Source organism: Dipteris shenzhenensis, chromosome 26 (genome assembly GCF_047967505.1).
Source record: "Dipteris shenzhenensis isolate YYH24624 ecotype China chromosome 26, Dip_SZ_1.0, whole genome shotgun sequence".
NCBI lineage: Eukaryota > Viridiplantae > Streptophyta > Polypodiopsida > Gleicheniales > Dipteridaceae > Dipteris > Dipteris shenzhenensis.
In genome coordinates, this window is record NC_141621.1 from 35940360 (window position 1) to 36012448 (window position 72089).

Here is a 72089-nt window from a genome sequence, read left to right on the forward strand (position 1 = left end):
CAAATGGATGGATCAGAGACATTAGGGGTATTTTTGAATTGAATGCAAGCTCTCCTCCGATAGCTTAGTGATCTTGGAGCTAAGGTGGAGGACGAAGACAAGAAGGCAATCTTGTTGAGGAGTTTACCCACAGAGCAATATGGAGATATAATTCAAGTATTGTGTCTTGATGATGACTTGAATTTTCTCAATTGTGTGGCAATGCTTATGAGTAAAGAAAAGTGCAATTACGGTACATTGATCGACAATAGGGTGTATACTATAACTAACAAGAAGAGGAGTCCTGATACTCAAAAGTTCCATTATTGTGGCAAGGAGGGTCATGTCAAGAAGTTCTACTACACTAAGAGACATGATGAGATCACAAAGCTGGATAAAGGAAAAGAGAAGGCCATGATCATGGAAGGTGTGAAAGAGGCATCCATGTATGTAGAGGCTAAGATCCTAAAGGATTAGGAATAGGCTTTTTGATTTTGGAAAGGCGACTTATGTTCGGGCTCTTTGTGAGAGGAGTTTTGTTCTTGGTAAAGCATTTCTGGATATTGGGCTCTTTGCGAGCATATTGAAGCTCTTTGTGAGCTTGCTATATTGGTTAGTTGTTATTCATGCATGTCGACGTCTCCCCATTTTGGTTGGGGGGGGTTATGTTGGCTTGGATCCTGATATCTCATCCTCATGGGGAGGCCTCTATGGTTCTAAAGTCCTTGGAGCATCACATGATTGGCTGGGTGGCAAAAATGCATCAATAGGATTGGCCCATGTAATCAAGCTTGCTTGATTTGTCATCTTTTCATGCAACAGTACGTGATGACTTATACTACACGTGGTCATGACCTTTGAAGACTCTCATGGGTTCTAGCTTCTACAATCATGCACCTCTTGCCTCCTCGTTGCCGCAGCCATTCGACCGACCTGCTGATAATCTAGTGTAGTATGAGAGTCAGTTAGTGAGATAGATATAGTATAGATAGGATAGATGCTTTGTAGTATGAGTGTGAGCTCCTACGAGGAGAATATAGTACAGTTGTTGTGGAGAGAATCCGAATGTGTGTCCTAATCATCTATCAATCCTTTGTGGCTATATGTTTTGGCTTGTAAACCACAACAAACCCGGTAGGGCTGCGCAGTCTTTTTGGTGAAGATTTTATATTGCATGCAATCTTTTCGTTACATGAAATCTCTTGATATCTTGGCTTGTATCTTTCGTTATCATCAAAGAGAGGGGCAAAGAGAGGAAAAAAGAGCAAGAAAAGAGAGGAAAAGAGAGAAGGAAAGAGAGGAAAAGAGAGGAGGAAAAGAGAGGAGGAAAGAGAGGAAAAGAGAGGGGAAAAGAGAGAAGAGGAGAAGAGAGGAAAAGAGAGGGGGAAAGAGAGGAAAAGAGAGAAGAAAAGAGAGGGGGAAAGAGAGGAAAAAAGTGAAGGAAAAGAGAGGAAAAGAGAAGAAAAGAGAGAAGGAAACAAAGAGAAAGAGAGGAAGAGAGAGAAATAAAGAGATGGGAAAAGAGAGGAAAAAAGAGGAAAAGAGAGAAGGAAAGAGAGGAAGGCAAAGAGAGGAGGAAAAGAGAGGAAAAGAGAGAAGGAAAGAGAGGAAAATAGAGGAAAATAGAGGGGAAAAGAGAGAAGAGGAGATAGGAGAGGGGAGAGGAGGAAAGAAAAAATAGAGAAGAAAAATAGGAAAAGAGAGGAGATGAGGAGAAAAGAGAGGAAAACAAAGAACAAGAGAGGGGGAAAATAGAGAAGAAAAGAGGGGAAAAGAGAGGAAAAAAGAGAAGGAAAAGAGAGGAAAAAGAGAGGAAAAGAGAGAAGGAAAGAGAGGAAAAGAGAATAAAAGAGGATAAAAGAGAGAATTAAAGAGAATAAAAGAGAGAATAAAAGAGAGGATAAGAGTTCCTATGCCCATCACTGTAGTTGTTGCAGGCCAATGCAATCACGAAAACAAAAATAGGAAAAGAGAGGAAGCACATTCTTACTTGAAAATGACATGTCCTCGCACCGGATATCCCGCTCGAAAGAGAAGGTGTTTCATGTACTAGACCTATAAAAGAGAGGAGAGATACAATTTTAAGAAAACTAATTAGTGAAAGGAGGAGTTTGGAGAAGCAACATTCCAAAGGGATTCGATTGAGGAGACAAAGAGAAGACTACAAACAAGGAGAAAGCATGAAAACAATAGGTAGAGCTTTCATACTTTTCTCTTTCATGATTGATTTTGTGAATTTTTCTTCCTTTAGAGAAAGAAAAGGAAAGGAAAGGAGGAGAGAAACTTTAGAGAAAGGAAGGGAAAGTGAAAGAAGAGGAAGGGAAACAAGAGAAGAGGTAGGAAGAAAGACAAATAAACCAAACAAACTTGAAATAGAAGGGGGAAAGATGAATTCTTACCTTGAGATGGAGAGGGAGCTTCATCGAGTCTTGTAGGTGTGGAGGGACAATGTAGGAGAGGTGGGAGGGGGAGGGAGGAGGCAGGAGTGAGGAGGCAAGGGCCTGGGGTTCCAACTCAATATGTAATATGTTACTACCCTCGTCCACAATCCAAGGTCCATTGGGGGGACAAGGTCCACATATAATATGCATGGATTTCCATTTAAAAATTCAAATATACAACAAAAAATATGAAAATTTCATGTCCCCCCTCCCACAGAATACAAGGTATGTATCTTGAAAAGTATGCAAGTTTTTAAATTTTGTACATATTTTTCATAATATGTGAGGCCCAAGGGTCTTTTGGATGAGGGGGGGTAGAACAAAAATAACACTAAAATATGAAAACCCATTTCCTTTCAAATTAATGTGACTTTTTCATGTGTTACCCATATTTCAAGGTGTAAAGACATATTTAAAGTGCTTTTAGTGTAGAACACAAGCATAATACTTTGAATAATTTCTACTCATGGCATATTGTTAGATTCATCTTATACTCAAGATTTTGATAGGTTTTCTTACTAAAGGGAGTTGGCGCCCCAGGGGCAAGGGTTGTGGGTGATTGTAGAACTGAAAGCAAAAGTGAGAGAGTAGAATGCACCAAAAAACAAATGGAGTCAAGGGATGAATAGTGCACGATTTTAGTTCCCAGAAACCATTGGTACGAGCATCGGTATTAGTGTGGGTATATAAAGCAGATCATCGGTATGGGTGTTGGTATGGGCGTCAGTATATATACCAATGCCGATACCGATGAAACAAGGGTTTTTTGGGGATTTAGGATTTAGGGTTTGAGGAATTTGGGTGTTTGGGTCTTTGACTTGTCTTGGGGGGATTGTTGTGGATGTGTTCAGGTGGAGAGGATGAGTAGTGACAGCTCATTGGATAGGGGGCCACTTCTTGGGAGTTTGGAGTGGTTCGTGAGAGATTGCCTTGTCCTTGCACGCATTGCATGTAAGGGGTTCATCATTAGCGCCGTATTGTCATGCGCCACTTGCGGATGTATGGAGAGGTGCCACCAGAAGAGGATGTACATCGACATGCTAGTGCATCATCGGTAAACCAATGATATTTGAATGAATGATTCATGGATATTTATATTGCTTGTTGTTGTTGCATGCATGCACTAACCTTGCATCATTATATTATATAGGATGAGGAGAGCAGCGATCAAAACCACAGTTCGATCAACATGATCTTAAGGATGATCCTCTAGAGGAGGACGAGGGTATGGCAAACATGATGGATTCTTTTTTTGGAGGCACCACGGGATATGGGGGTGAGATGTTTGAGCATGAGACGATGGCGTGAGATTTGGCATCAACACTATTGTATGATGGTGCGAGGATGTCAAAACTATGAGCTTGCCTCTCGATCTTGAATTTGCAAGCAAAGTATGGATGGTTAGACACAAGTGTCTCAGCCTTTATGAGGTTTGGAGCCTTGATCTTAATATCTCTTTCCTATAAATTGTTTTAATTAGTTAGTATCTCATTCACAAGTTTTTTGGATATGCGAATTGTAATAGGTTGTTGGGGAAGATGTTGCCTGTCCCAAATACCATGCCCAATTCTAGAGACAAAGCAAAGAAGATTTTGATGACGATGGTTGGGAGGGATTATGACAACATCCATGCTTGCCCTAATGATTGCATTTTGTTTTGTCGCAAGAATGGCGATTTGCTTTATTGCCTGGAGTGTGGAGCATAGCACTATAGATAGGAATTGCTGGGGCAGTGAAGATCTTGAGACATTTTTCCATCATCCCCAACATATGACACATGTTCAGATGTAACTCCATTGTGCAACTGATGACATAGCATGATAAACACCAGTAGTCCATGGATGACATTTTGAGTATCCTAGAAGATTGTGCTACTTTGAAGCATGTAGACAACATGTAGCTGGACTTTTTGAGGGAGCCATGCAATTTACATCTCGGGCTCACAATGGTGGTGTGAACCCATTCGGGTTATGCTCCACATCTTGGTTGACATGGCCCATAGTCTTGGTGAACTACAATGGTGAACTACAATATCCCACCATGGCTAACAATAAAGAAGGGACAACTCATACTTGCCCTACTTGTGTCGGGGAAGTACAACGCAAAAAATATGGATGTCTACATGGCAGCCTTGATCGAGGAGCATACATGTTTTTGACATTTCTAGAGCCCCAAGGCGAGAGCCGCAGACATGCGCATCACAATCAAGGGAATTTTGATGTGGACCATGCTTGACTATCCAAGATTCACTACTACACACGAATCCTATTGCGACATTTAAGTACCGATGTTTAGCACGTGCAGGGCGCTAATCGTCGGTATGGGAAGCACGTCCCATAAAGCGTCGCTACATAGCGACTTTAGGCAAACGTCGCTATATAGCGATGATTATAAAAGTTGATATATAGTGACTTTTAAGTGTCGCTATATAGCGACACTGAGATACTATTTTATAGCGACATTTTCCAGAGAGGTTTTTTACTCATATAGGCCTTAAAAGTTAGTTTTTTCCAATGACAAAATTTTTTTAATTTTCATACATGTTTGATCTTTTGAGATAATAAAAGTATGAGAGCATGTACATCAAGCCTTTGAAGCTCATATATTCATGTCCAAGTTTGAGATGAAAAAAATCAATGAAGAGCATTTACATCAATTGTTTCCATCTCGAGCCAAGTCTAAGGCACCAAACAAGTCTATCTCCAACTCTATACCGAGTTGATCTCACAACAACACAAAGCAACTATAGATGCACTTGGTAGATGCACAAAATAGCGGGCGCGTCTATAGGCGTTGCTTGAGTAGAGGAATTACGAGCACGTCTAATAATGCGTCTAACAACTCGTCTATTTGCGCGTGTATTAACATGTCTATTTGCACGTTTAAACTGAGAAAATATGGACCCGTCTAAAATTGCATTTATCAGTGCGTCTATTTGCACATGTATTAACACGTCTATTTGCACGTCTAAACTGAGAAAATACTGGCCCATCTAACATTGCGTTTATCAGCACGTCTATTTGCACGTGTATTAGCACGTTTGCACTGGGAATTAGATGCATATTTAGACGCGTATTTAGATGCAAACTAGAGAATACAGAAAGTGAGATTTTGGTGTACATCATTGCTTTCCAAACATTGCCCATGATTACCAAAGCACATAATTTTAACAAAAACATCAATGCTTTTTTGCAAGCCCACATATACAAGAATTAAGTGAGGTGGGGAGAATGAGACAATATGTAAAATAGTTTTGCCAATATCAATGATGGGCTACGGTTCAATCTCATCCTCAATGAGATCAACCCTTGCCAAACTATCTACTTCAAAATCCAAACAAGTGTTTAGATCTACAAATACATTCAACCCACTACTACTTGTGCTACTCATGTGCTCATCGAAATCAGCATCACCAATGGTAGGCTCGTCCTCACGGGTAATGGCCTCAATATCTGTATCTCCTATCTCATGATCATCCTCCTCTCTCATATCACGGTCATCATCACGTCCATGGCCATGATCATCCTCCATACGCTCCATATTAGTAAATGTACTATACATCACTTTGGAACGTGGCATAATAGGTATGACATGCCACCATCTATTATTATCCACCATTGGTTGATAGACAACCTAATTCAAATACAAATACAATCATGTTATTTTTCTTGCATCAAATAACTCCTATGCAGTCGAGACTCGATTCTTCAGCTACGAGTAGTCAATGTAGTCCCGTGTAGTCTCCAGCTACGAGTGGCCAGTGTACTAGCTCGACACGACACGGTAGCAGGCGTAGTAGCAAGGAGAGCGGTGGGGGATGCATGGCACAGTGCTTTGGGAGGGGTGGCGGTGGGGATGATGATGATTTAGATGATTTAGATGTGCCTCTGGGTGATGGTACGATATTCTATGACATCACTCAGACAGGAGGCATCTTGATGGATGTGCGGGGGAAGGACATCATGGCATTCATGTGCTTTGTAATTGCAAACAATTACAGAGATTGCTTTATCCACTTCAAAGACCAGCCAAAGAGGTTGGCTGATGAGACCCTCGCTGCTGTTCGCTCTAGGTATCCTAACCCCCCCAATCGCCAGTTCACAGATAAATGGGCCAAGTCAAAGATTGTTACGATACTTGGCAATAAAAGATCTTCGCTTAAGAGGTAGGCACTAGCGGAGCTTGCCAGGTATCCTAACCCCCCCAATCGCCAGTTCACAGATAAATGGGCCAAGTCAAAGATTGTTACGATACTTGGTAATAAAAGATCTTCGCTTAAGAGGCAGGCACTAGCGAAGCTTGCCAAGCTCGAGGGAGGTCAACCACCAAGGGGCCCGCCCCACACCGCTCACAAGCGTGAGTGGAAGAAAGCAATGAAGTCAGGGAGGGAGTACCCCAGTCTGCAGCATGTGGAGGCACGAAGGATCCAGATGGAGCAATATGGAAGCGTGCATTTTGGAGCAGGGGGTGTTGAATCATGGGAGGCCCAATTTGTAAGTATCGATCTCAAATTATATTGCTTATGTAGTTTATTAAGAGGTTGTTTCTTTGTACTAATCCCTCCACAAATTGTGTCGTCTTGCAGCTTGAGATCGTGGGCAGATACCCTACTCCTATCGAGACAGCCTACCACTGCCACCATCGCAGAGGAGATACATGGAGGCACTTCTATCATGACGGGTTGATTACTGAGGAGCAGTATATGCGGGCTACTGGAGCGGCCCCCGAGGTATTTGAAAGTAATTAAATAATGTCAATATTATAAGTAAAGTTTTGATTTTTCATACATTGATATATGTTATCCCTTGTTTACAAGCCCATGCACAAGAAGACGAGGAAGAAGACGAGGAAGGAGGCGCAGAAGGGAGCACAGAAGGGAGCACAGAAGGGAGCGTGGAAGGGAGCGAGGACGTGGAGAACATAGATTAGTCGTAGAAGTAGTGCTAGCTACTCTTTTTTGTACTTAAAGCCACTCGCTTGGCTTCGTGTCCCTTGTATATACACTCCTCTTATTTTTTATACTTGAAGCCACATGACGTGGCTTAGTTTCCTTATTTTTTGTACTTGAAGCCACATGACGTGGCTTAGTTTCCTTATTTTTTGTACTTGAAGCCACATGACGTGGCTTAGCTTCGTGCTATATGTACATACAAGCACTTTTTGAGCTTTCAATTTTATTGTGTTTTGGAGTTGTAATGTTTTATTTGGAATTGTAATTAAAATGCGGTTGGCTGTAAGAATTGAATTACACAATGTGGAAATGGGATTCTTGTAACTATATAGCATACACAACATTTTGTAAATTTAAAAAAAAATATTATAAAGTGCGTCTATCAGTGCATCTATAAATGCATCTATATACGCGTCTATCTGTTCAAAAAGCATCTATTTGCGCGACTATAAACGTGTTTATAAGACTATTTAAAAATGTGTCTATACACACGTTTAACGATGCGTCTGTCTATTTTTTAAATTTTTAAGCAGAGCGTCTAAATGCGCGTCTATACATGCGTGTGTCTGCTATATAGACGCGCTGTTAGATGCGGGTCTCCAGATGTAGAAATCGATGCGCAAATAGACACGCCCATAAGTTTTTTATTTAGTTCAGTAAACGCATCTATGTGTGCGTCTATGGGTGCTTTGTCTTGTTGTGTCTCTTATATCGTCATCGTACTCTAGCATCGTACGTTCACCTAAAAGTACTTGATCATCTTCTTCAATAAAGTGTGGTGATTCTTGATGATTGTTGTCTTCTTTCTCTATCGTGATCTCCATCTTCCTCCCGTGCAATGTCATTATGCGCATCTTCCTCTTGGCTCATATTGTGATCTTCATCTTCTTCGCTAGATTCATCAGGATCAATTGGATCCGGCATTGGCAGTGGCATCTCCATATCCACATCTCTATCTTCAAAAATTTTCTTACTTTGTGGTGCAACTTGGATCACTTACCACCATCTTGGATCAGAACGATCCGGATGAAAAACGACCTATATTGAAGATGGGTGCCAAATGTCATCAATTATATATATGAAATTATGCTCAAGTACATGTATCAATGGATCTTTAAAAACGAAAGCTTCCATTAATTAAATCATTAGTATGCACCTGCTCACACTGCTCGGGAAGAACAAAAGTATCACTTTCATCGGTCCAATGTTTGGTGGAGTCTATTGCAAAGAAACTGCTACTATCTTTTCTCATTGTCGCATGGGGACCGTTGTAAATAGTTCTAAACCATTTTACATCAAGAATGAAAATACTAAATCGTTTGAAATCAACTTCATAGATTTCGCATATGATTCCACAAGAATCCAACTGTGAGGAGAGAAGATTGGTATCCGAAGCACTTACTCGGCTATCTTGTGTGAAGTTAGCCATGACTCCACAATCATACGTGACTCTCTTTGAATCGATGCATTCCACGTGAAAATATCGTCCATATGACCATAATGCACTCTACTTTTTGTACTGTAAAAGAGCATCATTAAAACAATGAAGATGCATCTATTTTATAGTGTATATTGCCACAAATAATTACTTAATTATGTCAAGAGGTAAGAAACTTACATGCATCATACATCCAGATGATAACTCTCGCTTGCGCTCGTTTATTATCTCTCCATCGTGTTCGGCTTTACATAGAGCCAGTTGTAGCCACAATCAAGTGACATGTGAGTGGGAAGAAGAGCCAGATCCCGTGGATATGGTTGCGATTGCCTGTATATTACTCTGAATCTCGTCCTTGCATTTATTTTTTTTGCTTTGGCCACTTCATATCTCTCAATCCACTTTTGCATCTCAGGGCTATTGAGGATACAAAACTTACTAAATTTCTCCATTTTCTCTTCGCTCATCTTTCTTTCAATCCCTTTTCCTTGGGGAACCTCGCCAATGATGCGATCATCATCCTTGTTATGCCAAGCTTGTGGCATATCGGGATCTGTATATGCAAGAAACTCCGTGATATATACTAATGACTCTTGCACAAGCCATCCCTCTGCCATGCTTGCTTTTGGTCTTGCTCTTTGTCATACAAATCCCTTCAAAGTTTTCATAAACCGCTCGAGAAAAAACATCCATTGACTATGAATGGTACCTGCAATAAGCACCTCATCAACTATGTGCACAAGCAAGTGGACTTGAGTTGTCATAATGCTCGAGGGAAAGTGCTTCTCAAGCAAGCATACGGCTTCGATGGATTCCACCCTAGTATTCCTGTTGCTCGATATGGAGATCTCTTTTTGAGATATCCACCTATTTCACATATCCACGTAAGATATTTTCATAATCAGTCTACAGATTAATTAGCTTAAATTGAAGAAAATGCAATCAATGTGATTTGATAGTAAGCATGCCTCACAATACCACTGATCTTGAATATAGCATTTCTAACATCTTCTTGTAAGCACCCTTTTATTGAGCTTTTATTGTAATTGGGAGGATGAACTATCAAAGCAACAACGAAGTCATGTCAACAATATAACATAATCATAATTATGCTAACGCATCACGATTATTGGTACACTAATTCTATAGCTTAGAATACCTGTAAGACCTTGTACCAATCATGGGACTTGAGCCCACTAAGCTTATTGTTCTTTGAAAATGCTCCTTTCAAGCAACGCATGTACCCTGTCGGTGTTTGAAAAGAGGCAATGTCCACCTTTGACCGCTGCCTCCTCCCTCGTAGAGAGGATCCATGTTGCCTTCGGGAGGACAACTTTTCCCGAAGCATGCACTTGGGGCCACAAACGAGACATCCTATTCATAGCACGCAAGTCTTCTCGCACTCCTCTCGAGTCTTTGGAACCAACCAAGTGTGCCCAAATAGTAGTCCCCACATTCTTGAAGATATGCATGGGATCTAAGAGATGATTGATTTGTAACTGACCCTAATAAGGAAGCTCGTGAAAGATCGATAGCCTCTTCATACTAGGAGGACGTTCCTCTCCATTCTCCCTCCAAGCTTGAATCCAGTCACTTGCCTTCAAATATGATGGTGGTGGATCAAGTTGACCTCCTCATGCGAGATGGTCCAGCGGAAGGTATCGAGCATGACCTTCATAAACATTTTTCCTCATATGTTTCGAGTATCGTGCAAGCAATTTCAAACCTGGTCCACAAACAGGACAAGCATGGTACCCACTTGTAACAAGTCCTGCACGCATGCATGAATGTGTTAGTATAAGACATGTGTGCGAAAGAGAGTCATAAAAGCATAATCCTATATTATACTTGTAGAGACACAACCACATACCTGTGCACTCTCCATATCCTGGATAGTCATGCATGGTCCACATCAAGATACCCCTGACAAAATATCATTGGTATGTCTAAGAGCTCTGGAAATATCAAAGACCTGCACTCCTCTCCATAATATCTGTAACTCCTCTATCAAAGGTGCCATGTACATGTCCATATTTTTTTCCTTGTACTTCCCTGGCACAAGTAGTGCAAGCATGAGGTGTCCCTTTTTTATTGTTAGCCATGGTGGGATATTGTAATTCACCACAACAATGGGCCATGTTGACCAAGATGTCGAGCGTAATCTGAAAAGCGTAATCTGAAAGGATTCATGCCGTCCATGGCGAGCCCAAGATGTAAGTTTCGTGGCTCCCTCGCAAAGTCCGACCACTGATTGTCTATGTGCTTCCAAGCTACACAAGCTATGGGAATCCTCAATGTGTCATTAGTGGACCAATGAGATGCATGCCATGTCATCAACTCCGCTATGGATTTGCATCGGAACATGTGATGTATTCTTGCAATGATGGGAAAGTGTCTCAAGACCTTTACCGGTATCTGCTCACCTGCAAGTCATCTCTATATCATTGTTCCCCACACTTCGGACAACTAGCCAAATCTCCATGCTCACGACGAAAGAGAATACAATCATTACAGCAAGCATGGATGGTATCATAATCCATACCCACCGTTGTTAGCATCTTTTTCACTTCATCTCTTGATGCGGGCATGGTATTTGGTGCAGGCAACATCTTCTGGAGCAACCTATCACAATTCAAACATACATAGGCTTCGAACAATGATGATTCGGTACACTAATCCATACATGATGATTCTCAAAACAAACAATATCCAAATAATGAGTCAAATTAATGCAAGAGCTAACCTCATTAAGGCCGAGACACTTGTATCCGACCACCCATACTTGACTTGCAGATTCAAGATTGAGAGACAAGCACGTAGTTTAGACATCTTAGCACCCTTGTACAATTGTGTTGATTGCAACTCTCGCATTTTGACCTCAGACTCTGGCATCACATGTACATGGGATGTAGTGCCCCTAAAAATAGAATCCATCATGTCGACCATACCCTCGTCATCATCCGGGAGACTATAGTCTTGCTCAAAGTGTGAAGGTATATGCGTACCCTCGTCAGCCTCCTCACCCTGTTTTAAGATTTCATGTAAATATAAGATGTTGTCTCAAGGTTTCGTACCATAATGGTATCCAACATTAACCGCGAACTTAAATAGCTTTGACTTATCGATAATCCATTGACATGTGCAACACCAATGGTGGATACTGGTTCGGGCTCCTCCCCATACATCCACAAGTGGCGCATGATAATATGACGTTGATGTCGTACTTCTCGTTTGCAATGAGTGCAATGATAATATAACCTCTCCATAAGCCACTTTGTGCTCCAGGGCGTTGGCGCATCATCGGACGAGCTTCCACTCGTCCCTTCCATCTACACTTATAAAATCACAACATAAGTTGCAAGGAAATATATTAACAATTATAAAATAGCATCTATGAGCTTCTTTTTTTAACTTTAAACATAAAGTGTTCTGAAGCGTCGCTATATAGCGATGTTTTGGCTTGTTCCGTCACTATATAGCGACAATTTGCTCTATTCCATCGCTATATAGCGACTGACCAGTGTCGCTATATAGCGACGCTATGGGTTAAAACCCGAACCTCGCGACGCATGGCGCTTTCTTTAGTAATCTCTAATCTCTATTGTAAGCAAAGCAATCTCTCCTCCCACCTATTTCCGATGACCTCCCACTCTATTCTCCACTCCTCACCACTACTCACCCCTCTCCTAACACTTGTGCTCCCTCTCCATCCTTCTCCCTCTTTGGTTTCTTGAAAGGAAGTTTTTCAAGAAGGTGAGTTTCTTTGAACAATGTAGGTTCATTTTTTGTGAGATTTCGTTTTGTGAGTATTGAAGCATGTTTCTCCTTGTATTGCTAAAGCTGTGTACTAGTTTTCATGCTTGATTTCAAAGGATTGAAGACAAAAACTTGCTTCTGTAATCTCCTCCTTCCTCTAACTAGTTATTTGAAAAATGGTATGTTTCCTCTCTTTGTAGGGCCAGTCCACAAAACATCGATCAGGACGTACTATTCCAGGTAAGTGCTTCCTCTTTTTTCCATTTGTTATTTTTGTTATTTGCATTGGCCTGTAGCTAGCACCTTAGGAACCCTCTCTTCCCCTCTCTTCCCTCTTCTTTCCCTCTTCTCTCCTCTTCTATCTCTTCTTTTTCCCTCTTTCAATCTCTTTTCCCCTCTTCTTTTTCCCCCTCTTTCAATCTCTTTTTCCCTCTTTCTCTTCTCTTCTTTTATTCATCTTTCAATCTCTTTTCCCCCCTCTTTCCCCTTGCTTATGTCTCCTTCTCTTATTCTCATGCATAAGGACAAGCATAAGCATGAGCATATGTCTCCTTCTCTTATGGTTATGCTTATGCTTATGCATGAGCATAAGAGAAAGAGACATATGCTCATGCTTATGCTTATGCTTATGCATGAGCATATGTCTCTTTTTCTCTCTTTCCTTTCCCTCTTCTTCTCTCTTTCCCCTCTTCCAATCTCTTTTCCTTTCCCTCTTCTTCCTCTTTTCCTCCCTCTTTTTCCCCCTTTCATGCTCATGCTCTTATGCTCATGCATAAGCATAAGCATAAGCATAAGCATAAGCATGAGCATATGTCTCTTTCTCTTATGCTCATGCATATGTCTCCTTCTCTTATGCTTATGCTTATGCTTATGCATAAGAGGAGACATATGCATGGGCATAAGCATAAGCATAAGCATAAGAGAAGGAGACATATGCTCATGCTTATGCTTATGCTTATGCATGAGCATATGTCTCTTTTTCTCTCTTTCCTTTCCCTTCTCTTTTCCTCTTCTTCCTCTTTTCCCTCTTCTTTCCCTCTTCTTCTCTCTTCTTTCCCTCTTTCCTTTCCCTCTTCTTCTCTCTTTCCCCTCTTCCAATCTCTTTTCCTTTCCCTCTTCTTCCTCTTTTCCTCCCTCTTTTCCCCCCTCTTTCCCCTCTTTCATGCTCTTGCTCTTATGCTCATGCATAAGCATAAGCATAAGCATGAGCATATGTCTCTTTCTCTTATGCTCATGCATAAGCATAAGCATCAGCATGTCTCCTTCTCTTATGCTTATGCATAAGAGGAGACATAAGCATAAGCATAAGCATAAGCATAAGAGAAGGAGACATATGCTCATGCTTATGCTTATGCTTATGCATGAGCATATGTCTCTTTTTCCCTCTTTCCTTTCCCTCTTCTTCTCTCTTTCCCCTCTTCTAATCTCTTTTCCTTTCCCTCTTCTTCCTCTTTTCCTTTTCTTTCTCTTTTCCCTCTTCTTCCTCTTCTTTCCCTCTTCTTCTCTCTTCTTTCCCTCTTTCCTTTCCCTCTTCTTCTCTCTTTCCCCTCTTCCAATCTCTTTTCCTTTCCTTCTCTCTTCCAATCTCTTTTCCTTTCCCTCTTCTTCCTCTTTTCCTCTTCTTCCTCTTTCCTTTCCTCTTCTTCTCTCTTTCCCCTCTTCTAATCTCTTTTCCTTTCCCTCTTCTTCCTCTTTTCCTCTTCCTCCTCTTTTCCCTCTTCTTCCTCTTCTTTCCCTCTTCTTTCCCTCTTCTTCTCTCTTCTTTCCCTCTTTCCTTTCTCTCTTCTTCTCTCTTTCCCCTCTTCCAATCTCTTTTCCTTTCCCTCTTCTTCCTCTTTTCCTCTTCTTCCTCTCCTTTCCCTCTTCTTTCCCTCTTCTTCCTCTTCTTTCCCTCTTCTTCTCTCTTTCCCCTCTTCCAATCTCTTTTCCTTTCCCTCTTCTTCCTCTTTTCCTCTTCTTCTCTCTTTCCCCTCTTCCAATCTCTTTTCCTTTCCCTCTTCTTCCTCTTTTTATCTTCTTCCTCTTTCCTTTTCCTCTTCTTCTCTCTTTCCCCTCTTCCAATCTCTTTTCCTTTCCCTCTTCTTCCTCTTTTCCTCTTCTTCCTCTTTCCTTTCCCTCTTCTTCTCTCTTTCCCCTCTTCCAATCTCTTTTCCTTTCCCTCTTCTTCCTCTTTTCCTCTTCTTCCTCTTTCCTCTTCCTCTTCTTCTCTCTTTCTTGTCTTCCAATCTCTTTTCCTTTCCCTCTTCTTCCCTTTTCCTCTTCTTCCTCTTTCCTTTCCCTCTTCTTCTCTCTTTCCCCTCTTCCAATCTCTTTTCCTTTCCCTCTTTTTCCTCTTTTCCTTTGCCTATGCCTATGCCTATGCCTATGTTTATGTTTGTTTTTTGTTTTTTGTTTTCATGTTTGTGTCTATGTTAGACATGGGATCACGTCGCACGTCCGATGACTATAGACAGCCTCGCAGGAGGAGACATCATGATCTCTATGCTCCAAAGGACTTTGATTCCTCTTAGGCGACACCTGAGGGGACTACTCCTGACTCCTCTTGGATGTAGCACTGCGACTACCCCTCTCGGACCTAGCACTACGACTACCCCTGGTCCAACTCCTCTTGGACGTAGCATTGCGACTACCCCTCAGGGAACTCCTTTGCTAGCAGCACATGGCTTTGTCGGGAGTCCCGATGAGTTTGTAGTGCAGCTGACCGATGAGGAGGCAGCGAGATTCTTCTCTATGCTATCTCAAAGGACCTCAGCAATTCCCTCCCCTACACCGATGGTTGGACCTACTGCCCAGCTGTCCCCTCGTGCCCCTTCGATCGAGGGGTCATCACCTACGTGTGCCTCTCATAAGGGAAGGAAGAGTAGGAGGGGCTGCTTATGTTGTGCTGACTCGGGAGATGTAGACGAGTCAGCACACTCACATCCCTATAGGTCTCCATTTGGTCCGGAGACACAATATCAGTCAGGTCCCTTGCCCTCTCCTACTCCCACTGCTACTCCTCACTCTAAAAGCGCTTGCACAACTTCAACTCCTTCTGACTCTGCCACTACCATTAGTCCTCCTTACTCAGTCGAGGACCTTTCCTATCAAATCACGGCTGCCATCACGACTGCCAGAGAGATAATAGAAGATAGAAAGGGCAAAGCAATGATGGCCACCATGAGGCGGTTAATGAGCCATCACTTCAAGAGCGGCATTGCTACCGATTGGTGGTATCAAGATGACCAAAAGAAGCAGGCTGTCATCGATGAATTAAAACAAAAATACCCTAACCTACCAAATTGGGAGTTTAATGAGAATTATATGCGAGAGCGCATGGGTTTGGTCTTGAAGCATTGTAGATCAACCTTGCGTACTTCCATCGTAAAGGGAATGGCTAAACCCAGCTGGGCAGACAAAGCTGATTGGAAGTTCTTCAAGAAGTAGAATAGGGACCATCCCGAAATGTTCGAGGGTCAGAGGAGGGCTGCGAAGAGACGGTTGGACATCATAGGTACTTTGCACTTTGGTGCAAGCAGACGATTGGCATTCGAGGCAATCGTTGTAATTCTACTTCTTCTCATTTAATGTATTGTTCTATTTGTTTTACTACATATTACATGCACTTTATCTAACTCTAACTCTCATAAATAGGATCCACAACAAGCTACGATGGGTCATCTTCCTTCGAATGCAGAGACGCGATGCGCGTTTTGCATAGGAACAAAGCCGTGGTTTTTGAGCAAGAGGTAATGGGAGCAACGGTCGATTGGGCTGAGGTGGCTGCTCACATGGTATAAGTCTACTCCTACTTATAATCTCACTTTCTAAATTGTTTTATTCTTTAAGTTCCAATCTAATTTGGTTCACTCTTAGGGTCAAAGCTCGAGCGTCCCATCACCAGAGGCGAGCGATCACTAGAGCCAGGGATCAGACGCATGTGACGAGGATCAGGGAGAAGGCGTAGCTCACGAGGACTAAGGATCAGGCCAATAAGACGAGGACAAGAACGAGGATGATGAGGACGATTCGAATGAGTAGTAGTAGTAGTAGTAGTAGTAGTAGTAGTAGTAGCAGTTTGCATATACTTTGCCATGTATGTCATTTTGTATATCCGCTCGTTTGAGCGATTTTGTATCACCCTTTTCGATAGGGTAATTTTGTAACAAACAATGTTGTATATGTTCGACATGTATATGCTTTTGTTGCTTGATCATTTCATTTAAGTGATTTTGTATCACCCTTTTCGCAAGGGAAATTTTATAATAAAAACTTTTTTTGTAATTACCAAAAAAAAAACATTAGTGGGGCAAAACAGGACTTGCTATGGCCCTATTTAGCCCCACTAATGCTTCTTTTTCAGTTTTGTTAATCGTCGCTATATAGCGACGTTTACCGGTGTCACTATCTAGTGACGATTATCAGTGTCGCTATATAGCAATGTTTATCAGCATCGCTTTATAGCGACCATTCTTTTCCGACGCTTTTAACGAATTTAATAACGACGTTTGCGCTCGTTTTATAAACAAAATTAATGTAAAAAGTGTCGGTATTTTCATCGGAAAAGGGCCTATGCCTTGTAGTGATTTGGGGAGTGCGCACTTATGTGCTTTTGCATGCCTATTGATACCTTTATATTTTTACTATGGTGTGATCTATGCATGTCTAATGACCAGGGATGTTTTTATCGAAGGTATAGAAATATAGTATTATAATATACTGGCGAAATTTTTCATAAATTATTTTTAAAAGTTTCAAAGAATTGGCGAATTATATCTTTTGTTATAATTTTTGTTTCAAAACTTGGCTAAATATTCTAAGGCATTTAAAAAACTTTCAATTTTCACAAATATACTAAAAACTAGTTATATTGAAAACTCTGTCTTTTCCGTTTTACATAATTTCAAAATACATGAAATAGCTAGCATTTAGGATACTGTAGAGTATGCAAAACATAAAATTGTTTAAGGATAATGAATTTCCTTCAAATCCAATGGGAAAAGAAATTTCTCAAAGTCTAGTTTAAGTAGTCCAGAAAAGCTAATTATAGCCTTTTCTTTTACAGCTTGACTTCTAGAGTGCTAATGCTCTATCATACGGAAAGCTACTAACATCATAAGAACAAGAGTATAATCTCAAGCTAAGATCTAAGTTATCATCTAGCTTATTACGAAGCTTATTCTTCAAATAACCGAGAGTACTAAAACGCCTTTCATCCTCAACTGATGAGCCAAGAATAAAGGTTTGACATAAATTTGCAAGCTTGAAGTACTCAAAAATGTTATCTTGTAGAAATGTACTGCGAGAGAGCTCGTTCCAAAGCCGAACCATCGAACCTTGCATTTGAATATTTTTCATTAAATTACTTTGCTGGTGCATGACTTCTCCAAAAAGGGAAGACTGTGAATAAAGCTTTCCAAAATCCAACAAATCATTGTACTTTATATTGTCCATGTCAATGTCCCGTCCAAAGTGTTTTTTGAGCGCATCTAAATGATTCTTCAGACCTGCTTTGATACTTTCAAAAGATCCATTAACCCAAAAATGTGAAAATATGATGATAAATGCTTCCATTAGGTCATTTCGTGAAAACCTACTTCTAATCTCATCTACCACTGCACTTGCAACTTCACTAAGAGCATTTTTCACTATTTGTACTTTCTTTAAAAAAGCCTCTTTTTTAATGTATTGTAGTCTTTTGTGTCGTTTGTTTTCTCTCGTCATCCTGAAAACCTGATTGTTTGCACGAAGGCAAACATATCCTTCCTGGTCACATGTTAAAAGTGAGGAATCCCCATCTAGGTCTATTAAACTTTTTCAATCTTTAAACAATTTCTCTAGGTCTATTAAACTTTTTCAATCTTTAAATAATTTCTCGTCTTTAAAACTGGAGCTTGACTTCTTATCGTATGCTATTGTTATACTCAAATTAGTGAGTTTTATTGCCTTGATATATTCATTGATATAAATATCCTTCAATTGCGACATTTTACTCAACATATTCATTTTTTCTAAAAGTAAAATAATTCCACACAATCCCAATATCAGATCTATGTTAATCAGTTTATGATACAAAATATTTACATTTTCAACCTCTTCTTCTGTCTCCATGTGCATTAAATAGACCAAAGTCTTGTATTCATCCCATAATCTTTTCACTGACTGAACCAAAAATATCCATCTAGTATCCACATTCTTCAAAATCTTCCTCCCTTTTGTACCCAATGCTTCTGCAATAACTCTAAATTGATTGTATCTTTTTGGACTCTTGCAAAAGTAAGAGTATCTTTTTTTAACCAACGTCTCGATTCGTTATACTGATGGAAATGTGGACACAACTTTGAAAGCTAGATTTATGCGATGAGCCATACAATATATCCCAACACAGTAAGGAGCATATTTTGTTTCTATTTATACAAAGACCATTCTGACAACCTTACAAGACTGAAGCACCATCACATGCAAAACAAACAAGTTTCTTGACCATCTCAGACCCTATCACGCCTCCATACTCTTTTAAAGCTTGAATCAAAACTTGCACTAAGTTATTAGCATTGGATTCTGAATTAAGTTTGTGTACATGTACAAAATATGATTCTCTTATTGTTTTCTACCACGTTCAAATGCATTCCCAACCACGATGTAGTATCCACAGCTGTGTCCTCATTAATATCATTTGCATATGTTGGGTTCCTTGCGCATGCTTCATTAAATCGAGCCAAGACATTCCCAATGTTACTCTCTACCCATAGCATAACATCACTGTCCCATTTTGTGATCCCTACAAGGTGTTTCTTGTTAGAATCCAATTCTACTTGACGCCTTGTATTCAAAACATCTTTGCTATTTAGAGTATGCAATCTAAAAGTGCTTTCTATGGTCATCCCCATCTCCTTTGTACTCATGTTATTTATCTCTACAAGCTCATTTCGAAGGACTTAATACATACTTCCGTTGTCCTTTAGATAACTCAAAATCAATAGCCTTACGCTTAGATCCTTCCATCCCTAAGCCATATGTAGGATCAAAACAAAAATAGTTCTAAATGTTCACACTTTGATAGCCATATGGACTAGCATGCAGAGTCCTTCACGGGCAACCTCTTCTAGGAGGACTATTTTACTTTGAGTTTGAAGGGTTTCTCCCTTTTTCTCAGAGGTTTCTATCGGTTGAGATGGCACTATCAGCCTCAATCCTTTCTTTTTGGCTCTTGAGCTTTTCGTGCATTGCATGATGTATCCCGTATGGAGCTTGCGCTAACGGTTTTTCTTTAATACTTAATAGAAGTCTCTTTTTACCAAAAAAAAAAAAAAAAGTTCTAAATCTAAGAAATGGAACAACTTTATCATAGCCCAACATACATGAAATTGATATCAACTTATTAAAAAAAGAAGGATCACATCACATCATGCATACCAAACAATAATGCATATGTATATTCACAACATAAACTTTAAGAAAATAAATAAGCATATATTTCTGCAAGTTGTCAGCTAGAACTAAGGAACTTGGTCCTAAGTCGTGGTGCCTCTTAGCCCCCTGCCTTGTGAGCGCAGGAACCAAACACCACTTCCTGAACCAAGCCCTTCTTTCATGTTTGAAATCATAATGCTACACTACATAAAGCATGCCAAGCCAATTTTAACTTACTCTATACAATGCACCAATAAATACAATAAAAAAGAAAGAGCACATCACAGACAATGATGCATATGCATATTCACAACAGGAACTTTTAAAAAATAAATAAGCATACATTTCTTCAGCTTGTCAACTAGATCTAAGAAACTTGATCCTAGGTCGTGGTGCCTCTTAGCCCCCTGCCTTGTGAGCGCAGGAACCAGACACCACTTCCTGAACCAAGCCCTTCTTTCATGTTTGAAATCATAATGCTACACTACATAAAGCATCCCAAACCAATTTTAACTTACTCTATACAATGCACCAATAAATACATTAAAAAAGAAAGAGCACATCACAGACAATGATGCATATGCATATTCACAACAGAAACTTTTAAAAAATAAATAAGCATACATTTCTTCAGCTTGTCAACTAGATCTAAGAAACTTGATCCTAGGTCGTGGTGCCTCTTAGCCCCCTGCCTTGTGAGCGCAGGAACCAGACACCACTTCCTGAACCAAGTCCTTATTTCATGTTTGAAATCATAATACTACACTACATAAAGCATGCCAAACCAATTTCAGCTTACTCTATACAATGCACCAATAAATACATTAAAAAAGAAAGAGCACATCACAAACAATGATGCATATGCATATTCACAACAAAAACTTTTAAAAAATAAATAAGCATGCATTTCTTTAGCTTGTCAACTAGATCTAAGAAACTTGATCCTAGGTCGTGGTGCCTCTTAGTCAACCTGTCTTGTGAGCGCAGGAACCAGACACCATTTTCTGAACCAAGCCCTTATTTCATGTTTGAAATCATAATACTACACTACATAAAGCATGCCAAACCAATTTCAACTTACTCTATAGAATGCACCAATAAATACATTAAAAAAGACTTGCTACCCATGTGACAGTAGATCTACTGCCTACATGTCAGCCTTAATTCTTTCCCTACTGTAGTCAATCCTCTACAGCTACTGGCTATGGTGTATGAAAGACCACATAGAGATTACACATACCAGTTTTTAGCAGCACCCAAGCTTTAAGGCATCTCCTTCTGGAACCATGGATGTTGGTGACGGACAAATTCCGCTACTTGTGCCGATGGTTGTGGAATTAGTTCACCTTGCTTCCCTATTCCTTGGCTAGATTGAGAATGTTATGGTTATGTGTTGTGTTTGCCTCCATGGTACCTCTTGCAGACATGAGAAACTAGGTCCACACAAAGGCCTAAGATTAATCCTTATACATGCAAGGGAGATAACCCTTGAGGGGGGGTATGTTAGGAGCTTGGGGAATCACGTTAGGAGCTTGGAGATTCAGTGCTACGGACGAATCTGCAAGGTCGGTGGAAGCTTAGGATAGATGGCAATGCAGCAACCTCCATCTCGAAGCACGAGCACTCGCACACATAAACACACACCATTATGCACGCACGCACGCGCACATGTACACAGACATGCACGTGTGCATGCACTCTCGCAGGTGTACATGCACACTGGCACATTAAAGATGCATTCAGTTTTCTTCAATTGACTTGCATACAAAGAAAACTTGAATGTGCATCCGCAGTGCTGCTCTGAATAATTCACAATTATGCCATGCCAAATCGTTTTTAATCCCCAAGCATGACCAAATGAACAAGATTAAAGAAAAGCATACATTTTTATCAATGAAAAGTCAAACATAGAAAGTAGAAAAAAGAAGTTAGTGCGTGTACCTCTTTACAGTCTTCGTTTTGCTTTTGATCATACAAAAGAGGAAGAACGAGAAGAAATGTTCATGGCAACAATCAATGGCTTAACACATGCACACACATGCACACACATACACACACATACCTTACATGTATATTCATAGTTCTTATATATGCAGAGATGCTAATGAAGAAACAATTCCATACCCTGCAGCACCCTTGCCCACTCTCGTTTTGTGGCACTCCATTCTTCTAGACATCCAAAGCAAGATTGAGTGTGCCATCAATTAAAGTACATTTTGATTGCAAAGACTTTGTCTCTAGATTAACTGTTTGAGCACCATCTTCTACAATCTCTCGCATTGTTGCCAAAAACCCAGACATCTGTTGCGTAGGGATTTCTGGCCAAGTTGAGGAAAGGTTTTTCCAATCTTGGTTGTGACCAAATGAGGATTTCTGGTCTATTCCCATTGACACAGAAGCAGGAAAACATGTGACCATTTGAGCAGAATCCAAGAATTGCTCACATTACTGGAAAGATAATATGGAACATGACGACAAAGCAAGTGAATTTCACATTTTTCTGGCAATTGAGATGTTTAACCTGAGATAATCATACCAGTCCCTTGTTTCACTTCCTCTGTAGAATTGGCTGGCTGCCGACAAATCCTCACCATCCCAGCTTGGATAGATGTGAAATCTCACATCCCCTTTGCAAGCTTGCTCATTGGTTTCTGTATCAGAAAAAAAATGTGGCAATTTGGTCAGAATCCAATGATTGCTCATGATTGCCTTAGATGCTCAACTAATTAGTGATTGAACTTTTGATTTTATCATGCGGTGTACTGATACCTGTGCTTTGGCGTCTGATTGATTTAAATCCGTCTCCAGAATTTTCTGCTAATAGATTCTGACCAGTTAAGCTTGGATATTCCCGACATCCCATGTTTTCTTTGGAAGGTTGGTTGTCAACTGCTGTGTCTGACTGCAACAAGTGGTTATGAATATTATCTCCACTCTCCTGCGACTCATTTGAACTTGAGTCAGCTGCACACACTAAACGTGGAAGAAGCTTCTGTGTGGCCAACAGACGCGATGAAGGCTTTTTGGAGACACCCATTTCAGGATCTGATAAATGCTCCAAATCCATGTTTCCTCATTTTGAAACCTAGTAATCTGTGCCCATTGATAGCCTTTACATATCAAAGATTAAATTGTTTCTTTGTTATATGTAAAAGGATCCACTGTGGTCACAGCGGGCACTGGTACAAGGAGAGTGAAAAAGAGATTATGAAGAGTAGACTGTGTGCAGGGTCACTAAATGCAGAGCGCAAGAGGATGTATTGAACTGCAAAATGATAAAGTGGCGCTGGTACAATTGGGTATTACCCAAAAACCTAGCCAGTTCTAATGTCCTTACCCGAAAAAATCATGTCCTCAAATTCTGACTGTCAGACTAGCAAGAGCTCCAGTAACAGAGAATGAAAACCCCCATGTATTACATAGCTTGAATCTGAGCCTGCACAAGGCCGGATTAAGTTTTTTTAATATAGGTAGAACAATCCTAAGTGATCTTCTCGTTTGGAAGGATTCTTATCATCTGGTAAGCCCTTGCATTTGAAAATGTCATCATGTCTAGTCAATGGAGAGTTGAATCTGGGCATGCTGACAAAAGATTGTTGAGCATATGCTGTCTTTCAATTAAATCTATGCTGTCTTTCAATTAAATCCACTCTCAAACCATGCTCTATATCAGTGCCTGCAAAATCACTATCAGCAAAGCCTTGGGATTAATAAAATTATGGGAGCTGCTGCTGTCCACCAGTATATGATCAAAGTCTTGCTTTAATATGTCTCTGCTTTGAATATAAGCAGTACAATCTCAACAGAGAACGAAGTAGTATGTGCCATCATATCAGTTGTGACTATAGGAAATTACCTGCCTAACTGTCACATCCAAATGACCACCTGCACATAGAAGTCATTATGTACAGCATCCAAGAATCTTATTGTAAATGTGCATACTTGTTTTCCTTTGTAGGATCTCAAGAAGGCACTTCTATTCAAATCAAATAACAATACCTGTCCATCCCACTATCCAGAAAGAGCCCACTTTTGAATACTAAAAAAAGAGGTTATAAAGCATGTTGCGAAACTTAGCTCAAAGTTGCAGTTTGAATCAATTCCGGTACTAGTATGCATTTAAAGAGAAAAAGGAACACAAGAAGAGCAATACACTCACTTGAAATATAAAGAATTATCGCAATACCAACATGCACGCTTGGCAAGAGCATACAGTAATATTTCAACACATTCAAATGGCTTGCGTTGCCTACACCAAAAGGTTCTTTGTCGCAAGAGGTGTGAAAGACTTACCCCTGAAGATTGCCTGTAGGGCCAATTGATGTTGCAACATAAGATTGAAGGGATAAGGGTCGGTTAAGGGTTTCTTCGTGCCAGGAGCAGTGATGCTGGATTGTTTTAGCTTTGCACCCAGTTGTTCTGCATCCAACTCGTCAAGAACTGCAAGCACATGCTTCAACTCCTCCCGCTTCTCTGGTGGCATCAATAAATCTTTCTCCAGATTTTCCTTACAATATTTTTCGAGAAGATGGTCTGCTCTATAGAACTGACCCCTCTCATCCTTCACCATTAAATCGGTAAATTTATCCACGTGCCCAGAAGCCTTAAGAACCACATAGGGAGTGACGCAAGGGCAATCCACTTCCAGCATACCCTCCTCCAAAATGAAATGCTGCAGACAATCCATTTGCAAAACTCGATTTCATCACGGCACATTCATAGCATTAAGGGTGCAGAAATGGGCAAAACACGAGTCGCTCACACAAAGAAGACGGAGGAAAGACCTGGCGCCAGAAGGCCAGCACATTTGCTTTGACCGCGCAGCCCGGAGGACCGTAATCGTACAACCCCGTGACACCCCCATAAATCCCAAAAAAAGGGGGGATGAAAAGGCGTCTCTCCAATGTGTCGTTTACATCCTTGCGAAACGATTCCGCGCTGCCAACTCCATTCCCCACGCCCACCTTGGCGGAATACTCCTTGGAAGCATCCTGAAGCTGTAGCTTCAAGTCCTGGAGGAGCTTCACGGCCTCCTCAATGTCAGCAGGGTCAGCCTTAGAAGGCTTGAGAGATCGCACAAGGCCCCCCTGCTTCTCGATAGCTGCCTGCTGAGCAACCAAAGAGAGACGCAAAGTCTCGAGCTGGTCCGCCGGAGCACCCATGCGAACGGGTGGGATTAATCCAGCTGCAAGCCAAAAGAATCAACTCCTGCAAATCGAATCAGCGACGCAGAGTTACAAAGGGATGCCAGGAGCAAGCAATGAAGCCGAGAGGGGACTCAAACAGAAACTTTGACGATCTCTTACGCGAATTGGGGCCAAATCGCTACGATAATGAGCTCCCAGGAGCAAAATAGCTCCGATAAGCAGCTCGAAAGGGGACCGTGGCAATCTGTAGGGGGATGAGGGGAACTTGAAATGATTCTTGCCGGGTAAATTGCTGCAGGAAGATCGATTTGAATGCAAAACTAGCGAGGCGATGCGATGCGATTAGTGCCTCCCTTCCCACAATAGCTCCACCTCCCCTTTGCCGTTGGATCTCACCCTTCAGATCTCGCCGCGTGGACGCTCGAGATAATAGGGTTTCCTCCTTTTTTTTCCCAGGATTATCCTCACTCCACATGTGGAAGCTTTATCCTTTTGTTTACGCTCGAGAGGTGGCTAGTGCTGCCCGTCTTCATCACCCACTTGCTCACTCTCATCACCCACACAAGGGTCCATTGGTTTGAAAAATCAATCCTCATCTTGTGCACAATAGCAATGATAATAGAAGCTGGAAAGCTATTGGTTGACCTCACTGGACTAAATTTTATGCTCTTATGGATTATTACATGTATTTCCCTAATCATGCGACCAATCATGTCTTAACATCATAAAATGCTCAATTACATCATTGAAGAAATTAACCAACAATAGACCATGAGTGAACGGGATTATTTTTATACTAAGTAAATGAATACCAAACAATACCACTTTTCCTTAACTACAATCTTTGAAAACACACTATTTTAGATTCTTGAGTAAATCACAATAATATGAAACTTGGTGTTGCCCTCTACCACTTTCAGTCTCCATTCAGGTTCTCATTATAAAGCACGTGCACTAGAAATGCATGGTATGCTATGAATTTGGCACTTACCAATATTAAACATAATATTTTTTGAAAAGAATTCAAAATTTTATTGATTAGTAGAAAAGGAGAGAAGGGGGCAGGGGGAGGGGGAGGACACCCCATCCCTCTTATTTATGAGGGTCAAAATTTTAAAGCTCAATTTATTCACAACATCTTAGCCCATTGTGCATCAATGTTGTCAATGTAACCTACTACAAAAGCTATTGAACAAAAACGATGTGCATTGGCGCATTAGCAAAGGCTTCCTCGCCCATCAGCAAAAACGATGTGCATTGGTGCATTAGCAATGACTGATGATCCAAAGGGTGGCATTTCCATGAAGATTATGGACATAGAGATCAAGAGAGAAAGGCTAATAAAAAGCTAGAGCACACGTCTTGATAGGACAAAATGATGCCCACACGGGGCTGGATGGCTAATGTGGGTATGGGATTTGGTTGGGAACGTGGGTGGGCTAATATAGACATGGTAGAAGAGGGGGTTTCTTGATTCTTCCTTTCTTCCACTGTCACCCTTTGCTCATTCATCAATGTGCATCCCTAAAGCGAGCTGGGAGAGAGGGGATTACAACATGTTATGTATCCCCACAGACATTGGATTATATTAGGACAATCTCTAGGGACATATCTTACCTTCCTTAGCACTCCATGAGGACATCTAGAGGTGCAAGTAGCTAGGAAAGGTCTTGCTCATATGGGACTTCAATGCCAAGACCAACAACATGTGTGTGTATGTGTAAAAATAGAAAGAGAGGATGTCCCCCTATACATTGATACATACATTTAAGTATTTGCATGTGGCATTTTAGTTTAGTTCATTTCTTCTTATTTGTTGTCATAAATCTATAGAATCTTCCACTATAGAAGATTGTGAGACTGGATAGATGGCTTAAGTGCTTGAGGGGTAGATTTATATTTAAAGCCTCTATTGACTGGCAAGTTCTTTGCATTGTGATAAATTTCTAAATATATAAATGTATAGAAGTACATGATGAAATTAAAGTTAGATTTTCACACACACAACTAAATATGTGACTTACTGCGTATTCACTACTCTAGCTCTATTCATTAATTTAGTTTAATTTTTACCTACTTTTCGCGATCATAAACTGAGACTAAAGAAATACTTAAAATATCTAACAAAACACCTTCTACCAGGCCATTATAGAAAATTTCATTCTTTAATTTTGTGTCATTTTAATCATTTGAATCTTCTTGCTAAGAATCTACTTGTTGTTTCTGTTTACCTATGTATGTAGTGTCCTTTCATGTTCTTGTTGAAGATAGAAGCATGAAGAGATATATCCCTACTATATGACTTGATGAGGGGTAGACATACTGCTAATGATGGGCCTACCATAGGCTTAAGTTAGCCAAATGTGCATTGGATATAAGGGCACAAGTCTTCTTTTGGTGCTTAATTGTATAGATCTAGCCAAAATTTTAAATTGTATATATAATATGTTGGCGAAAGTTTCCAAATATATTTATTTATTATATAAAACTTTGGCGAATTTTCATGGACTTTATTTATAATTTTATAATCTTAAAGGCTAAACCTAGCTCTTTTTTGAATTTTAGTTTCAAATTGTGGCGAATATACTAAGCTTTTATTTTTATAAAAGCATATAAACTTTCACAAGGCATATAAAACTTTCGCTTATTAACGAAACTAACGCGAAAAAATCATCCCTGCTAATGACCTATGTGCCCATGCATATATGTAGGACTTAAAACATAAGGGTACCACGCTTGTCCTATTTGTGGACCTAGTTTGAATGCGCAATACTTTAGACATATGAGAAAGATGGTTTATGAGGGTCATGCTCATTATCTTCTGCTTGATCATCTTGCACATGAAAGTCAACTTGATCCACCACCCCCAATCCGTAGGAAGGAAAGTGACTAGATTCGGGCTTGGATAGCTAATAGTGAGAAGCCTCCTCCAGGTATGGACCGGTTGTCTATCTTTCACGAGCTTCCATATTGGGGTGAGTTACAAATCAATCACCTCTTGGATCCCATGCATATCTTCAAGAATGTGGGGGCTTCTATTTGGGCACACTTGGTTGGTGGACAAAGGCACAAGGGGAGTGCAAGAAGACTTGCACAAGATGGGTAGGATGCCTCACTTGTGGCCCCAAGAGCATGTGTGTAGAACTAAAGAGCATGGTTCTACAACTCAAGAGGGTGGTTCAGGAACCCAAGGATGTCCTCCACAAATTGTTCTCCCAAAGGCACCATGGATCCTTTCCAAAGGAGAGGAGGCAAGGGTCAAGGTGGATATTGCATCTTTTCAGACACCCACAAGAGACATGCATTGTCTGAGGGGAGCATTTACAAGGGACAATAAGATTAGTGGCCTCAAGTCCCATGATTGGCACAAGGTCTTACAAATATTCTATAGGTTAGCCTGAAAGAAGAGTATATGGAACTAAATTTTTGATGCTTTCATGTAATTAACTTATATGATTGTGTCACATTGTTATAATTAAATTCTTTGTTGCTTGGGTAGTTTATCCTCTCAATTACAATGAGAGAATGCTTATCAAAAGATGTTAGAACCACTATATACAAGATTAGTAACATTGTCAGGTATGCTTACTATCATATCAGCTTCATTATATTTCATACAATTTTAAATGATGGGTGTAAAATATTGAATCTTACAAGTGTGTGTGAAATAGGTGGATCTCACAAAAAGAGATCTTTGTATCGAGCATCAAGAGGGATAAGGTGGATTCCATTGAAGCAATGTGCTTTCTTGAGAAACACTTTCCCTCAAGCATTATGATGACTCAGGTGCACTTGCTTGTACACCCATTGCGGGAACCATTCATTGTCGTTGGATGTTTTTCCTTGAACGGTTTATGAAAACCTTGAAGGGATTTGTAAGGCAAAGTGCTAGATCCAAAGCAAGCATGGAAGAGGGATGGCTTGTGCAGGAGTCATTAGTATACATCACAGAGTTTCTTACATCCATGGATCCCAATATGCCAAATGCTTGGAACAGTAAGGACGATGATCGTGTGTTGCAGAGGTTCCCCAGGGTAAAGGGGTTGAAAGAAAGATGAGCAAAGAGCAAAGAGAGAAATTCAATAAGTTTTGTGTTCTCAATAGTCCCGAGATGCAAAGATGGTTGGAGAGATATGAAGAGGCCAAAGCAAAAAGAATAAATGAGAGGGCGAGATTTAGAGTCATGCATAGGCAGAGGATGCCATATCCACCAGACCTTGCTCTTCTTCTCAGACACATGTCTTGTGATTGGCTACAAGAAGCTCTTCTTGAAGCCAAATGTGATGGAGAGGATGTAACCAATCGAGAGCAAGAGCTTGCAGTCGGATGTATGCCAGATGTAAGTTTTTAACCTTTCTACTTAATGATCACAATTGCTACAAAATGCATCCTCATTATTTTAATCATGATATTTTGTAGTACAAAAAGTACAGTGCATTGTGTTCACATGGGTGGCATTTTTGTGTGGAACGCATCGATTCAAGGAGAGTCACATATGATTGTGGAGTCATGGCCAACTTTGTACAAGATAGCTGAGCAAGTGCTTCTAATACCAATCTTCTCTCTCTCTCTCTATTGTGGGACCATACAGGACATCTATGAAGTTGATTTTAGAAGATTTAGTATTTGCATTCTTGATGTCAAATGGTTTAGAATTATCTACAATGCTCCCAATGCTATAGCCAGGAGAGACAAATGTGGTTTTCTTGCCATTGACTCCACCAGACCCTAGACTAATGAAAGTGATACCTTTGGTCTTCTACATCATTGTGAACAAGTACACATTAACGAATTAATTAAAATCTAATATCTTCATATTCAAACAAATGTTGGTAGATTCTTTTTTTTTAAATACTTGAGCATAAATGAATATAATTACACAAAGCTAATTTGTACTCTTCAACGTAGGTGGTCTTTCATTCGGATCATTTGGATCCAAGATGGTGGTACATGATCCAAGTTGCTCCTCGGAGCAAACATATTTTTGAAGATAGGGATGTGGATACGGAGATGCCGGTAGAAGATCCAAATAATGATGCCATGTAAAGAATGAGGGAGAGAGATAGGAGACTCAAGTGCAGCTTTCTTCACAACACACAAAAGAGAGAGGACACAAGGTTGGAGGGTGAAGCCTTTCTTCACTTTTGCACACAACAACCATACAATAGAAGAGGGAAATACCCTATATGTCAAAACCTAGAATACGTGGTTCATATGTGAACCCAAACCAAAAACATACGTGGTAGTCTAACTACACCACGAGTACAACTAACATAGGCGGTGACATAAATGATAGTCATCCAGGAGATATATCGGGGGTAGAGCTTGATATCTCAACACTCCCCCTCAAGCTCAAATCCATCTCACGTACACCAAGCAAGCTCCTAAATCTGCGAAGCTTCTCGGTACCCAATGCCTTCGTAAAAATATCAGCCACCTGCTCCTCAGTGCTGACATAGACAAGATCAATCTCACCAGCTAGAACCTTCTCTCTCACAAAGTGATAATGCACCTCAATATGCTTCGTTCTAGCATGATAAACTGGGTTATTAGCAAGCATGATGCTGCTAATGTTGTCACAATGAATGACAACTGCTGCATGAATTGACTGTCCCATATCTGCAAGTAGCTTCCGTAACCAAGCTACCTCACATGCAGCCATTGCTGCACCCCTGTACTCAGCCTCTGTGCTCGACAAGGCAACTGTTGGCTGCTTCTTGCTGCTCCAACTGATGGCACCACTCCCAAGGGAAAACATAAAACCACTAGTAGATCTCCTGTCTGAGACACTACCAGCCCAATCAGCATCTGTGTATCCGTGTACCTGTAATGCACACCCAGCTTCATAAAACAGTCCATAATGCAATGTGGACTTCACATACCGCAGTATGCGCCTAGCCGCATCCAAATGTGGCTTCCTCGGTGCCTGCATAAACTGACTCACCAGCCCCACAGCATAGCTCAAATCTGGTCTGGTTATAGTCATGTAAATCAAGCTACCTACTATGCGCCTGTACATAGTAATATCTTCAAGAAGCTCACCTGTTTCTGCATTGAGCTTCACATTCTGCTCCAATGGAACAGAGATAGGCTTACAGCCTGTCATCCCATATTTGGACAGCATGTCCAAACCGTATTGCCTTTGCAACAGCCATATCCCACTCAGGGATCTAATAACCTCAATGCCCAAGAAGTAACGCAGCTCTCCCAAATCCTTCATCTCAAATTTCTGCTTCAACAGCAGCTTCACTTCATTAATGTCTGCATCACTATCACCTGTAATAATCAAGTCATCAACATAGATGACTATAAGCACAATCCCTCTGTTTGTCCTTTTCACATAAAGTGAAAAATCTGAATTGGAAATCTGAAATCCAATAGTGACAAGATATTGCCCTATCTTGTCTGACCATGCCCTCGGCGCCTGTTTTAAGCCATACAAGGCTTTGCGCAACCTGCATACAAAATCGGGATGTGACTTATCCTCATAACCTTCCGGCTACATCATATAAACCTCTTCCTGCAAATCACCATGCAAGAAGGCATTTTTCACATCCATCTGATGCAAAGACCATCCCTTTGCAGCAGCCAAAGCAATTACTACTCTCACGGTTGCCATCCTTGCAACTGGGCTGAAAGTTTCCTCATAGTCAATTCCATACGTCTGCGCAAAACCTTTGGCAACCAATCTTGCCTTGTACCTGCTAACAGACCCATCAGCATTGTGCTTTACTTTGTAAACCCACTTGCAGCCAATAGCCTTCTTATCATGAGGCAAAGGCATCAAATCCCAAGTGTGGTTTGCATCCAAGGCAGCCATCTCTTCATCCATAGCTGCTTCCCAATTTTTATGCCCTGCTGCATCCTCAAAACATGTGGGCTCTGGCTCCTCTAGAACCTTGACCATATAAGCATAGTGATGTGCTGTATACCCATCATATCTCAGCCTGTCAACTGGATACTTAATACGAGTGGACCTCCGTACAGCTGGATCAGTTGCAGGAGTCTTTAAATCATGCCTGCTTTTCCTTGCACCAGGTGTAACAACAGAAGGAATCCCAAGTTCCTCATCAAGGCTCATTTCAGAGCCACTTGACTCTCCATCAACATGAGAGCTACCAGCAGACACATCAAACACTGGAACATGGTCCACTTTTTCTTTTCCCTTATGTGATACCTGCACAACACTATCAGGACTGCCATGTGACGATTCACTAGATCTCAATCTCCCTGTCCATGCATTAGATCCACTAGTAGAGGACTCTCTGGGTCCACTCAAGGCTTGAGATTGCTGCTCTGCATTTATTGCAGCATTCCCATTTCCTGCATCTGCATCTCCTACCATAACAGTTGGTGCATACCAGCTGCTCATTTCATCAAAAACAACATCTCTGCTCACTTGCATTTTGCGGGTGGAAGGGTTATAACAACGATACCCTTTCTGGTGCAGAGCATATCCAATAAAGATGCATTTTTCTACCTTTGGATCCAGCTTTGTTCTCTTCTCATCGGGAACATGAACATAAGCTATGCAACCAAATACCTTCAAGTGAGAAATATCTGGTTTTTGGCCTGTATACATTTCTTCAGGCGTCATGCCATGGACAGCTGCAGTGGGGGTTCTGTTCATAATATAAACAGCAGTTGCTACTGCTTCAGCCCAAAAATAATCAGGCATGTTTTTCTCATTTAGGATCGCCCGTCCTACTTCTGCAATATGCCTGTTCTTCCTTTCTGCAACCCCATTCTGGGGTAGATCTGCATGAGTACTTTCTTTGAATTCCCTGTTCTTTCAGATATTCACAAAATTCTTCTGAAAAATACTCTCCCCCTCCATCAGATCTTAGCACTTTAATATGCACACCTTTCTCTTTTTCAACCATGGCCTTAAAAGCCTTGAAATGGCTGAACACTTCACTTTTGTGCTTCATAAAATAAATCCACACCTTCCTAGTGTAGTCATCAATAAACGTCACATAATAATGGCATCCACCAATAGAAGTAGCTTTGGTTGTCCAAACATCTGAATGGATCACCTCCAAAGGTCTTCTGCTCACCTTAGCATTTTTGGGAAATGCATGTCTGGCCTGCTTACCCATTTGGCATGCTTCACATACCTTTTGCATTCCCTCAACTCTGAATTTAGGCAAACCTGCAACAATGTTTTTCGTTTGCATAGATTTCAGCCTTTGTATATTCACGTGCCCAATGCGCTTGTGCCATATCTCAATATCTGCAATGACACCTCTCCCATGTGCAAACATAGCAGCTTTCACCTCAGGCATATCAACATCCAAGGTGAACATTATGCCATTTTTGTTGCCTTTTGCAATCAAGCGGCACTTATTTTTCAAGTCCTCAACAAAGCATCCATCAGGATTAAATCTAACCTGCAGACCTTGCTCAACCATCTGGCCAACTGAAACCAGGTTCTTAGTGATTTTTGGAACATGAAGTACATCTGCCAAGTACTTCGTTTTGCCATCCTGCATAGCCAATGGCACTTTACCAACCTACGTAATTGGGTGCGCAGTATCATCACCTGTTTCAACATAACCTGGCTTATCCAAATTTCTAACATCATGAAACCACTTACCATGACTGGTCATGTGGTTAGAGGCACCTGAATCAACATACCAAACATCATTGCAAGCTGCAGCATCTCCTGACACGGAGTTAACCATATGCTGCATCACAAAGAGGTGCTCATTTCTGTCGTCACCATGCCCACTTGATGATGCATAGTTGCTTTGCTGCAACTTCCCACTTTTGATGTCATTCTGCTTTTTATAGCATGTATTCTCCTTGTGTCCAGGCTTTCCACAATAATAGCATTCTGTGCTGCTATTTACTTGCTGGTTCCTTTGCCATGAACCACGGCCTCTTTGGCTCCCCCTGCCTCTAGAACTACCACGTCCTCCTCCATAGGACTGGTTTTCCTGTTGTTGCTGTTGGTTCTGATTTCCTGCACGGCCACCAAAACGGCCTCTTCCTCTACCCCTGCCTCTACCTGTATTCGAGTAGAAAGCAGTCTCTTGAGAAGTTGAGGTGGCTGAACCACCATTCCTTTGCTCTTCACTCAGCAAGAGAGCAATAAGTTCCTGAAAATCAGGAAATGTTTCACGGACTCCAATGGATGTCCGAAACTGTGCATAATCTTTCCCAAGACCATTCAAGGTCACGAACACTAAGTCCTCATCATCAACAGGTGCTCCAATGGAGGCAAGAGAATCTGCAAGGCCTTTCACCTTCAAGGAATACTCATTTATATTCAGATTTTTCCTTTGCACATTGTGCAACTCTTGCTTTAGCTGCATCTTTCGTGCCTTGGTATTTGTGCTATATACAGCTTCACCAATGTATCCCATGCCTCCTTAGGCGTCTCTACATCCTGTATATGCACAATCATAGAATCTGAAATGCTAACAGACAGCCAATACAAGCATTTTCTGGCTTTTTCATGCCATTCTTTATAGGCCTTCAATTCAGCAGGAGTGGGAGTAGCACCCAAAACTGGTTCTGCAGTTTCACCACTGATGTACTCCCAAACTCCCTTTCCCATGAGGAAGTTTGTCATCCTGAACTTCCATGCTTGGAAGTTGTTCTTGTCAAGCTTCTCACTGACAATGGTAGACAGATTCTCAGACATTTTACAAATCACGAATTGCAACAGCAACCTGTAAACACAGCAAATGCCTCACAAGGGCAGATAGCAAAACTTCTGCAAAAAGCCTCACAGGGGCAGATCTGCAACACTGACGAAAGTGGTATTTCACCACACAGTCACTTCCTAGTGACGATTTTGCATCAACAGGCAACAGGCATGAGTCTGCAACTCCCAATATCTCTGCACACAGGCATACGATGCAATTTCTGTGGCACCTTTCCACCGACTAGCCGCGCAGTGGTCGCACAGTGAAAAACAGGGCCTTTTTCTGAGTGCCTGCGAAGAACTTCCGCCTTCAAAACGGGCCCCGAAACGGCCTCAAAACGGGCCCCGAAACGGCCCCGAAGCATATACTGCGCTCTCGCCACACTGCGAAGGGCCTCTCAATCTGAAACAGTGCACTCCTGCACTTCTGGCTGTGCTACCTGCAGAGATTTGCTCCCAAACTCGAAATAGGAAAGCAACACTGGTCCTCTTACCAGGACACCACAAACTTGGCTTGCTTTCTTGAGCTCCTTACCATGAACAAGGCTCTGATACCATGTAAAGAATGAGGGAGAGAGATAGGAGACTCAAGTGCAGCTTTCTTCACAACACACAAAAGAGAGAGGACACAAGGTTGGAGGGTGAACCCTTTCTTCACTTTTGCACACAATAACCATACAATAGAAGAGGGAAATACCCTATATGTCAAAACCTAGAATACGTGGTTCATATGTGAACCCAAACCAAAAACATACGTGGTAGTCTAACTACACCACGAGTACAACTAACATAGGTGGTGACATAAATGATAGTCATCCAGGAGATATATCGGGGGTAGAGCTTGATATCTCAATATGCCAATGGATCTAGGGAAGAGGATGAAGATGACAATATGGGCCACAAAGAAGGTGACAATAATGGCACTGTAATGGAGGAAGGTGGAGATCACGAATTCGGGGAAGAAGAGGGAGAACTAGAGGCCCGTGAACTAGAGGATCAAGTCTTAGGTAGACATACAATAGGGGATGATGATGTAGGTGATTAATTGTATGTAAACCTTGAGATAGACATATTTGGCATGCAAGACTTGGCTCAAGATGAAGCTGTCGATGTAAATCCTACTAATTCATAGTTTTGACATCGACGAGACTTCTTATGTATAATTTGGCCCTCACATTTTTATACTAACATTTTGTACAGTAATTTTGTATGTTAATTAAGTTCACTATCAATATATGAGTGTTTTGATTTCAAATTTGGTATACATACTGTTATATTTTTTATCTTTCAAATGTCCAAAACTACTTTAGGACCTTTGCAAATGACATTCTGTAAAAATGTCAATATGGAAAAATGTACCCAAGCAGCAATGAAAGTGTCACTAAAAGCATTAGTACAAGAGTGGTGTCAATTGTCGGTATGGTAGTCAATATATGTGTGGGTATAAGTGTTGGTATATACCAATGCCCATACCCACACATATACCTTTCCTACCCACCAACTAGTAGCGATGATCTTCATGCCTGCGCCCGTGAAGCATCAGAAGACGTTGAAAAGAGGCCCGTGTCTTGTAGTGAAGGTTCCATGAAAACTACATCTCAGGAACCCGCCAAAACACCCTGAGTATGTGGTCTTTTATAATATCCATGTAGCTTTCCTTACATAAATCAATCTCATCCAATTCAATTTTTTTTATCAATGAGTGTAGCCTTATGCTCAAAGAAAATAACCTATTTGATAGAGTGCTCTTTTGGTGCACTAAGTCCTTCAAACCCAACAAAAATCTTGATTTCAAATTGATTGATGCTCAAATACTATTTTAGGGGGAGGGAGTCATCAAATGGCCTTGTAGTTGGCCAAATGATTTTTCATTTCACTTGGGAATTGGAGGGAAGCACAAAGGAAGATGCAAGATAAACTTTCCATTGCTCCTTTGAGATTGCATATGCCTAATGGAAATTCCCCACGAGTAGATTGCAGCTTCCTTAGAGAGGCAAGTCCATGGGTGTCAATATTGTGTCCCTTTCTAATAGCCCATGTACAAAGAAAAAATAATGTTAACTTGCACTATCAAATTCTCAAAGCCTTGTCCTTGAGATGCTCAAACCTAGAAGCGTGGGTAAGACTATGCATGCTTCATAGGCACAAGCAAAAAAAATGGATCCACTCCAAGCGAAGGCACTTGCTGAAAGCATTGTTCAACATTTAGAGACTTGTGATTGACTTCTTTTTTGCATCTATAAAGGGATTATAGGGGGTTTTAGCACTACAACCATTTGCACCATTAGCAATAGCTATTTTGATGGAAACAACATAGGATTTTTTTTTTAATAGACAAAAAGTGTCTACAGAACTATGGATATAAGCATTGATAAGAAAGTGTCTACATAATTGTGGATATAAGCATTGATAAGAAAGTGCCACAATAACTATGGATATAAGCATTGATAAGAAAGTGCCGCAATGATCATCTTTATAAACTGTCTATATAAATGCCAATATGATAATATATCAATGTTCATATAGATGATTATTTTGACTCTATTTACTAGTAAAAACCCCAAACTATTGTTAATGATTATATCGATGCTTCCACAAATTCCTAGAAAAATAATAGGGTAGATTGGGGAAAATTATCCCCGATCTACCCTAAATTATGTATCGAAGGAGTTCCATTGACCTACATCCATCCAAAAAAAGAAATTGTAAGAATAAAAGTCCTTAAAAATGTGGGACTATAGGCTTTGTTGTAGAACTCCACCTGTTATCAATGTCACAACAACAAAATAGATCATAATGTCTTTACAACACCTTAGCTGGTGGTGCTTCATGAGGGATTTTTGTATGGGATTCATATGGTTCCAAATGCATATCTCATACTAGTTTTTTGTAACCACTCCTCTGGTAATCATAGTACAATATCTCTATATGAGTGAAAGTTGTGTCAATCTGGACATGATAAACACATGTTGCTTATGCCATTTAGCCTCCCCAAAAAATATTCCTACCACTCCCATTTGAGGGACTACTCTGAGCAATGAGCAAAATAGAGACCCTTGCAAATCAAAGCATGTGTTTTCTACCAAGCGGGAATGCAAGCCATCCATATATGTGTGTTTATATGGGGCCTTCTTTACAATATTTAATATGTAAAGTCTTTTTTACTCACATCCATGTATACCATGGCTCCCAAATATCTTGCATTAACTGCTTTTAGAAGCACCATATATCCATCGTTTTTGTTGTATAGAAAGGAGGTATACTATTGATGCTTATCTGAATAGTCAAGCAAAAGAACTATTCCAGCTATACATGGTTTCTATATAGAAAAAAAGCTAGAATTTTTTACAGATCTTCAGACAATGTGGCCACCCATTGAAAGCATTGGGCTATGTTCATATAATATTTTCTTACCTGTGTTTGTCAATCAGGTTGCTAGAATCATGCTATAACTCCACACCCCATCAATGAGCTTTAACCAATTGTACTTTTGAAAAAATAAAGACCATTTTTACTCTTGATGTGTGCAAATATTATGACCATTTGTGAATGATGATTTCATTATAACTCATCAATATGTTGATTCGATAGTCCCACCATAGTTAGAACACTTTCAAATTCCATCACTTGGATAAGAAGTTGAAAAAGGAAAGCATATAAGGAAAAAATGTTTGAGAGATCTAAGTTTAAAAATGCAACTAGCTTTTGTAAAAAATTCGATCAAATTAAGAATTTTTAATAATATTGAGTTTGACAAACATAATATTGAAAAAAAATGTCGAATCCTCAAGCAGTCTAGGTTCCGAGGTCAGGGTCCACTTACCTACCACCATCCAAACAAACTAGGTGTTAGAACATCATAGTTACGTTTGGGTAGACAGGTTTAATGCCTATTTTCCCTGGCTTGTTATCACTTTACCTAGGAATATAGACAACCATATGATTCTTAGATAATTTAAAAAAATCAATTTAGCCACAAGTGAAGTTTAAGTCACAAGTGGAGTAAGGAGCGAATGAGTGCATGGGTTAATAAGGGATTAGAGGAGGTATGGGACAATTAGTGGGCTTGGTATGTGGGGTGGTTAAAAAGAAAGTTAAAGGGAAGATTTTCAAGGGGGTACATAAAAGAATAATTCATAGTTAGGGAAGTATTCATGTGTGTGTGTGTGCGCATGCATGCGCACATGCCTGTGCATGTGTTTACAAAGATTAAGCACAAATTTGGTTACAAAGATTGAGCACAAACTTGGTAAAAGAAAATGTTGAACTTGCTAGGTAGTGCAGCCTCTGAGGTCAAGGTCCACTTACATGTCACGATCCAAACTAACCAATTGTTAGAATAATGAAGTTGAACTTGGTTAGACATTTTGCCTCTATTCCTTTGCTTGTTATTGCTTTACCTAAGAACATGAACTATCATGTCAAATTCTAGAAGATACTAAATGAACTCATAAGATCAACGAATTTTTGAGAGGATTAAAGAAACAAAAGAAAATGGGTTTTGTAAGGGCCATAGAGAGAGGGAGAATCATGTAAAAGACTTTATACTTTGTAAATATTAAATGGTTACAAGAAAAAAAAAAGAATCAAATTTATGGTCTGGCCACATTAAAGATGTCATTTTAAAACTTTGGAGTTCGTTAAACGTTTCTCCTTTTCTAAAATCCTACTCTTATGTCTACCAAAGACACCTACTGGTGAGGGGCACTTGCCAGTATCAAAAGCTGACATAGGGAAGAAGCTTGTCAAGGAATAGTTATGCATAATGCTAATATGAAAATTTTGTTCAACCCTTTTAGCTTCTGCTTTGATAGCCTTTGCTGAGTCCACCAACTTCATGAAAAAAATCAAAGTATCAAGAGCAAATGACACTAAAAGATTCATATCATGAAGTTCCCAAGTCTTGTTATCATATGTCGCCATGAGTTCTGCTTTCAATACTCAAGGTGGGAAGAAGGGACTTGTATAATTTTGAGTAGAACTTTTCTTTGGTGTGACTATTGCAATCTTTAACCGATCTAAAACTATTGCTTCTTACACCTCAGTAGAAAGGCCTTCCATGTCACAAGAATTGTGTTGTAAGAGATTGGAAGAAGAAGCCTCTAGAATAGATTTAAAAAGTTAAACCAAGGTTATCTAGCAACAGTGGTCTAGTTGGAGGGGTGAAAGTTGGAGTACATATAGAGGTTCCTCATAGTCTCAAAAGATCTTTAAGTAAACTCCATTAAGCCATTATTATCATCCTCCATGAGTTGGTCCAAGGATGCTTAATGATGTTTATGGTTTTATCCAAGTTGTCTCTTCCAGTCACCAATCATTGAAGGATAACTATATAGCCAACAAATTTATTGAATTTGGTTGTTCTCTTAATTCTTGCAACTCTAAAGCAATGATAGCCTCATGGACCTTTTTGTTCAACATTGTCATGATGGTGTGGCATCCAAGAGAAAGGGATGGTAGGGGCTCAGTATGGCCAAGGACCCTTAAGTCTTGGTGCTAAGAGGATGCATCCTACAAACAAATAAAGCCCTCCATCATGAGATTTTTCTTAACTCATAAGGGCTAGGCTAGTGTGTGTTTTAACCTGTCCAAAACCACCCTAATAGTGCTAAGAATTCCAAAACCATTCCAATCCAACATAATCCATTTCTCAATCAATTTTTTGTGAGAAGTGATCCATCAAAGTCCAATTGCAAGAAGGACCAACCTAAGTATTTCAGTGTGATAAAAGTATATTACATTGCCAATGCTGCCTTAGTTTGCTTTATTCTATCATCTTAACTAGCAGCACATGACTAGCCCTTCTTGTACTAGGTTGACATTTTGGCTCAGGTGCATCATTGTTGCTATACTGGTGTTCAAGGTCAATTTGACCAAGTTATCAGCCTTGACGAATGTTTTTTAAATCTTCACGGAATCAATTGAAATGATATCAAATTTAAACGTTGTTCTAAATCTTTTATATATAGTTTGCTAATTTGGAACAATAATCAAAACTTAGCATTTTATTAAAGGAGATGGAAAAAGAATATAAAATAATTTGGAGATGAGACACAACCGCAATGAATAAATGCAAAAAAATGTTAGACTAGTAAACCTTATATATCACAAGTACAGGGCTTACCTATATCAGATTTTATGTGAAATTTTACCATAATTTCTTTAGAAATCATGACTACAACTATCCCATTACATCCTTTTCTGGGGGTTACCAGAATTGTTGAAAGCAATAGTAAGAAGGAGCCAACTCAGTTTATCAAAAAGTAAGGTACATATCTCCATAATAGTGGTTCAAAAAATTGCTTGAGGTGTAGTAGAATAGTAAATTCATAATAAAAGCTGTTCCCAAGTTACCTTCTTTGCATAGAGCTCCTAATTTATCAACCAAAGACTAGAACAAAAAAGTATTTTCCAAAATTCCATTACAATGTGCCAAATATTGTAGTCCTTTTGACAAGGATTAATTCCAGAAAATGTCAAGACAAAATTCTATTGGAATAGCTTGCAAAAGCAAAATGCACTGTGGCACCTAGATCCAACCATAGCATCTAAAGAGGGTATCATGCAAACATTGTAGAAAAGTACACCAGCTTACTTGCCACCATCCATCACAAACAAACAAATTTAGTTTGTAGTGGGAGGATAGGCTTCACAAGTGGTGTATAGTGTTATCAATCTCATAATTATACAAACACTTTGCATAATACAGTCCTAAGAGCTATATGTTGGATTTTTTAAGAGCATCAAAAAATGATGTGAATGAGTAAGAGAATCCACGCGGTAGGTCTTTGTCCAGATGACTATACTTTCATATTGCATTTGGTGATCCAATAGTATAGACCTTGCATTTAAGAGATTACAAGTTATTACCTGCCTAGTTGAGGTTCGTTCATTCCCCAATGCTACATTTAGCTTTTTAAAATTACTATATACCCTCAAAAAAAGTAACGAATAATAGCAACCTTCTATTTTTCTAGTCCATGGACTCATATATTGTTTGACACATAGTTGACCCAACAACATAAGGCGTATGTCAACACTTCTTATTTGTAATACTACCCAATAATTACCTAAATTGAATACACAAATCTAAAATAATGAGGTTTCCTTAACCTTATTGACTGGAGTGCCAATATTTGCAACTACAGTAGCACAATGATCATCATTAATCAGGACATATGCCCCCTTTTTTGCTCACCATCTATGGCATGCCACATGAATAAAATTCAACTTGTTACAAACCATTCCACACTTCAGAAAACTAACTTAGCTCCATAGGGTTTATTAGTTTACTTTGCTTCCATACTCTTTGAGGAGTTGTGAATTCAGCATTGCCAAAATGTGACATTTCAATCACCCATTTTCAAATGTCAAAACTTTTTGGCCTACCCTCATAAGGATAGGTCTTAGTAATGAGTTTCCATCTTGAAAACGAAAAACGTCTTGATTTTGTGGTGATCTAATTGGTTGTGCACCACATCTACTTGTTTTAATTGTTGTTCTCATTAGCAAGCTTTTCTTAGTACTTAGCATCATTCTTTTTTGGTCATTCACTCTTCCTTGTTTCTCTCCTCTTGGTTGGACAAGCTCGTTGAATATGATTCACCTTGTTATAGTAAGCATGAACCACTTGGCCAATCGATTTGTTACATGGCTTACATCGAGGGAGCTTTAAACTTCACTTAATAAGCTAGCATATGTTGGTTTCAATCAACTAGTTTGACAATCATTTTGGAAACCTACACCAGAGTGCATACAGAACAGAACCCTACTAGCTACTACTAGCTGAATCTAGTACGTTCATCTTTCAGTTTTGCAAGCAAAGGTGCATGGTATCGCATGCATGGAGGGCATCTAACATCAGTGCATGGAGCAACTTCATATGTTCCCCAGCAAAAATAATCCTCTACTTTACGTATCTCATTGCCATCTAGATGCCCATATGATGTTTTCTTAGTGCCTGGACTTGTTCTTATCATGCCATGTAAGCAGTGCTTGTAGTAGAGAAATGCAATTGGCACTTGTCTTACCAACCATTTAGTGTCAAGCTATAGGTTGAGCAATCACTATCAGGGGACGTCCTTCCTTCCTATACAAAGCATTAAGTGTGCAAATCATAAGCAAACAAGCACTCTTTTGCACTTCACCAAGCAGATAGGTCTCTGATCAATTCTCGTAAAAAGTCAAAACAATGTTCAAAAGCATCAAGCCACAATAACTAGCCATGCCAAGACATTCTTGAAGGTCATCGGAGCAAGCTTATAGCCCAAATGCAACGTGGTCGTAAGATATAGTAGAATGAAGCAGTAAAGAAATGTAGTTCTATGAGCTGCAAGGGTGCTATCAATTGATGGCCGTATGATTTCATTCCAAACAAGCATTAAGGTATCTCCACATAGAAGTGGTGCTTCTTGCTACATTTATTGTCCTTATAACAACAAGGTACAAGGGCATCCTTGTGTCTCAATGAGACACTCAGCCTCTCCCAGTGGTTGTTCTAGCCATAGCTCCCTTACGAGCATTGGAGGGCAGAGAGTGTGAAGGGCGATCTATGATCATGCAAACTTATAATCTTCACGCTACTAGCTGGGTGGGACTTTGAGCACTTCTTGTTGTCACATTGAGATGTACCTAAGTGTCCTCCATATTTGCACAGGGAAGCAATGTTCTCAGGCCATTTCCCATTTTGATCTAGTTTCCTCCACCTCAAGCAGCATGTAGAAACGTTATTGCAGTGGCTACCACTAGCTGGGACTCAGAGGTCTTGTCACATGCGCTATGTACCACTCAAGCCTAGAGTGAAGGTTTGCAGTAGGAGCCCCGAAGTCCAAGGCATCTCAAGCTCCACAACAACTTGACTTACTAGCCCACTCATAGTTGCAAGTAGGGTCTATCGGCATCCAAATTTTGGTGCACAAATGAGCAAGCTCATCTCTACACCATCCACAATATGGTGTCATTATTAGCAGTGCATTAATTGTTATGATGAATACAGTGCTGCACTATCCAAGAGACTGTTGTAGCCCATTGGATTCTAAAGTGCAGCCCATGACATATTCTCTGCCCAGCCTATACATAGGTATTCCCATCGGGTCCATTATGGCCCTCCTCCCATTTTGAAGTATTAACCCCATACGCCCCTATCTCACTACAATAATAGAACTATATCCCCCTAACAATCTTAGGGGATCGCCATGACTCACGAGTTTCAAGCCACTCGGCCCACACAAACACACACACACACACACACACACACACACACACACACATATATATACACACACATAAACCCATATACCTATATAAATCTAGATATATATGGGTCTCACTATCCTCCAATGAACCAAACATTGCTCAATTAATTACCATTTTTGCAAATTTCCCAAGTCCTCTCCAAGGGTACATATAATCCACACCCATGAATGCTTAAGGTATGGAATCCCTACATAAGGGGATAGGGGTGTGTGTGTGTGTGTGTGTGTGTGTGTGTGTGTGTGTGTGTGTGTGTGTGTGTGTGTGTGTGTGTGTGTGTGTGTGTGTGTGTGTGTGTGTGTGTGTGTGGGCGTGTGTGCGTGTGCATGTGCGTGCGTGTGTGTGTGTGCGCACATGCACGTGTTTATGTGCATGCACATGTGCGTATGCATGCATATGCATGTGATTGGGGGGGCAAAAAGCATGCAAAACAATCCCTCCAGTGTGCTAATGAGTCTAAAGATTGTATTGTAAGTTAGTAACCACCACCTATAACAGAAAGGAAATACCTTGACAAAAGGAATAAGAAAAGCTTATAGATACCTTATTAACTCTTGTCTCCCTAGAACACCTGCCAAACCAACACCAAAATTCATTCCAAGATGCAAGTGAGTTTGAAGACATAATTGTAGGTTAGTAACCCCTACCTAATAGAAAAACAAAGACTCGTACAAAAAGGGATAGTAAAAGCTTATAACATACCTTATCCTCATCATTTGTGGTACATACATTATGGAAGCTCTTAAGTTCCCTACAAGCACATGACCAAACAAAAGATTGATTCAATAAAATATTGAGCAATAGATTATGGCCAAGATGAGGACAAGGAATGTACAAGTGTGGCAACATTGAATGTGGAAGGGCTATTGGGAAGGAAAGAGTATTATAGGACCATGTATTTTAGGAGCTCAGGGCAAAGGAGAGTATGCATTTGATTTTACAAGATTGGCTATGCACCATATCCTAGTTACCACCATATCCTAGTTACCTCAAACATACACATTCAAACTCATGCTCTCTCTCATCCACAAATTCCCAAAAATGGCCTAGACTTCCCCTCCCACATCCAATGTTGTTGCACCCTTATACAGTTAAAATTGCAACAACACACCCCTCCTAATGCCATAATCTATTTCTCACTCTTCAATCATCACATTTCTTATTCTCCTCTTAGAGATTTCTATCACATCCCATAATACAACAAAAACTGGGAAAACATTACCTCTTGGGAGAGGACCATTAGCAGCTATAATTATCATATCAATGGCCGCGAACCCTACCTCTTCCTCAAAATGGAAAGGATCCAGCTGAATTCCAAAAGGTATGCTTCTGGAAAATACCCTTTAATCACTAAAAGATCAGCTACATCATGCAGCTCTACTTCCATGCCTACTTCCCACATCGATTTGGGTGCAAGCTTTTTAAACCAAAGAAATCTCAAAGAAGGAGACTTACCTCAAATTGTAAGAAGAAAAGAAGTCACCTCAGGTGAATTCATAAAAGGTTGCTCCTACTACGAAGTCAATGAGTATGGTTGCGTGCCTAAGACCCACTATATAGCCACTCTGCCTTCTTGTAAGCTCCTCAATGACACCAAGCAATCTCTAGTTTCTTCTAACAGCAAGGCGGCAATAGTGCCATAAGAACCTACTACTAGTCCCTCGAGGAAAAGTATTGATAGGGCAAAGTCATAGGCCACTCCCTTCTACCCACCTCACAAATTTGTATGTTGCAAGGGAAGAAATCATCAATTACCATAGCAGTGCCACAAGAACCTGTTCCTAAAAAGGGACCAGTACTATAATAACCTACCATCATCAAAGGAGAAAGGTGAGGCTCGATGGGTCCCCAAACATAGACTATTGAATATGGCTTCTACCTGGCTTCTGCTTTTGCCTCGACATCAACAGCTGGCATGGTAGACACACAAGAACCTGCTCCTAAAAATGGAGCAATCGTCGCCCCCATGCTACGTGTACTAGCTTTAGGCACAAAAACTTTCACAAGTACCCTAGACATTCAAGTAGTTCCTCAAGTTTTGAGGACCTTAAAGCCATACTACTCCCCCATAGATGCTCATAACATTGTTCGTCCATAACTCCAAGGTGCAGCTCTTTGCCCTCCTTATAGGTGCAATTAGTAAGTACACGGATAAAAAAGAGGCCAAGTACACTAGGTCCCAACAAATTTGATTTCATTGTAGGTGAAAATAGGCAATACACAAAATAGGTGAGAATAGGATGTCTCTATGCCCAGTCAGCACTTATGTAAAAATATTACCCTCTGCCAATTGTGGTCCACACTAATGAAGTCAACATAGGTGAATAAGGTCATGAAGTCAGCTTAGCACAAGTCAACATAGGTGACTAAGGTCATGATGTTCACAAAAGTTCCATTTTTAGGGTCCCTAGATCACACAGGCACATTACAAGCTCGCACACCTGTGTTGTCTACATGCCCCGATCGAAGCTTCAACACAATTCCACATGCACTCACACGCACATATGTGACATCTAGAAGGGGCAGCACCTCAATGAAGTTCTAGAATAGGTCATAGAAAATCACCTTACTGCTTTAAGGATGATGCAACGACAATTGCTAATGTGGCAATTGTAAACGCTATAGCTGCTGTGATATGCCTAATGCAACGACTCTGAACTCACTACGTTAATAATACCACCCATTGCTATATAACGCTAGTCATTGCCTTATGCCTAATGCAACGACTTCCTAACATGATGACTCTACCTTAAGGTTAACATGAACCTGCTGCAATAATAACACTACCAATGCAAGTCGATGTGCTAATAACTCCAGTTGCTATATTAATGCTAACACTGACCCACTGCATTACCAATATCTCTGTATAAGGAGGTAGCCCCATTTTGTAGCTCCTCACTTTTTTGTGTATTGAAACTCTGCTGAAAATTTTTGGAAGTTTCATAGCTTCAAAACTTCCTATGATATCTTCTAGGATTTTTTTTTTCATGGTCATTGCCTAGCATGGAGGTTGTTCTAGTGGAGGTCGTGTCAAGAATTTGACATGGTGGCATTTGTCAAAGTGGAGCCCTATACTAAGGGCACCCCAACCCTCAACCACCTAGCCAGTCCATGGACCTCCAGCCCTCAAAATGGATCCGAGGTCTTGGAGATCCTCTCCATCCAAGGCTTATATGCCATGGTATTTTGGGCACCCGTTTGACTTATGGGATTAGCCCTTATACATATTGCCACATGTTGTCTCCTCATGTACTCACTCATGATTGCAAACATTCCAACAGCCCCAATCAATCATGTGTTGTGTTTTTTATTGTTGTCGACTTCTCATCCTCACGTGCTCCCTTTGCGATCCATGGGCTCTATCTTTTCATCGGCTTCTCTTGTGTGAATATTCTATTTTGTATGTTTGAATTAATCTAACACTCTTTATGCATGGCTCACTTTTATATCGGAGGATTTTTTCCTTAACATCACTGTGATGAGCCACAATTGTCCACGTGTGACTTGGCGGCCAATTTTTTTGCAGGCTTCCTGAGATTCGTTGCTCCAATCAACACACTACTGCTTTGATTGTAGCAATTCTACTTTGCCATACACACTTTTTGGAGTCTGCACTTCTGTACTGATGCCTTTTGGTCGACTTCCATGTTGCGGCTTCTTTGTCAGACTATTCTACAATCTGCCTTCCTGTGCACAGTCACAATCTACTGGCAAGCTCTTTCTTGTGGAGTGTGGCTTGGGCCCCGAGGCATGTGGTTGCAGTCCCACTAGCATGCATGGGGACCGTCCACATCAGCTTTTTTGGAGTAGGGAATTGGCTCGATTCTTGGGAGGAAATCGGGGCCATCCAATGACCGACCGAAGGCCGAAAGTTGGTTGCCTTGGTTTTCAACTGAGATCGACGATTGGGCCGGATTCGTGGCCATCAACCATGAGGGAAGGCGACGCCATGGAAAAATGTGCACCGTTGGATGGAGTGGCAATCGTGTGGAAATGTATGCGCATCGTTGATGCACGTTGATCTAACGGTGGAGTGTAGCTGTCACCGCCATGGTATCACGATGTTCACATTTAACTGCTCATGTGGACCGTTAGATCAGAGATTGATCTAAGAGTTGTGATGCGACGTTGGTGGCGAGCCCTAAGATCAAGCAAGATCTGATGGTTATTATTTGGGGTGGGGCCGCTAATTAGCCGGTAAAATGTGAATTTCCGGAAAATCTCCCGGCAAGCCCCTTTCCCATTACGGAAGGCGGTCGATCCGGAATCCTATTGGTGAGAATTCTTTCCCCAGAAAGTGTTGTCCCGGTGGCCATTCCCACAGGAGAGTGATCTAGACAGATCTATGTTGCCTATGCACATCGTGGCACTTCATCGCCGTAGCCATCGCTTCCTGCTTCCCTCGCTGCTTCTCTCAAGGTTCTTTCCATCTCTTCCTGCTTTGATTTCGTTTAACTCTTATTGATCTGCTCTGATTTCTATCTCCTTATCAATCTATATAGCTTCTCGTCAATTCATCTGAAATTTCTTATTTTTAGCTTTTAAGACTATCGTTTTTACAGAGCCCTCATGGCGGAAACAGAACCCGTGAAACCTCTCATTCGTATAGATGTCACTTCAGACACAGTTTGTCCTTGGTGTTTCGTTGGGAAGAGACATCTTGAAATGGCTATGAACGCTTCGAAAGATCTGTATAATTTTGAGGTTAGATTTTCTTCCTGTAAAACTGTGGTAAGAGGAGCGAAGCACTGGTGTTGTTTCTAGCAATTACGAGCAATGGGTTTAAATCTTGTTGTAAAATAACGCAGGTTAAGTGGCATCCTTTTTTATTGAATCCGAATGCAGACACGAGAGGAGTGGATAAAATGGAGCATTATAAGAAAAAATTTGGTGAAAATCGTACTTCAGTTATAATGGAGCGGCTCACAAAGGTGATCAGCATTTGCACGCTTCTACGAAAATGTATAGTATCCAGTGCGACATAGCAACACCTTAAATTTATATAAGAACCAATTCTTTGTTTCTCATCATACTTCAGAGATGTTTGTTCCCTGAGTTGTTTTTGGCACATGATTCGTACGAAGGATAAGAAATGTGTTGATGGTACAGGTCTTCCAAGAACTAGGATTGTCATTTAAGGGAGGTGGTTTAACGTGAGTCATCCAACCTGAGTTCGTGCCTGGAGTTTTTCACTCATTCAAGGATGGGAATCATTCTGTCTTGTGGCCTCTGCCGTGTGCATCCATAATTCAGTCCACGTTACCTAATGACATGTAACAGAACGGCGATTGAAGTAACTGCCATAGTCACCCAAATTATATTTAGCTGCTGCACAACTCGTTCACATATTGCTCTCTCTGAAACCTTCAACTTTTGCGAATCGTTTCCTTTCATTGGCTCATTTTCGTGGTGCACTTTCATCTTATAGGAATGAGCAGTGGTGTTCTGATTGCTATATCTTTGTTGTAGAGGTTCCTCCTGGGACAGTCACAGGTTGATTGAGCTGGCTGCTCAGCAGGGGCTTGATAAGCAGAACGCACTTGTTGAGGAGCTTTTCCTGAACTATTTTACCCAAGAAAAATATATTGGCGACACGTATGTAATCTTTGTTTAAAGAAGAAGATGGATGTGTACTTGTTTTTGTTGTGACAGAAGCTGGATAAAATTATAAAATGTCATATTGGATGCCACCACCGACTGCCATTGTGATTTGCAGTTGACAATATATTTAGAATTTAGCTAATTGCAGTGTTGTTGTCGGTAGCCTCCTTTGGTAGACTGTTTACGGGCAAAGAGTGCCTTGGTACATCTGGTTGATGAAGCAGATTTGAAGCTGTGGAAAGTTTGGTGTTGATGGCTTGAACACATGGGCTCTAAAATTCTTCCATTTTTCAATCCGCCCAATCATCTTATCTTTGAACTTGTTATTTTCTAGAGTCCTCTGACATGAGAAAAAGAACTACGAGGTGGGCTGTTTGATCAATATGTGCAAAAATATATAGATGATTGTTCTATATGGTTTGTGCAGGAAAGTTCTTCTGGAGGCTGCATCCAAGGTAGGTGTCACTGGTGCTGAAGAGTGGTTGAATGATCCGAGTGCGGGTGTCAAAGAGGTACTTTTGTATGCTTTTTTTTTTTTTTTTTAAATCAGTTACTTCAATGTTGTGTCCCTCTTGGATTTTGGTCACCTTCTTCCTCTTCATTAGCTCTATATTTTGTTCACAGATTGAACAGGGTCTGCAAACCTATGCTCAAGGAGTCACGGGTGTTCCACATTTTTTGGTACTGAGAACTTTTGGTGGTGTTATTTGTTTTAGACTACCTTTTCAAAGCAAACTTGCTGTCAATTGTTCTGTTTACATGTTACTGAATGAGAAAGTGCCTATATTTGAACAATTTGAGAACATGTGCAGATCAATGGTCAGCAACAACTGTCAGGTGCCCAGCCTCCAGAGACATTTCGAAAAGCTTTTGAACTTATGTCATCTCATGCAGCATAAAGACCTCCTGCTGATGGTTATGAAATGAGGGCTGCTTGGGTTTGAATAACGCTTGTGTGTACAGATTTTCAGAATACTGTTCATATGTAATTTACCATCTTTTATGAACGTACTTTTGAATTTTCTGTAAAGGCCTGTAATGAAGGAATCTCACTATATAGTGCTGCAGCAGTATCATTTGAAAATGTTACTGTGCAATGTTGAGAAATTCTTTCTAGAATCCCTTAGAGTTCTACCGTTTGAAGAGGATCTGATAACTTGAGAATTGGGTGCAGTTTGGGCGTACCCCACGGGGTGCAGTTTGGGCGTACCCCACGGGAAAACAATTGCCAATGTAGCTATTGCTTGAGTAATGTCTAAATGAACTGAGTAATTTTTCCCATGAGGGACACAGCCACCAGATGAACGCAAGGTGAACAACAGATACTCTGTTAAGTGATAGGAAGATAGTAGAAGCACGTATTCCTACTGGGGGGCTGGCAACATGATAATAATTATAATAATGTATTGTGATAGATTATGTGATGTTTTATTACAAACTTGTAAGGTTTAATTCGGATAGCAGGCAGTATAAGCCATATTACCCAGCACATCAACGAGAGCTCAATATTAAATTTGCCAAGTTGCACAAGTATTGTATAGTTAAAGCTACAAGGATAGTGTCCAATTTTGAACACAACACAATTTCTTGCCGGGGGTTAAGGGTAGGGTTCAACATGTTTCCATATCTTTGAAAATGTCTCTTTTCATTGAGTCCCTTGAAAGAGGTGAAAGTCAAACGTGCAAAACGTATCTAATGCTTGAAGGACAAGAAGTTTTGCCTAATTCTCTTATGGTGCTAAGGGGGTTCATCATAAAGGTGGCTTGAGCACGTTTTAAAATGCTAGCTAGATGTGCACGAGTAACACGCTAGGCCAATCAACAGGTATCAAAAGTAAAATGAGGCAATCAAGAAGGTACTAATAATAGTTCATAGGGCCTAGTAGCTTGGAAGCGTTGGTGGCAATCAAAAAGTTGCAAAGGCCTGTTATCTAACAAAATCCAAGCACCGTGAGAAAAAGACCAATTAGAAACTGGATAAAGTTAATTGCATAGTTTAATAGGCCAATATATCCTACTTGCAATGTAGATCTCCCATTCCCCCCGTAGTCACGTGCAATATAATCCCAAAGTCGCGCAAGAATGGCTACACTCAATTATCTAAACTACAAATAACTTGGACCTAGGGTCAACCTGACCTTTCATCGACTTTGTTTTCGGTTAACTTGACTACGGCCAAAGCTTACTAAGGGTTATCTTATCTTGACCACAAATCAATTTCTTGGCAAGTGAGGTTACCAAAAGTTATTGATAATGTGGCTAGAAGGCCAATTGTATGCAACAACCGGGCCATCATGTGCTTTCATCATGACCACATATGTTGCAAACCAAGAGATGGAGAATGGTTCGTCATGGGATTCATGAAAGTGGGTTTGTCACAAACCAAGATATGGAGAACAATTTGTCATGTGGGATTCACAAAATTCGGTCGAATGACATTCATAAAAGTGCATAGCTCTAACTTTGTGAAAGTGCAACTCAAAATGATGATGGACTATTGTGATTTGTGAACAATTTTTTGGCACACATAAAGGTTAATGACATTGTAAAACGTGTGCAATGATGTTGCAAGTGGACCTAAGAGTGCCCCTGAGTAATTGGAGTCAGGCAAGTGCAATAAGAGTTGTAGTGATTGATAGTAGCTAATATCATGAATGAACTTCATGGCTCAGAAAAGTTTCCTTTGCAACATTGATCTCAAAGACTTCAAATCTCCTCACCATGCTAATAAATCGCCTTTAGTAAGGATGGATGGTGATGAGCTAATGTTTCTCTTTTGTTCAACTACCTTAGTTGTTGATATTTTTGCCCCTTCAACTCTCCTTCGATTGGATGCTTGATCCTGAGAGTAGTTTGTTCTTCTGGTATGCCAATTATGGTCTTTGATCGATTCAATGCTTCCCTTATGGGCTTCAGTAACATAAAAGTGTTGTCACAAGGTCAAGCCACATGCAAAACAAGTAGGGCATTCTTGGTTGTGCACACCAATGACTAGTTCACAAATATTAAGGCCAACCCCCATGATCAATGTTTGTAAGGAGAGCATGATAATTGGTAGAAGAGGTGAAGGAATGAGAAATGAGGTGTATGGACATGATTGCTATTTCCTTTATGTAGTTATAAAACAAAGATGAGCTTTTTTAATACCTTGCAAAATTTGAACCTTTTTGAATGGGATGGTAGTCTAAATATATTCCCTACTGAGGTCAAATGATAGTCAACTTTTCCATAATTTGTCCCAAAAAGCATTGTCAAGGATGTAGTAGCAACATCAATTATAATAACAACTATTAAGGACTACAAAGAGAAACCAAGCGTAGCAAAGAGAGAGAGAGAGAGAGGATACTCAAGCCATAATAAATTTACTAAAATTGATGTTGAAACTAATCTAAACATTACAAACTCTAATATGAAACCAAAACTTCACACGATTTTTCCTAGATCATAATCCCAAAACTATTGCAACTGCTATTTTGCATGATGTGAATGTTGTTGACTGTGTAGACCATGGGAATTTAGTCAAATACATCAATTTTTTTTTGTATAATGTACACAAATAAGTGTCATTGAAAAGTCTATTGTTTTTCTCAGATACAAACGAAACTACCACGATTTGAGTTTCTCCATTGGAATTTGAAAAGTCCACTATTTATTGTAAGTGGTTGACTTCCACTAGACAAAATTTCTACAAGTTAGTTGTTCGACAATGTAGTACTACAATTGTATGCAATGTAATGCTACAATTGTGATCACACTCCATGATTTTTTTTAAATTTGGCTCAAAATAAAAGGCTTTGAATATTTTACATTCTACGATTGTGGAGCTATTGCTTGATGGTCATTGATTTTACATGATATCCTTTTCGCTTAACCCAAAAATGGATCTACCAAGAAATATTTGATTCATGTGCAATGCTCTTTAGATAAATAGCAAGAATTATTTATTTTCATTATTCCTTGCAATAAGGTCAATAAATATGTCAAAACTGACTTGATTTGTTAAATTTCTCATCACCTACTAACACGCCATTTTGCTGCATCATTTTGGGCCTCTTGCTAATTGTTTAAATGTAATTTCCCATGTGGTTTTTGAAAATTTCCTGCTCTCAGACATATTACACTCTTGTCTTGTCCTCTTCTTCCTCCATGCATCGTGCTCCATGCCACTTGATTCCAATTTTCCTTCTTTCTCTCATGCTCCATCCTCCATGTTGCCCTATGCCCTATTTCCCTCTTAGTTCATCTTGTCATTTAGCCATGTGGGCCCTCTTTTATGTTTCTTGCCCCCTTGCCATGTGCTTTCTCCCCGAAATTGGGTAGCCCCATATTTGCTTTTCTCTTGTGGGACCTGCTTTTGGTCCTTTTCCCTTTAAAATCAGGGCTTTTTTGCACTCCCCAAGGTCCTACATAATCATTAAGCAATATTCAACACTTTAAACCCATTAAAGGTTAGCTAATGCATTCATTCTAGTTCTTGGACTAATCCGTCCCTTGTGGGCATCCCCATGATGCACATTAACCAATGCAAAACAAGGAAAATGGAACTTGTTCGAGTTGACCAAAATCAACTCTCTTTGATCGGAGTCAAAAACAAAATATTTCTCCTTATTTCTTGGGGGAAGGACAATTTTGGGACAACAAACCTGACATGCCCACGAGTAGCTATATTACAACCATGTGCTCTCAAAACATCCCTTGTCTTCCTTACTCCAGGTGTAACAACAGAAGGAATACCCAACTCATCATCAAGGCTCTGTTCTGAGCCACTGGATTCACCATCCACATAAGAGTGACCTACATTCACATCAACCATGGGCTGATCTACTTTCTCTTTTCCCTTTCGTGATACTTGCATACCACTATGTGCGTTGCTTTGAGAAGATTCTCCTGATCTCAATCTGCCTGTCCATGGCGAAGTATGTGAACCACTGCTAGAGGACATTGCAGGTAATATTTTGTGATTGCTATTGTGAATTCTGTGCAGCATTACCATTTTGTGCATCTACATCATCAATCACATTTACTGGTTTATACCAGCTGCACATCTCATCAAAAACAACATCTCTACTCACTATAAACTTATGAGTAGAAGGATTATAGCATCTATACCCTTTCTGCTGTAGAGAATAACCAATAAAGATGCACTTCTCACCTTTTGGATCCAACTTGGATCTCAACTCATCTGGCACATGAACATAGGCAATGCAACCAAAAACTTTCAAATGAGAAATATCTGGTTTCCTACTAGTATACCTCTCCTCTAGCATCATGCCATGTATTGCTGCCGTAAGAGTCCTATTCATTATGTAGACTGCTGTAGCAACTGCTTTAGCCCAATAATAATCTGGCAGGTCTTTTTCGTTGAGCATGGCATGAGATACCTCTCCAATATGCCTGTTTTTCCTTTCTGCAAGTCCATTTTGATGTGGGGTATGACTGCATGAATATTGCTACTTTATGCCATGCTCTTGCAAAAACCTTGCAAACTCATTTGAGAGGTACTCTCCCCCTCCATCTGACCTTAGGCATTTTATTTGTAGGCCTATTTCTTTCTCAACCATAGCTTTAAAAGCTTTGAAATGCCCAAACACTTCACTTTTCTTTTTCATAAAATACACCCAAACTTTTCTGTTGTAGTCATCAATAAAAGTGACAAAATAATGACAACCTCCAATAGATGCAGCTTTAGTAGTCGACACATCAGAGTGGATTAATTCCAATGGCCTTTTGCTCTCTTAAACATGTCTAGGAAATGGTTTCCTTGCCTGTTTTCCAAATTGACAGGCTTCACATACCTTATGCATTTCTACAACCTTAAACTTAGGCAATCCTGCAACAATATTTTGGGCTTGCATTAATTTAAGTCGATGTAACATGACCAATGCATTTATGCCAGATATCAATATCTGCAACTACACCGGTCCCATGTGCAAGCATTGTTGCACTCAATTCAGGCATGTCCGCATCCAATGTAAACATCCTGCCCTTCTTGTTCCCTTTTGCCATCAAGCGACCTTTATTTTTCATATCCTCAACAAAGCATCCATGAGGATTAAATCTAACCTGCAAGCCATGCTCAACCATTTGACCAAAAAAAACTAGGTTCTTGGTGATATTCGAGACATGAAATACATCAGACAGGTATTTCTTTTTTCCATCTTGCATAGACAAAGGAATTTTACCAATCTGCACAATAGGATGTGTAGTATCATCACCAATCTCCACAAATCCTGGTCTTTCCATTTTCCTTGCATCATGCATCCATTCTGCATGACTTGTCATGTGGTTTGACGCACCTGAGTCAACATACCACACATCATTGCTTTCTTCTGCACTTGTCACAGAATTAGTCAAGTGCTACACCATAAACAAATGCTCATTTCTATCATCACCCTGTCTACTAGAGGATGCATAATTACCTTGCTGCAATTTTCCATTCATGATGTCATTTTGCTTTTTGTAGTAGTCTTTAGCCATATGACCCATTTTACCACAATAGTAGCATTCAACATTGCTATTTGCATTTTGGCCTCCCTGCTATCCACCACGACCTCTTTGGCTCCCCCTACCTCTAAGGTTACCACGTCCTCCTCCATAGGACTGGTTTTCTTGAATTTGCTACATATTTTGATTTCTGCCACGGCCTCCAGATTGGCCTGCTCTACCTCTGCCTCTACCTCTTCTAGCATTTGAGTAGAAGACAACTTCTTTTAAAGTTCCTCCTGAAGAAGATGCATCACCATTTCTCTGCTCTTCAGAAATTAGAAAAGCAATCAACTCCCCAAAATCAGGAAAATTCTCACAGACGGCAATGGATGTCCAGACCTATGCATAATCCTTTCCTAGGCCATTCAAGGTCACAAGAACTAAATCATCATCTTCCACTGGTGACCCAATGGAAGCAAGTGCATCTGCAATCTTCTTCACCTTCATGTGGTAGGCATTGATGCTCATATTTTCTCTCTGCACATTATGCAACTCCTGCTTGAGTTGCATTTTCCTAGCTTGCGTATTTGTGCCATACATTTTTGTCAAAGTATCCCATGCCTCCTTCGGCATGTTTGCATCCTGAATATGCACAATCATAGAATCTGAAATACTAATAGACAGCGAGTACATAACTTTCCTAGCTCTCTCATGCCAGCCTTTAAATGCCTACAACTCCTGTTGATTGGGAACATTAGGAATAACTGGTTCTTGTTCAGCTCCAGTAATGAACTCCCAATAGCCTTTTCCCTTAAGGAAATTCGTCATTCTAAACTTCCATGCTGGGAAGTTGTTCTTGTCAAGCTTTTCAGTGACTATCTATGAAAGAGCATCAAACGCCATTACAGAACACTGCAAAAAACACAACTTCTGCCTCACAAGGGCAAATCTGCAAAACTGACGAAAGTGGTATTTGACCACACAATCACTTCCTAGTGACGATTTTGCATCAATAGGAAATAAGAATGATTCTGTCACTCCCAATATCTCTACGCATAGGCATATGATGCAATTTCTGTGACAACTTTTCATCGACTTGCAGAACAGTGGTCGCACAGCAAAAATAGGGCACCTTTCTGAGTGCCTGCGGAAAACTTCTGCCACCAAAATGGGCCCCAAAATGGCCCTAAAACTTCCGCCACCAAAATGGGCCCCGCAGCATATACTACCCTCTTGCCATACGGCAAAGGGCATCCCAATCTAAGACAGTGCACTCTTGCACTTTTTGGCTGTGCTACTTGCAGAGATTTGCTCCCAGACTCGAAAAAGGAAAGCAACACTGATCCTCTTACCAAGACACCGCAAACTTGGTTTGCTTTCTTGAGCTCCTTACCATGAACCGAGCTCTGATACCATGTGAAGAGAGTGGGAGAGAAGTAAGGAGTCTCACTTGCAGCTTTCTCACATACACAATGGGGGAATACACACAAAGGAGGAGGCTGAAAATAGTTTTCCTCTTCTTAGTTATGAAAGCCAAAAGATGTCTCTCTAAGTACAAAAGGAATAGATGAACCCTATATGTGGGTCTCAAACCAAACTCAGCTAACCTAGGTGCCATACTAACTGAGCCACTAACTAGAGTACATAAAGATAGCTATCATCTAGCTTTTATTCATGGGCGGTGTACCAACTGCATCTGCAGCTAACAAGTCGGTGACATAAATGCACAACGGTCACCCTGGCATATCACGAGTGGAGCTCGATATCTCATCACTCTACATACACATCTAGGTGAGAGTGAGAATGTGAGAGAGGGAGTCCTTTATATACACATCTAGGTTTAGGGTTTCTCATCCATTTTTTGAATTTTTCCTCCTTATCAACTCTTTCAACTCTTTTCTTTTTCTCAACTCTTTTCTTTCTCCCCAATTCTTTTTTAAATCAATCGAAGGCCAACTACTCATACATCCAAGTACTCATATCGTCTCGCCATCCCATGAATTAGTTAATTAAGCCTCCACGGTTTCATTAATTCATTAACCCAAAGCATGTGCGATGGGCACAATACTTTGCACACACCTCAATGTAGATGGGATTGACATGTGTGCAAAGTATGGTGTTCATCAAGTATGTGTGTTTAAAAAAGAAGATTATAAAGGAAAAAAGGGAAGGAAGGGGGTAGAGGAAAATAGGAGGAAGGGATAGAAAGTGTTGTATGTGCGCATGTGTGCATGCTTGTTACCTACTAATTTACTTAAGCTAAGTCTCCACCCTTCCCCAATTCTTAGTTATAAGAGGCTCTAGCATCCATTCCCTTACCACGACTATGATTAAGTATGAAGACATCCCAAATAGTAATACCATAGGGACTTAGCTCTAGTTAATCCCTCGTACCTTCTCTTTTGCAACTTTCTATATACGAAGCATTCTTTTACCCTTCTTTTACATAGTTTGTTGCACATCAAGTAAAGAGTGAATATTAAGCATTGCAATGGCAAGGTATTGTAAGAGAATTCCCATTTTTAATGTTCATTTCATGCCCTACAATATATGGAAAGAAGCATACATGGTGCAGAGTGCCAGTCAATTCATAGTCCATCAACATATCTTTTTGGACTAATATCTAACTTTTGTACCCATTTCATGCTCCCTAACATATGAAAATTGTTAAACATACCGTAGATTATTCAAAGAGATTTAAAGTAAAGTAACATAATGTTTATGTTTCAAGAAATTACAAATGTGCAAATGCAAAATGTTGAATCTATATTCTCTATATCACTCCTTAATATTCGTAACATCAAGTGCGTGGTGAAAACCAAAATGTCTCCAAGCATCCAAATAGCCTTCAAGCTTACTACAAACTGAAGTCATATTAATTACCAATATTTTCCATGAATCCATAACTTTTATCAAGCCTTGTCCCTTGAAGTTGTATCAAATGCTATTAGCTTTCCAATGTTCCTAGACCATATATTCAAGTCACTTCATGAATCCCTCCAAAAATAGTAAAGTGTATCCTCTCAAGGTTGATTTGCTATCAGCTAATCAAAACTAAACTATGTAAGTAGAGAAAAGGACTATCAATGGCATGAAAATCACACTAGAGGGTCCAAAGAGGTGGTGATGAAGAAGTCCCATATTTCTTGAACAACTTTGTCAAGCAAATAAATGATCAAGAATGTAGTCATAAACAAAGTGGATCCCCATTGTGAGATATTGTAGGTACAACTCGTACCAACAGGAAGTGTTTAAGGGGATCAAAGGAGGCTTTCTTCCACAGGATAGATGCCTAGAATTAGAAGGCCATTCTATACACTCACAAACCCAATGAATCCACACACATAAAGCTTGAAGAGCAAACTTGCAAAGTCAAGGGTCAAAAGAAGGATGATCCAAATAGCCACATAGCATAGTTTGAGACTTGATGCAGGCGAGTGACTTAGACACCATGTTTGGGGATCCATAAAAGTTACCGTAGTTTGCGAGCACCCTGAGTGGTAGGGATATGACTTGGTTTAGCCTGTATGGCCTAGCACAATTTACATATTATAGGGAGCTAAAGATAGATTTCTGACATAGGTTCTATAAGGAAAAAACACCAATTGATATCTGTGGAAATTTCTTGGAGTTTTGGAATACTATGCATACGATTTCCAAAACCTCAACGCCCGGTTGGATGTGGTGGAAAGACCCACAATGAGACATTGGTGGAGTACTTTTGCAAGGGATTACAAAAAGAAATATGCAATGCATGAGAGTGCTCTTAACAGAAGCAAGAACGGAAGAGGGAGAGAGAGAAACAGAGAGCCACACAAGTTTTGGTGGGTGCAGGACCACCCTAATCTTCTTTTTCATTCATTTATATATGTGTTTGAGTATTGTACATCACCGGGGTAAAGGCACAGTGACCTTTAAGCCCCACAACCTCCCACTTAAAGGACAATGTGCCTCTAAGGGAGAACAACTAGTGAGCATACGATCCTATGCCCATCAATACATGACAATACTCAAACCACTGACTAGATAGACTCTTCGTCAGCATATCTGCAGGGTTATCATCTGTATGAACCTTGACAAGCTCTATGCGCTTGTCCTCAAGTACCTCCCTGATGAAATGGTACCTGACCTCAATGTGTTTGGTCTTTGCATGAAAGACCGGATTCCGTGCGACCTGAATGGCACTCATGGAATCACTATGCAAAGTCGGTACACCTGTATGAATCCCCAAATCTCCCACTAGCCGATCAAGCCATATAGCCTCCTTGCAACCCTCTGAGGTTGCAAAACATACTCAGCCTCTGTGGTAGACAAAGCAACGCACTTCTATGTGCGAGACATCCACGACACTGCACCACTTGCAAAGGTAAACACATAACCAGAAGTGGATCTACTACTATCCACATGCCCTCCATAGTCTGAATCTGTGTATTCAAATACATGCATGTCTCCTCTACCAAAGCAGATGCACATCTCCTTGGTACCCTTCATGTACCTCATGATGCACTTAACTGCCTCCCAATGCCTCTTTCCTGGGTTAGCCATATACCGGCTAACAACTCCCACTGCAAATGCAATGTCTGGTCTAGTAGCTATCATAGCATACATAAGACTCCCAACTGCTGATGCATAAGGAACCTTGGCCATCATGGCCCTTTCCTCATCTAATTTGGGACTATCTGTATGACTCAGTTTCACATATGGAGGCAATGGAGTACTCACTGCCTTCCCCCCCTCCATATTGAAACACTGCAATACTTTTGTAACATACTCTTTTTGTGAAAGCCAAAGGAGTTTCCTACTCCAATCACGTGTGATGCGCATACCAAGAATATGACCTGCAAGTCCCAAATCCTTCATATCAAAGGCCTCATGCAACTTGGCCTTTAATGCATCTAGCTCATAAGTATTCTTGCTAGCCAATAGCATATCATCCACATATAGTGCCAAGATTATCAGGCATCAAACTTCTAATACCATTCTCTAGGCACTTGCTTAAGACTACAGAGACTCTTCTTCAGCTTGCAAACTAAATGCTCTTTGCCCTTTTCTTCAAAGCCTTCTGGCTGCACCATGTAAATTTCCTCATGCAAATCCCCATGCAAGAAAGCTATCTTGACATCCATCTGCATAAGCTCCATATCCTCTGCTGCCACTAGTCCAAGCATGCATCTAAGTGTGGTCATCTTCACAACCGGAAAGAATATCTCATCAAAGTCCACACCCTTCTCTTGCTTCAACCCTTTAGCCTCCAAATGGGCCTTGTACCTAGGCACATCATCACCTGTGACCTGCATCTTGTAGACCCATTTACATGGCAATGCTTTCTTTCCATGTGGCAAAGAAACCAAGTCCCAAGTCTTATTCTTCATAAGTGAACTCATCTCTGATTGCATAGCATACTCCCACTTGCATTGATTCTCGTGCATCATAGCCTCTCTATAGCAAGAAGGCTCCCCACAATCATTAAGCATCACATAGTCTACCCCTGGAACAAACCTATCAGGCGGTCTAGACACTCTAGATTATCTTCTCAAGCGCATTTCAGCTTGTTGTCCCACCTGCATATCAGCCACATTTGGCTCATCATTTCCACCAATAGATGATCCATCGTCTACCCTTAATTGTATACTTGTGGGAGTACTTGGTGGTACCATTTCTTGCACATTTGGTGCATGGACAGCTTGCTGTCTAGCAACATATGCAGGTGGATTCACATACTGGAAAGTGATTCTCCTCATTTCCACATCCCTCATGGGTGTCTTATGCATCTTCTTCTAGTTGAAGACTACATCATGGCTGCGTATGATCTTCTTTGCTTTTGGATCCCAAAGACGATAGCCCATCTCTCCACTTTCACCATAACCCAGAAAGATGCATTTCTTAGACTTAGGATCTAGCTTCTTTAGAAGCTCTTTTGGCACATGTGCATATGCCTCACACCCAAATATATGCAAATGAGAGTAAGAGGGCTTCTTGCCACTCCATGCCTCTTCAGGAATACCACCATCCAAACTCTTACTAGGTGATCTATTGATCACATGCACTGCAGTCTTCATTGTCTTAGCCCAAAAACCACCAGAAAGACTTCCATTGGAAAGCATGCATTGCAACCTTTCTTGAATGGTACGGTTCATCTTTTCTGCAACTGGATTTTGCTTTGGAGTATGAGGGGATGTGAGCTCCCTCTTAATCCCACGTGTATCACAGAAATGCTGAAAGTCATGAGAGAGATGCTCTCCACCATTATCAGTCTGTAGGCATTTAAGCGTTCTACCTGACTGATTCTCAACCAAGGCCAGCCAGTTCTAAAATACATGGAACACATCACTCTTCCGAGCTATAGCATAAGCCCACACTTTCCTAGTTACATCATCAATGAATGTCACGTAGTATTCACCCCCGCCTAATGACCGTGTAGGCATGGGACCACATACGTCTGAATGCACCAAATCAAGCTTTTCAAACTCTTTCTTTCCCCTTCTTTTATGGGCTGATTTAGTCTGCTTCCCATAGAGACAGTGCTCACAAATTTCTAAATCAGAGAAACTCAAATGCGATACATAACCCAAACGGCATAAGAGTTTCATTCCATTCTAGCTCATGTGCCCCAACCTGCAATGCCACAAAGAAGTGCTTGGCTGCTCGGTTATTGCAACAACATGATCAAATACCCCTGATACATGTAAGGGATACAAAGTCCCATACTTGGCACCTCTGGCCAAAAGCAGCATAGCGCCCTTCTGAATTTTCCAACTCTGAAAGCCAAAAGTGGTGTGAAAACCAGCATCATCTAGCTGACCCACTGAAATAAGACTCTTGGTCAACTTAGGCACATGTCTCACATGTTTCAAAATAAATGCAAACCCATTTGCAAAAGAAAACTTTATGTCACCTGCTCTGACTATGTCACATGCATAGTCATTTCCAAGATGCACACAACCTATCTTTCCACTGTCATAAGTGGAGAACCATTCCCTATGGGGAGTAACATGGAATGAAGCACCAGAATCCAAAATCCAATCCTGGGAATATGCATCATCTGAAGTGGTAAGCAACTCTGCAATAAACTACACATGAAGAGAACATCATTGTCACTATCATGTGTGACTGCATTGATCTCCTCGATCTTCACTTTTCCTTTGTCCTCCCTTGGACTCTCTTCCTTTTGATTTGCACCCCAATTTGCATTCTTTTTCTTATCCTTTTGCTCTCTTTTCAGCTTGTAGCAATCCTTTTTCATATGGCCCTTCTTGCCACAGTGGTAACACACAATGTTCCGTGCCCTGAATTTGCTACGAGACTTCCCTCTTTCTTGGGACTTCCCCCTGAACTGTGATCTATCCCTTTGCACATTTAAGGTTGCATCTTGCTTGTTGCCGCCCATAGACTTCCGTCTAATCTCCTTGGTCAACACGCTACCCACAACATCATCAAATTTCAGTACTCCACCACGTGCAGAGTTACTGACAGCTGTACGAAAGGTATCCCATGAGGATGGCAATGAACAGAAGAGAAATATTGCCTTAGTCTCCGCATCAAAATTCATCTTCTGAGCCTAAAACTGGCTGAAAATATTATTAAATTCATTCAAGTGAAAAGCAATGAAGACCCCTTCCTTCATCTGCAGCTCAAACAACCTCTTCATGAGGTAAACTTTATTAGAGGTAGTTTCCTTTTCATAAGTGGCACACAGTTTCTTCCACAAATCTTCCGTAGTCTGCTCATTTACTACTGTGAAATAAACTGACTCTTCAAGATGAAGTCTAATAGTAGATTTTGCTAATGCATCCAACTCATTCCAATCATCCTCAGACATATTTGCAGGCTTAGCTTGAATCCCTGCCAAGGGTTTAATCTGCTTCTTTTAAATAAGCACATCCCTTATTTGTTCTTTCCACATAGAAAAGTTTATCCCATCAAACTTTTCAATGCTAAAAACCTCCTTTTTAGACTTGGAAGAGGATGCCATGATGCAAATGAAGCAAAAATCCCAAATGCTAGTGCCTACAAGAGAGAATCACACCAAATACCAAGTGCACCCAAATGTGTATGCCACAATAGAGTGAAATATCACCAAAACTCATGTCTCAAAGCATCTAACTCATGTGCATATACTATGCATCCATATGAGCAAATCTGGCCCAAAAGAAAATGCCAACTGCAATGGCAATCCAAAATGCCAATAAGTGCCAAATGACTCAAGCATAAACACCTCCACTGGCATATGCATTAATAATATCTCATCCAAGAGAGCATAGCACTATCAGTGCATCACCTGCAATGTGTCAAAGCCGTCCCTCAACATAAAATAGCATCCATGTGCAAAGCATCCATAAAAATAGCATCCCACAAGGCAATTTGGGCCTATTAGCGCATCCAATAAAGACCGCAATGCATCGAAATGGCCTATAAATCATCGACTATAACCTAATGCACACCAGGAATGAGCGCACACTGCTCAAACTGCAACCAGAGGTATCTGCATAAGGTATGCTCAAGAAATCATAGTTCCACGGTAATGACCGCTACTGAAAATAGAAAATGAGATGCCTCAAAACATGGGTGCCATTGCATAATCGGACTCAGCAAGAAAATCTGCAAATATCTCTCTTCTACCGAAACTCCAAAATCCCAACCGATGAGTGAGAAATGGGAGTCAACACTTATCCACTGCCATGTGGCATAAATCTAAGGTTTCAAAACCTTAGAATGAAAAATGCATAATAGAGAGACGAAATCGAATACACATAGATCTATAACTCTGAAAATCCTCCACCAAATTACATAAGAACTGATAGGTAGGGGTTTTTGGGCATCCGGAACACAATGGGACAGACATATTTGAAAACTGTGGTCTCAATCACTAGGTCCAACACACGGACTGAAAAAAGTTTTTGGAAACAGAGCTATTTGTAAACTCTACCAAAGTACAAATGATAAGCAACATAGAACTTTTAGGACCTCCTGAGTCCACCGGAACTAACAGATCTGCAAATGGTTGCTCCAAACTTGAGTTTTAACACCCGGGCAGAAAAACGCAAAAACTGACACAGTGAGTCAGAAATCCAATGAAATGATCCCAGATTCAAGAATGAAGGTGTTTCCAAGCTCTTGAAGTGAAGTGGACACCAAAAGCAAGCAATAGTTGCCTCTACAAGTCAATACGGAGTCTCTGTCATCGAACAGAACAGGGAAAAGCTCAAAAAACGACTTTTTCTTTGAAAACACTTAACAGGCTCTCAAAACCACTTCGCAAAACCAAAGTGACTTTTCCAAAGGTCTCTCCACACTCAGATGCAAGTAAAGTCACCCACAAAGCTTCCCATAGAGCTTCTCCTTCCTCCCACAGAGCTGCTGAACTTCTAGGCATTCACGCACGCTCAGCTAGATCACCCGGGCTCTAATACTAGTTGAGAGTGCTCTCAATGGAGCAATAACGGAAGAGGGAGAGAGAGAAACAGAGAGCCACACAAGTTTGGTTAGGTGCAGGACCACCCTAATCTTCTTTTTCATTCATTTATATATGTGTTTGAGTATTGTACATCACCAGGGTAAAGGCACAGTGACCTTTAACCCCCACAATGCAGTGAGCAAATTGGAGATCCCACGCTCGAATGGCTTTAATGACTTGATGGATGCTGCTAAAAGAGTAGAATGATGGTGCAAATTGTTTAAAAGCTGCTCCAAGTACAATGACTCTAACAGTGAATCATATTTGCACATAGATGAATCTGGTAGTGACACGGATGATGACACAAAGTCTAGGAGTAAGGAATCCAAAAGTGATTCGGAAGACGAGGACAGTAAGTCAAAAAATAAGAGAAAGCATAAGAAGAAGAAACCGAGGAATAAAGAGACAAAGAAATCTAGAAAGGAAAAAGAAAACAAGCGAGATAGAGAATTTGTTGGAAGAAAAACTGACGAGTTTAGGAGCAACGAAGGAAGCATCTCGATTGAAGTACCAGATTTGCATGAAGAATCACCCAACCAAGGTTTGCAGGTATAACCCAAATGCTTGATTGAATCTGATGCAATAGGTACCTTGCTCACCAGCAACAAGTGCCAATCAAGTAGCAATTGATCTAGACAATAGCAGCACAAAATGTGGCCTAGATTCAGCAGAGAAACAACTAGAATCAATGAGGCAATTAGAATCAAAGAGGAAATTGGAATCCCACAAAATAGAATGGGGTCAACAAAATTCTAGAGTCAACAGAGATTGCAAGTATTGTTTGGAGAACCAGCATAGACAATGCCCTAATTGCCCAGTGTGGTGCAAACACAGAACACAGAGAGGACTGGAGATTATGTGTTGGCCACCAAGATGTAAACCACCTCAATAGGAGTATCCACTGACACAACAAATGGTGTGTTGATTGAAGAATGAGGAGACACATCCATATGCCAAAACAAGTCCATAGCTCACATGTACGAGTCACCAACACTGTGATTGCTCAACATGCACAAAGCAAGGAAACCTGCCTTATATCGAGTCGTAGAAGATCAATGTGTCTACACTAACATGATCTAAGGGCCCAGTTTGAGAAGCTAACATGGAGGCGTTACCAAAGAAGGAAAAGCGGTTGAAGTCGAAAGATCAAGAAGAGGTCCAGATGACAACCTTGAAGCAAATTGAGAAGATTCAAGCTTGTGATAAACAACAAGAGCGGAAGTGACCAATCGCACTGGAATTACCAAAAGCCAGATCCACTTCTCTTAAAGCTAGTATAGTGCCATGGAAGGATACAAAGGTAAGACCTATGGTTCATGTTCACGATAAATTCCTATATTGGAAAACTTTTCAGAAGGGCTGCTGACGACCTTGAAGAAGGCCAAAGTGAAGATCTCGGTAGAGCACCTATTATAGATGGTCCCTGAAGTTAAGAAGAGGCTAGTGGCAGATCTAATGTGGACCCACCCAAAGTTTCAAACTCGGGAGTTCATAAATCCAAATCATTTGGATAGGGATACACCAATTGTATGCCGTGCAAGACCCGAGGACATGGATTACATGATGTTGGTGGTAAAAAAGCAATATCATGGCAGAACTTGATAGGATTCTTACTTGATGGAGTTTGGGAGTAAACATCCTACCACAGTACATATTCAAGCGATTGGACTTTTTGGGTTGGAACCTACCCACTTTTCCATTCTCTACAATTTAGTAGTGTTGTCAGTTTCTAGATTATGTTTTATGATGATCTTTTGTGCAATCTGTGGCATTTTTATAGCATTCAAGATATGGTGCAATGTTGTGGAATGTTTATGAGTTTATATTCGAAGCTTCCCTATTTTTTACGGATCAAAGTAGTAGAGATGTTAGTATGGAACACTTAAGGGGTTGGAGATGAACTACAAAACACAATATCGGACTCCAATGTACCAACAAAACCCACTCTGGGATCTCAACATAGAGGAAGAACAAGAGTCCAAAACTAGACAGAGATGGCTAGAGAGCACATGATAATGTTCCTCGTTACATCTTAGGGAAGAATTTAAACCCCCACCACAGCATGGATGCTATTGGTGGTAAGATCAGAATTATTAGTGCTAGGACAAAATGTAGTAAAACTATACAACGTGCCAAGGTAATAGGGGTACCTCATGAGCGTCTAGGGCTGGTCGGGTGCCTCTATGCTAGTTCTTGAATCAACGGAATGATATGCCCATAGAGCGGCCAAGATGGGCCGCAATGATAATATAAGGAATGAGGAGGAGAATCAAAAGCAAGAAGGGATGACATCCATCTATGGCTTCCTCGATCTTTAATCAGCACTTAGGCCGTGTATCTGAGCCAAAGCACTATCATAAGTACAAACTAAAAGAGAAAAAATATTTTCCATAACGAGTGATCTCTAGCATGTGATCCTTACTATATCCATGTGCTCAAGCAAGCACTCAATGTCCATGGAACGGGGTAATGTAGTGGTTTCAAAGAAAGGGAAGGGGAGAAACGGATGACACCACTCCAATCCCTCGCAACTACACAAAGAGAAAGGAAAGCATAGCTAGTATAATGAGAGGCTGCACGGAGAAAATGAGACAAGACGAGCACTTGTGCAGCTCCCATGGCATTCAAGGAGCTATTGCATGCATGGTTATAGGAGTCTGTCTAGTTCAAAGGATCGAGACAAGCACTTTTCCTCCATCACCCACCATGCTGCTTGGCAATTCGTCTCCCTTGGATGCTGGCGAAGCATGCTATTCAAGGATCTTTGGATCCTTTGCTCCAATCATGGGTTATGCCATGCAATCAAGGATATGAAGGCCTCAACCTTCATTCTTGTAGCTTCAGGTCCTACTTAGGGTTGCATAGATACTATTTCATGTAATTTAGATGGTGGGAAAGGAAGCATTAATTTCTTCTAGTGGTTACATGTCCACTAATTTCTTCTAGTGGCCATTAGTGGTTACGTGTCCACTAGCCTTCATTTAAGGCTAGTTTCCCATGCTTTTCTCCTTGAGTATTTAATGCACATAAACTAGACATTAGTGGGGGGCTCGGAGCTTGTGGACAGTCACATCCCATAGCTCCCTCTTGTTAGGAGATCATACCATATGAAATCTTGTGAGCCTCTCTGCCTTTTCCTCCCCCTATATCTTCATTTTTATTCTTGTATATGTATACATTTGCTTGTCCAATAGGGTCCTTCCAAGAGGAAAGCATATACATATTTGAATGTCCTCCACACCTTAATTCATCATGTATATACTCCTTCCTTCCACCATAATGCATTGCCTAGGGGTGTTGGACTTCTTTTGTCCTATTATAAGGCTAAGGCATATCATAATGCTGATTTTGTACATCCAAGAAATAATCAAATCCTTATCCATATATCCTTGGTTATCATCCAAGCTCTAAGGCATATCATAAGGTCAATTTGTGTACCCAATATGCTATGCAGCCAATAGTCATGTATTGAAAATTTCAAGCCATCTATTCTATTCATTCTTTGAACGGAGCGCTTATATAGGGTATAATACCAATTTTGGGGTAGGCCACCTACTTGTTAGTGACTCCATAAGCACATGTGTCACTCCTAAATAGAAGCATGAATAGATGAGTATTTTGATCTCAAACTTTGTGTACATATTCATATTTTTTATCTTTTAAATGATACAACTTGTAGCAAAATTTTATTTTGGTCTTATTGCAAACAACGTTCTATAATTCAGTCGGTATAGACCAACACTGGTAAAAAAAAATTTGATAGTGTTGATATATACCGACATCATCTTAATGTCAATATATACCGATACTAGTGTCAGTATATACAAATACCTTTAGCAAATTTTTATTTTTGTCTTATTGCAAACAATGTTCTATAATTCAGTCGATATAGACCAACACTCGTAAAACTTTTTCAAATAGTGTTGATATATACCAACATTGTCTTAATGTCACTATATACTAAGACTAACTACTGTCAGTATATACTGACACTAACTAGTGTCAGTATATACCTACACCAATACTGATAGAAAATCTATCATGCTTTGTACCGATGGTTTTCACACCCACGTACACGAAACGTTGATAGGAAAACATTGAACAAGGATGAAGGTGTAGTAGTGCGTGAACTATTCCAAAATGTTACGTATAGGAAGTACTAATATGAGGCAACATTCCATCTTCTCAATAGGCATGGGAGTGGAGCTTTCGATCCAAAGCTCTACTGTCCTACAAGAAGAAAATCTCGGCTACTAGACAAGCTTTGAAATCCAGAACGAGTAGCTAGAGAGGCCTTGTCTCAAGTTCCTACCAGCTCAAATCAACTTAAATGAAGGCATACCAAATCACTTTAGTCATAGAAAATCACAACTAATCAGAGCTGTGACAAAACGCACATAATCTATGCATGCAAACTAGTCTCAGGCTTAGGGTTTAGGGTTTAGGGTTTAGCAAGCCTAGGAGGGCAAAGATAGTCATTCCCTTCTTTAAAAACTGCGAACATGAATCTATGCTCCATCAAAAGCTAAGGGAGGAAAAGCTCGGTAAATGTTTTGCTATGAAACAAGTCCAGAGGCTTTTATAATCCTCACATAGTATCATTCTGCTTCATTTTGCCAGCAAATGGCTAGAGTTATAAGGGATGAAATCCAGTAGCATATCCCGTCGTTCCTGGACCACAATGACTAATTCCATTATATATATTCCAATTACCATGGTAAATGGATAGATGTTGCATCAGGGCTTCTCAACTACCCATGGGTTTCAAGCACACTCATGAAAACTAAAAGAAAGCTCAAGGAGCTATGTCAAAACCAAGTACGCAGATCTACAGTGGCTAACTAGGTATCACAAGATGGCTTGAAAGTAGAAAAAAGCCAAGTGGGGTGGAGTATCAAACCTTTACAATGGCTTAAAATGTTATGTATGTGGGTAGGATTACATCTACCTCCCGTGGAAGTCCCATAGACAAGCACAGTCAAGATTTTGTATCCAAAACTCTTGACAACCCATTAAAAGAGCATCATCTAGGCTTATACTATGCTAGTGATTAGGATACTATCTTCATGCATATCCAAGATCGTAGTGTATGGAAACCACACTACTCTTGGGTTGCTGCTTGAAAATCAAGAGAAACGTCTCTGTAATATTTTGAACTGGACGAAGTATATGGTGGTTTCTAAGTGCCATAGTGAAGAAGGTCACTTTGCATACTCTAGAGAAGGAAGGTACGCACTGACCGGGCTGGAGCTACCCAAAGCTACCAACTCCTGTCATTCAAACTACTCCTTCTCCCTGTATAAGAACTCCGTCCCTTTTTGGGCAGTGCATTGTCCAAAGCTGCCTCAAAATCTGGGACTCTTCTCTCACATCTTAGCTCTCGAGGATGACCTCTAAAGCAAAGTTCCTTCTTCAATACATGATATCCAAGGTATGTAAGGCGAAGTCCCTTAAACATTTCTCATTCTTTATTGTTGTCCTTGGTATCAATGAAAAGAGCCTCGCATGTGCCATATTGATGTCTCCACTTTCCTCTTTGTCAGGCCCATATCAGCTCATAAAAGGTGTATATGGCTTTGAAGATAGCAAAGATTCATGAGAAGGCTCTAGACATTTATAACTGTATACAAACCAATGGCCTCTCCAATTTGGCCATGCTAAGTGTCTATGGAGAGATGGAGAGTTTTTTTGCTAATCAGGTTCATTGTTTAGAAGTTAGTTCATTTGGTCAAGTTGACCATGTTAATGGGATGTTTAGTGTTAGGATTAGTGGTAGTTTACGCCATTGTAATAAGTTTTAGGTTTAGGATTAGTGGTAGTTTAGGACACTGTAATGCGTTCATTTGCTCAAGTTGGCCATCAATACCTTAATGGGATTCCCACCTTGTTCACATTCTAGTGGCTCTGCAAGTCTCAAATTTTGCACTTGGTGGATGGCAAGAAAAGTCAAAAATAGCAATAATGGAATGGAGGACAAGTGTCATTAATGGATTTGATGATGGAGGTAGTGGTAGTGCATTTGAAAGGACTGATGGTAATATGGATACACTCCAAATTGGTTGACACGGATATATGGTTTAAAGGTTTATGATGTTCTTCTTCTTACAAAAATGGGTTGGCTAAGTCAACTGGCCACCTAGCTGGTCAGCTCATTAGCTAGTCCCATGACTATGAGCTAACCTCTTATTATAGATGGGCACACTCAAAACAAAATCCCTCACTCCCTATGGTATTGACAAAATATGAATAAAAATTTAACAACCCTCTCAACTCTTGGATTTAGAACTAATCCGAGTGAGCTAGAGTACTAACGGAGAATCTACTAAAGAGGCTTTGTGAATTCGTCTAACATATTGTCCTCCATCCAGGAAAAAAAACTAGCAACGAGTCGCCATCCACTATCTTTTCTCGAACAACACAATACTATATCTCTCTATGCTTGGTCAAGGCATGCAAGAGTGGGTTTTATTCAATAGCTACACAGCTCTAGTTGTCGCACTAGATGACCATGGATTCCTTGTGCTGAAACTCTATCTTGCTAAGTAACCTCCTCAGCCACACAACCTCACAATTAGCACCACATGCAGCTCAATACTCTACC

General features: G+C 40.4%; 3 protein-coding genes across 5 annotated transcripts; 1 reads left to right on the forward strand and 2 right to left on the reverse strand.

Annotated features, from left to right (window-relative positions):
• Positions 1 to 22447: 22447 nt before the first annotated feature.
• Positions 22448 to 23024, reverse strand: LOC147885007 (uncharacterized). Its single transcript, XM_087397251.1, has 2 exons — positions 22727 to 23024; positions 22448 to 22608 (listed from the first exon to the last, which is right to left on the reverse strand). Exons 1-2 carry the CDS (start codon positions 23022 to 23024, stop codon positions 22448 to 22450), a joined length of 459 nt encoding a protein of 152 aa, XP_087253377.1.
• Positions 22853 to 25538, reverse strand: LOC147885008 (glycine--tRNA ligase, mitochondrial 1-like). 2 transcript variants are annotated; one of them, XM_087397731.1, is made up of 5 exons: positions 25264 to 25538; positions 24742 to 25165; positions 24251 to 24629; positions 23295 to 23968; positions 22853 to 23136 (listed from the first exon to the last, which is right to left on the reverse strand). In XM_087397731.1, the coding sequence occupies exons 2-4, from the start codon at positions 25117 to 25119 to the stop codon at positions 23943 to 23945; spliced, it is 783 nt and encodes a 260-aa protein (XP_087253857.1). In that variant the 5' UTR covers positions 25120 to 25165; positions 25264 to 25538; the 3' UTR covers positions 22853 to 23136; positions 23295 to 23942. The 2 variants fall into 2 exon arrangements, with proteins under 2 accessions (XP_087253857.1, XP_087253856.1); XM_087397730.1 differs by having other exon boundaries at positions 23295 to 24629.
• Positions 25539 to 48293: 22755 nt separating this feature from the next.
• LOC147885009 (Thioredoxin superfamily protein) lies at positions 48294 to 50779 on the forward strand. Of its 2 annotated transcripts, none has more exons than XM_087397650.1 (8): positions 48294 to 48427; positions 48571 to 48712; positions 48817 to 48939; positions 49118 to 49161; positions 49478 to 49603; positions 50037 to 50121; positions 50234 to 50290; positions 50422 to 50778. In XM_087397650.1, the coding sequence occupies exons 1-8, from the start codon at positions 48354 to 48356 to the stop codon at positions 50506 to 50508; spliced, it is 738 nt and encodes a 245-aa protein (XP_087253776.1). In that variant the 5' UTR covers positions 48294 to 48353; the 3' UTR covers positions 50509 to 50778. The 2 variants fall into 2 exon arrangements, with proteins under 2 accessions (XP_087253776.1, XP_087253778.1); XM_087397652.1 differs by having other exon boundaries at positions 48320 to 48427; positions 48555 to 48712; positions 50422 to 50779.
• Positions 50780 to 72089: the final 21310 nt, after the last annotated feature.

What these genes read in the sequence shown, in the direction of transcription:
- LOC147885008 (XM_087397730.1), bottom strand. Translation starts at nt 25,119, where the DNA reads ATGGGTGCTCCGGCGGACCAGCTCGAGACTTTGCGTCTCTCTTTGGTT. An exon ending in TGCTGGCCTTCTGGCGCCAG is followed by an intron (nt 24,630 to 24,741) that starts GTCTTTCCTCCG and finishes GATTGTCTGCAG; the next exon opens with CATTTCATTTTGGAGGAGGG.
- LOC147885007 (XM_087397251.1), bottom strand. Translation starts at nt 23,024, where the DNA reads ATGGATTTGGAGCATTTATCAGATCCTGAAATGGGTGTCTCCAAAAAG. An exon ending in AATCAGACGCCAAAGCACAG is followed by an intron (nt 22,609 to 22,726) that starts GTATCAGTACAC and finishes TTTCTGATACAG; the next exon opens with AAACCAATGAGCAAGCTTGC.
- LOC147885009 (XM_087397650.1), top strand. Translation starts at nt 48,354, where the DNA reads ATGTTGCCTATGCACATCGTGGCACTTCATCGCCGTAGCCATCGCTTC. An exon ending in TTTAAGGGAGGTGGTTTAAC is followed by an intron (nt 49,162 to 49,477) that starts GTGAGTCATCCA and finishes TCTTTGTTGTAG; the next exon opens with AGGTTCCTCCTGGGACAGTC. An exon ending in CGAGTGCGGGTGTCAAAGAG is followed by an intron (nt 50,122 to 50,233) that starts GTACTTTTGTAT and finishes TTTTGTTCACAG; the next exon opens with ATTGAACAGGGTCTGCAAAC.